Here is a 72,089-nt window from a genome sequence, read left to right on the forward strand (position 1 = left end):
CCTCCATATATTATAATATATGCATGAATATGTGCACACACAAGCACACATACAACTGAGCTATGTGTGATGGCTTCTATCTGTTACCCATCATCCTAGAACTCAGGAGGCTGAGACAAAAAGGTTATGAGCTGTAGGTCATCCTGAGCCACAGAATGAGACTTTATCTCAAAAAACAAAACCATCATGATAACGATGATAGTGATTTTGATGATAATAATAGTAATAATATTTTTTAAAAACACTGTTCTAGGCATCATGAACATAACAGTTATAGCAAAAAAGGAAAGCACGCTGCCTTGAACATGTGCCCAGCCTCATGTACTTGATTGACAGTAAGGCCCTGCTGCTCACACAAGCGCTTCTCCCTGGTCCTTAGATGCCTTATATTTAAAGGACAGAACTGAGCGCTGTCTTTTAAAGCCATATAAAACTGACACCACAGCACCTTCTTCATGAAAACCTTCCCAGTGAGAATTTCTGATGGTCAAATTAGTACAGATCTTCTCATGCCCTGCTGGACCAGGCAGCACCTGGTTCCAGCACCAAGGGCCTGGGTTCTATTTCCAAGTCCATGATGTTGTTCACATCAGAGTGGAGACTGTGTGTAGAGACTTCTCCCAGTGCTAACATAAAACCTTCTTTGTCTCTTTAAACATCTTTCCAGCTGTCCCTCCCCCCAATAAAAGTATGAAAACTGTTAGGCCATGGCATTTCCTGGAGAATTGCTGAAGAAAGACTACTGCAAACCGTGAGGCAGTTCTACCTCATGCATTCTGAGAAAAGGCTCTTCAGCTTTTATTAGCAACCCCTCCACAGCCCTTCATGATGCAGATTTACCATCTGGGACAGAACCACGGATGAGGAACTGAACCTGAATATATGCCCTAGTCAACAAGGAGTGTTCCCACGGGTGTCTACACTGATTCTGCCCACCCAAGCATGAGGTGAGAGGAAGAGTTGGAAACTGAATGCTGAGGAGTTGGGAATCACTGGATTTGACCAGCACAATGTAAGAAAAAAATCTAAGCTTAATAATTCTAGTAGGATGGGTGAGAGTCTCCAAGCTTTCTCCTATTCCTTCCAATACCGGCTCTGCAATGTAGGTCATGCTTAGAACACTCAGGTTCCAGAAGCATTTACTCTACCTAGAAGCTTGTTAGAGAAAGCTTTTTATCTTTGTATTAGCCAGGCATATGTCTCTGCCACTAGTGTGCTTGATGCGGAAACATGAGTTCGGTCACCAGAACCTATGTAAACAAACAAACAAACAAACAAACAAAAACCTAAGCATGATGGTGGGCACACTTGCAATTCCAGCTCTGGGGAGACAGAGAGATCTTTGGGCTCACAGATAGCCAGTCCAGATGAGTCTGTGAGCTCCAGAACAGTGGGAGGCTTTGTCTCAAAGAAAACTGATAATGTATGAGTAAGAATATCTAAGGTTGTATCTGACTTCACACACACACACACACACACACACACACACACAGAAAGAGAGACAGACAGACAGAAGACAGACAGACAGGAAGATGGGAAGACAGGAAGACAGGGAGAGATGGAGGGGGGGAAGGGAGAGGAAAAGAGAGAAAAGATGCATATGATTGAAATCCTCATGTGAAATTAACATATACTAAAGTGTAAGAATGCTGATGTATTAGTAAAACATGCAGACCTTCCAGATAGCCTGGGCTCACATGCTGCTGTGCCATTTTGCAATTATAAAACTAGGAACAATTGTGAATCACTCCACGTTCCACTTCCTTTGTTTGTAACACAGCTAGGAAAACTGAATTTATTTCAGGTGCTTTTAAGTAAACGTCATGGCCATGGCAGCATCTGGACAGAAATCTTTGTATAGTATGAGTGTGTGTGTGTGTGTGTGTGTGTGTGTGTGTGTGTGTGTGTGTGTGCAAGTGCTCATACTTGAGCATGTTCTCTCTTTCCCTTTGCGCATGTGGGTGCCGGTATGTATTTGTGTCCATATGCACACACATTTAGAGGCCAGAAGTTAACATTGGGTATCATCCCCAGGGTCTATTCACTTTGTTTCTTGAGTCAGAGTGTCCAATTTGGCCTAAAACTCTCCAGTTTAGCTAGACTGGCTGGTAAGCGAACCCTGGAGAACTTCCTGTCTCCATCTTCCTTCTCGTGCACTAAGATTACAAATATGTGCTTCACAGCCTGTCTTGTATTTTTTTCAACCTGGTTTCTGGTGATGGAGCTAGAAATGCTTTACCAACTTGTGCTATAAGCATTTTACCAGCTGAGCCACGTCCCCAGCCAAAGAAGTCTTTCTGTCATTCCTAAGCCGCCAAGACGGGCTAGAGAAGGATGTCTATTCACTTCAGCCTTCTCTATTCAGAAGTTTTCAGTCTAGAGTACCATTCTAGCTTCACTAAGGTGAGCGGTCCAGTGTGCAACCACCTGTTAAAGTGTGTCATTCTCACATTGCCTTTGTCACTTCTTTTTTAGAGCTACACTTAAGGGAAAGTCCCTGGCAAAGGCATCAGTCTTTTATTTAATTTTTATTAATTTGAGAATTTCATATGTGTGTACAATTAAATATGATCACATCCATTCCATTCTTCCCCTCCAACTTCCCCTGGATCTTCCTACCCATATCCACCTCTGTGTTTCATGCCTCTTCTTTTGCTTTTGAATAGTCCGCTAAGACAATTTACTGCTGCCATTACATACATGGGTGTGATGCCATCCACCAGAACACAGGAAATGTACCAGTTGCCACAAACCCAAAGGATGATTTGCCCTTTCCAGGGAGCTGGCAACAATCAGTCACTCCCTCATTAAGAGATGGAGCCTGGAGAGCACACACCCTACATACTTGAATTATAGGTCCTTGATCTTGGGCAGAAAATCACAGCTGCTGTGAGTTCACAAAAAGCAACAGCCATACCGTGGCTAGAGGGCACCATCCTTAGCACTCCTCTCCACCCACAGGCTCTTACATTCTTTCTTTTTCCTCTTTAGCACAGTTTTCTGGACCTTGGTGGACATTGAAGAAATCAGAGGAAGAGGTTGACAAAGAGGTTCAACATTTGGGCTCAACACTCACAGTCACTCATACTTAGCCTATTAACCAGTTGTAAATATCTATGCAAAGACGACGAATCCACTGCAAAAAATAATCTTCTCTGACCAGGGTTGAGAGCAACTCATTTCAATGGGTAAAAATAGGCAGTTTGCTCAGAAGAAAAGAGAACCCCCAGTTCAGCCCAGCAAGAGCTCCACCAACCGGCCAGTCGTCACACACACAAAACACGAGGTAATCAACCTGAGAGGTTTATTGGCCACCCACTTGAGAGCTTCCTGTTGTTAGCTAATTAAAGAGCAGATTTGTCCTCTTTTATGTATCACACTTAATGAATTAGATAATCCCAGCATAGTTACCATGGTATGCTATTTATAAAGACCTGCCATTTGCTTCTAATTTTTCAACTGATTAGAACTTAATTTCTCTTGTAAATTGCCCATAAGTAAAAAGCACACCGTAGCAGGGTTGTCCGGGTTTACAGCAAAATAAAATCTATAATGTTGAGCTTCCTTACTTCTAAAGCACAGTGGTGAGATTTTCATTGTCTGTTTGTTTATGTTTGTCTGTCTGTTTGTTTGTTTATTTGTTAGTTTTTGAAACACCATCTCATGTAGTCAAGGCTGGTATCAAATTCATTGTGCAGCCAATGATGACTTTGAACTTCATATATTCCTGCTTTCATCCACAAAGTCCTGAGATTCCATGTATGCACCACTGAGCCTTTACGGTGTGCTGAGGATTGAACCCAGGATCTCTTGAGTGGTAGGTAAATGCTTGACTCACTGAGAAACTACACTGGCTGTGAACTGCTGTGTTCTCCAGACCCATCTGAGCAAGGAAAGCACAGATGAATTGATTTACAGAAATGGAAACACACAGTTACAGTGGAAGGGATATAGTGGCTTTCTTCCTTTAAATATGGTGTGTTGCCTCATTGCCTTCATTGTGTCTTTTTGACTATAAAGGCACTTGGATAAAAATAAAAAGGAGACCTTCACCTGAGCGCATTTGAGTGATGTATTTTTCTCTCAATGCCTTTAAATAAACCAGATCATATTATGTTCTTCTTGTCTCCCCCTCTGCCTCTACCACCCTCTGTCTCAGATGTATGCACCTCATTACAACACACGTCACTCATTTTTAGTCTCTGACTTGCCAGCATCCCACACAGACCTGCTGTTCCATCTCTCCATGTTAATTCCCATAAATAAATGATATCCAAATTAGAGTCTTGGCGATACACTAGGAAAACTTCTGTTGAGAAACCTGAAACTCAAAGGCTATTCAAGGCACTGGAGGTTGCTAGAGATTTGTTGAATTCTTTCTTGAAGTTTCAACAACACACGTATGACAGAAGGTTCATGCTGTCCATTGTGAAAATGCAGTCACATATAAAGTACTGCAAACATAGCTTAAAAGATTCCACAGCAACTCCTAAGAGGTCCATATGTTCATAAGCTGCTTATACAGATCCAGGATAATTTATATACCAAACACATATGTGGCTCCCTGGATATTGAGGGCTAAATGGGGTTTTTAAGGGCCTTAGATTGAGATGTTCATACATTTATATATATATATATTCCTTGACAGTGAACATCCACACTATACACTCAAGATACTCCAAGGTCCAAAAGGAATACAGTAGAGCTTGAATTTGCTGGAATATCCTGGGAAGTTTATGTCTAAACTTCTCAAGTTCATGAGGCATGAATTGAGGGTGAATTGGTTTATCTTTTCTTTCTTTAGAAGGGACCTATCAGAAGGAATTTTCACACTAGCACACAGGGGAAATAATAATTGAATGAATGATGAATGACTTGCTGATTGTGAAAGCGTGGGTGAAACTAGTCCGGATCAGTGGCCTAGCTACCAATCCCTTTTTTCCTTTCTTTTCCTTTCCTTTCCTTTCCTTTCCTTTTTCTTTCTTTCTTTCTTTCTTCCTTCCTTCCTTTTTCCTTCCTTCCTTCCTTCCTTCCTTCCTTCCTTCCTTCCTTTCTTTCTTTCTTTCTTTCTTTCTTTCTTTCTTTCTTTCTTTCTTTCTGACAGCTCTTCAACAAAGGCTCTGGTTTTTCAGAACTATTTTCAGGGCACCAGAGAAGGCCAAATTATGTGAATATTATGAGGATATGGACTCATATCTGTAGAACTTTTCCATGACACATCTCATCACAGAATGTCTTGACAGCCCCCTTCTCATGAGAGCCATCGGAATGTTCTAATAATTAAAAGTCATTCGTGACACTTAAGAGATATGCAGTGTCACCTGAGTTATTTTCTTGTAATCAATGATTTTTTAAAGCATGCTTCTTGAAATGCTAGGTATCTGAAGAGGGGAACAGAGAACATCAACAAAGGAAAGGAAGGAGTTGAGAGTATCCTAGGTTTCTGCCTCTGTTCGTTTCTCTGAGCAGATCATCTCCATTTTTATGGTTCTTATGGAAAGTCTTTTCATAAAAGACATCACTTCAAGAAAAAGTCCTCACTAAAAATGATGACTATGAAAATCACCACTCTAATATGTGTGAGTAATGAAAGGAAGTAAGAAATCAGAAAATTCTAAGAGTAATATGGCAGGATGAGGAGATTTAGAGATTAGTATGCAACTTTACAAGCATGAGTAGCTTGGAGGAGAACTACTTTACTGCATTTCTGCCACAGTCAAGTTAGCAAGCTGCCGCAGTTTACACCAGGGCCCCAGTGATCTCTTACAAAAGAGTCCCAGCTAGAGCTATCCACTGTGCTGTCAATCACACAGAGTAGACTTCCTGAGCATTTCTGTATTTTTATAGATTTGCACCTTAGCAAGTTCATTTTGACAGACTCAAGGTTTAGAAGCAGTTCTACCACATAACTCAACTCTATGCAAAGCAGTTGTGATCCTGTCTATGGATTAACAGCATGAAGAGATAAATTATTTCCTCCAACAAAATTCAGTCTTTGTATCAACAGATTAGTGCAGTTGTCACTTTTAATCAGAGAAGCTTCCCATTGTGGGATATTTGTACACTGTATGAAGATAAATGGCTGTGACTGGTGTAATAAAAAGTCGAATGGCCAATAGCTAGGCAAGAGGTATATGTAGGACATTCAGGCAGAGAGAGAACTCTGGGAATAAGAAAGTAACAGTCCCCAGCCAGATGGGGAGGAAGCAGGATGGGTAGTATGGAGATGTGGTAATGTGCCAAGTGACAGAATGTAGATTTAAAATCATGGGTTAATTTAAGTTATAAGAGCTAGTTAAGAACAAGCCTAACCTGAGGCCAAACCTTCATAATTAATAGTAAGTCTCCATGTCATTATTTGTAGGTTGACGGTCCTGAGAAGAAAGTACTACTACAGCTTCTCATAGCAGTGAATGAATGTCAGCTAATAGAGATATTACTCTATTATTAAACTAAACAACTAAACAAAGTTCAAATCATCAATGCTCATGGCATACTCAGCCCCAAAATGAGACACCTATATCAACCCCTCTCCCTGAGGCTCAGAGGATTTTTGTTGAAGTGTGAAAATACTGTAAGAGCCAGAAGTTCAGACAAGACTCTTTTGAAATAAGACCCTCTGAACATGACAGGTTCATTCCACTTGTGAACTCACAGCCTACGAAAGACCTGCATAAGACTGAGCTAGTAAGCAAGCGTGGGAGAGGAGCTCATGAGAATGGCAATCTGTAGCTTCTTGAGGAGGGAGAGTCGGATACCTTTAGAAGTGTGAACTCTAGTGAGTTTCCCATGTTCCAGAGGGTGGACCCAAACCCACATGCATTTGGAGAATGATAATTGAGTTACAAAGAAAAAAAAAGATGATAGGAAATTGAGAGATTAGGGTTTAGAGATTCTGGGAGATTTTAGAGATGATGGAATGTGGGATGGATATGCTCAAAGTACATTGTATACACATATGAAATTCTCAAAAAAATAGGTCAATAAAATGAAATTTAAAACCATTAAACTTTGAATCTTATAAAGTGTCATCGAAAATAATGTCATCTTCCAAATACATTTTAATTTTTCCTACTTGGAAGTATGATCACATACCCTTTCAGACATCATTCAAAGTAGCTGATGACTTCCTTTTTCTGTAAAGTTCCAGAGAGCAAGCACCTTAGAGTTTGCAGGCCTTATAGCCTTGGCCAAGAGTCCTCAGCTTTGCCGTTCTAGGAGAAAAAGAGCCACAGATGATAGGTAAATGAGCAAGGGAAATGAGTTTTGATAAAACTCTATTTACAAAAATAAGTCATGGACTGTATTTGTCCTGTGAGACAAATATGCAAGCCCCTGGAACTGAAAGGAGACAGAAATCCAGTTAAATACCCAATAGGCCATATTGGACAGCCTCATGACCTAGTTGATGATCCCAGGCCTCACTGAATGATACTATGCCCTAATGAATGACCCCATAACCCAGTGAGTGACTCCATGCTCCAGTGAATGACCCCATTGATCCCATATCCATGCACATAAGTGAAGCACTAATTAGAATCAGTGAGTTAAAAAATAAATTCATTAATTAAAATGTATAAAATGAAAACATAAAGCTGAGAAGGAGATGGGATGGGATGGCCCCGGGATAATTGGAAGGGAGGAAGAGGGGGATGGATATGTATACAAGTATGAAATTTTCAAGGAATAAATAAAAATTAAAATTAAAAATTAGAGTTAATAACTGAATCTGCCATTTGTACCCTCTAGGAGAGGAAAAATCAGTTTTCTCCAATGGAGTGACATTGGTTATGTCAACTGTTCCAGAATAGGCCTCATCTTCAGGAGAGGTTGACCAATATGTGATAGACTCCACAGTTCTTTTATATGCTTTTGTTTGGTTGCAGTTTGGTGGGGCTTTAGGAGGAGTGGTTTTCTTGATTTTGTTGTTAGGTTGGGTTTTTGTTTCTTGAGAGAGAGCTTGGTGTTGATTGGGTCCAGAGGGACAGAGGATATGGAGGAGGGGAAAAGTGTAATCAAGATGTATTTAGATTTTTTTTCTTTGGATAGTGAAAAACATAATAAAATTGTCTAGAGTTAAAAAAAGAAATCAGGAAAGTGCAAAAAATGAAAAGATATTGGAAATATTAGATATTCTTCTTGATTGGAGCACTAGTTTAAATGTATATTCAAGTTTATGAAAATTTATAATCATCTACCTACGCTTATTTCTGCAGCTATATTTCACTGTGATAAAAAGTCACATAATAAATATTTAATAAAAATTAACAGAAGAATACATAAATAAAAATTTAACATTGGAAAGCAAATTTTTCCCACAACAACTGACGCTTCTCCAACTTGTCAAGGGAAGCTATGAAAAATAATGGTTCCCTCAGTGTAAAGTATGAAATCTTGTCAAGGTCCTTGCCTGAGTTGTAATTAAGATGACTTATTAACCGAAGATTAAAAGGGACCTATTGTCCTAGGTATTCTAAACTCATATTACAGTCATTCAAATGAATTGCCTGCCTGCTCACATTTTGTCTTAAGCATGGCAAACCTTGACATAATGGTCCAACTAGGACTCTAATCAACTTAATTAAGCAAGAACAGGATGGAAACATGTACACTCTTAGTTAAATTAATTTTTCTTTCTTAAGGAGCCACGAGAAGAATATGCATTAGCATCTGAACCGTGAAAATATATCCGTTCACTCCCCAAAAGGGATATAGTCACCAATAACCTTCTAAAAATGAAGTACTTACTTAATAACTAGAAACAACACACGCCCACTCTCAAGGAAGCTTTCCAAATGCTTTCCAGAGGCACATCTGAATGGGGTCACACAGAGATATGGAAACCATGGCTGTAAATCAGATGATTTTGCTAAAAAAAAAAAATGCCTGCACACTCCCAATTCCTGATAGATAGTTATAGAATTCTTCATGATGAAATCTAGACTCTGGTCCTGATTAGCTCCATTCAGGACTTCACTTGGAAAAGTCACTTTAAGCCTTGAGTTTTATTTTTGATGTGTGTAGTGTTTTATAATCAGATAACATGCCGGACTTCACACTACATTGAAGGCAGTAGAGCAAGCAAGAAGCCAGGGCTCAATCCTTTCACTAGTGTGGTGACCATCAGTAAGTCATTTAACTTACAATGAGAAGATCAGATAGATAGACAGACAGATAGATAGATAGATAGATAGATAGATAGATAGATAGATAGGTAGGTAGGTAGGTAGGTAGATAGATAGATAGATAGATAGATAGATAGATAGATAGATAGGTAGGAAGGTAGGTAGATAGGATACTAAAGGTTCTAATAAGTTAATCAGTAAAAGCATCTTAGTTGTATATGCACAAATTACTTTTGATATTTAGAAGACTTTCTAAACAAAAGCAGTCATATGTTAAATCTCACAAAAATGGCTGGGGAGATGGCTCAGTTGGCAAAGTGCCTTCCAATCAAGCATGAGGACCTGAGTTAGGATCCCTATCTTCCATATAAAAAGCTGAGTGTAGCGTCGTGTGCCTGTAACCCCAGGAATGGGGCAAGGGACAGAGACAACGGATCACTACAGCTATTTGACGAGCTATCTGAGCCTCAAGATGATGAGCTTCAGGTTAATTGAGAGACCCTAGCTCAGAAAACAAAAGTGCAAGTAGTCCATCAAAGTCCTGATGTCAGCCTCTGGCCTCCCCGTGCATAGCCACACAAGTGCATATGCACACACCCCTACTAACGAATGCACTTGCACATGCACAGATCCTGTCAAGTCAAAAGCTGGGTACATAAAATCAGGAAAACAGTTTTTTTTTTTTTAAGATAATCTATGGGGGGCTGTAGATACATCTCAATGGTTCAGTTTTCAGCACTTATATCCAAAACTCAGCCCCAGGGGATCTGATGCCCTCCTCTAGCCTCCATGGGTACCAGGTGTACATATGGTGCACATACAGACATGCAGGCAAACACCCTCATATACATAAAATAAAAAAACTAATAATATAATTCATGGGTAGATGGAAGACAAACATAAAGATACATACACACATAAATGAATGATGATAGATAGGTAGATGATAGAAACATTGATATATATCTGGACAGGTGATATAGAGATAAATACAGGATACAGGGATAAAGTATAGATAGATAAATAATCTAATTGAAAGATGATAGATAGGTGATAGAGAGATGAAAAGTGATAGATAAATGGATTCATGCCTATGTAGAGGATAGATAATAGGTAGGTAGATGGCTAGCTGATTGATATATAGATGATATGCAAATGATACATACATAAGTAGAAGATTGATAGATAACTGGGGGATCTGGTGATTGCTAAACAGAAAGATGATAAATAAATTCACAAATATAAATATAAAGTCATTCTCGTGTATTTTAATATGAAGTTTCTTGTTACATTTAACCTTTTCTCATCTTCTTCATGACTAATGAGACACTCTGAAGTTAACCCACACACCCAAATAGAAAAGGAAGATAAAGCCTGATTACATGATATATTTTCATTCCATGATAGTCCAGCTGGGGGAGGGATGGAGTGGGAGAGCAATGAAAGAGATATCTTGATAGAGGGAGTCATTATGGGGTTAGGGAGAAAACTGGTACTAGGGAAATTCCCAGGAATCCACAAGGATGACCCCACCTAAGACTCCTAGCAATAGTGGAGAGGGTGCCTGAAGTGGTCTACCCCGTAATCAGATTGGTGAATGAATACCCTAACTATCATCATAAAGCCTTCATCCAGTAACCAATGGAAACAGATGCAGAGATCCACAGCCAAGCACCAAGCAGGGCTCCCAGAGTCCAGTCGAAGAGAGGGGAGAGGGTTTATACGAGCAAGAGGGGCCAAGATCATAATGGGGAAATCTACAGAGGCAACTGAACCAACCTTATAGGAACTCATGAATTTTAGACCAACAACTGTGGAACCTGCACGGGACCAGACTAGGCCCTCTGCATATGGGAGATAGTTATGCAGTTTGGTCTGTTTGAGGGGCCCCTGGCAGTGGGATCAGAATTTATCCCTGGTTCATGAGTTCGCTTTTTGGAGTCCATTACCTATGGTCAGATGCCTTGATCAGCCTAGGTGTAGGAGGAGGGGCTTGGTCCTGACTCAGCTAAATGTACCAGGCTTTGCTGACCCTCCATGGGAGCCCTTACCCTTTTGAAGGAGGGAATAGGGATGGGGGGTGGAGAGGAAGGCTGGAGGGGAGCGAGAGGAGAGATAAGTGGGAGATCTGTGGTTGGCATGTAAAATGAATTTTAAAAATTATAAATTAAAAAAAAAACAAAGATGACTCTATTTTCCAAAGAAGAAAATTTCACAACCCAAACAAACAATATAGGAAAACTGCTGAGGAAAAGGGAGCCTAAAGTGCTTCCTAAGTATCTGTGGTCTAACAGTGTAGATACAAGTGCAAGGGCAGGAAGAACGGGAGAGAATAGGAACATCACAGCAGGGAAAGGCAAATTGTCCATGGTGTGCCCTAAAGCCTGCTCTGTATGGACCAAGAGACACCCTCCACGAAGGAGAGTAAGATTGGAGAGACAGAAGAAGAGAATGAGACCAAGAAAAGAGAGGTGCATCACATCTATTAGAGTTTTACATTTGATATGCTGTCTTCTCCAGTCTGTAAGAATTTGAAAAGAATTTCTCTAAAACCTTCTTCTTCTTCTTCTTCTTCTTCTTCTTCTTCTTCTTCTTCTTCTTCTTCTTCTTCTTCTTCTTCTTCTTCTTCCTCTTCCTCTTCCTCTTCCTCTTCCTCTTCCTCTTCCTCTTCTTCTTCCTCCTCTTCTTCTTCTTCGTCTTCTTCTTCTTCTTCTTCTTCTTCTTCTTCTTCTTCTTCTTCTTCTTCTTCTTCTTCTTCTTCTTCTTCTTCTTCTTCTTCTTCTTCTTCTTTTTCTTCTCATAAGTTGGCCTGCTCACCTGGGGAAATCTCATCCATGTGAGTGACTGAGCCGTTGTACCCACTTGGGGGGCGGGGCATGTCTTCTATTGGTCCCTAGGACAGAGAGCATCCTGGGACTCAGTGAATGTGACCCTCATTGCATGCTCAAAAGTGGAAGATTTTATATTTCCATGGGAATTTTTACAAGTGGCTGAGACAGCAAGTAGACTCAGAAATATCTGGGGATGTCTCCAATGTGCTAAAATATTTACATCAAGTCTATAGCAACCCAAGGACAACTAGATCTTTACCCCTGCCTAACCATAAGAGTGAACTAAGTTAGGAGTCTGTTATAAAGTATTCCTCCACCATGAAAACAATGTTTGCACTAAATGAAGTTCACTATATCAGTCCATGCCTGCTCCCATGGTCATCTGGGCCTCACTTCAGACTTGACAGCTTTGCACGTGGTAGGCATAAAATGATATTTTGAACTCAGTTGTTCATTATACACAGCGGAGAGCATAAAGTCAACCCTTACTCTCAGTTACACACACACACACACACACACACACACACACACACACACACACACACACAGAGACCATTCTTTTCACCATTAATTCAGATTTCCCTTTAATTAGCTGATTATTTAGATTATTTAATCAAAGAGGTGACTTAATTTTATGGGCACAAAATTCATTTGCAATGGTAAATTGAGACCCATGGTGATTGCATCATGTTACTTTTACAGAGAAAGAAAAACTCAATGTACTCTCTTATTGGGAATATTTTGACCAAACTGACCATACAAAATCATCTGCACCCCATAGACTGTCAACATGGCTTCCACATAAGGAACTCATTCTGTGGTGAAAAGGGGTTGTAATGAGCTTGTCCCTGAATCCTGAATCCACTGGTGTTATCAAATACTACTTAACCTGAAAAATAATTAGCCTGACAGAAGTGCTAAATATTAGTTAAATGAAAGACAAGTTCTATATCCATATTCACTGCTGCCTAAAAAAATTGTTCTAGTTTTACCCTGTTGCTATGGCAAATTCCATGACCAAAAGCAACTTAGGAAAGAAAGGGTTTATTTCAGCTTCTGTTTATAGTCTACCATTGAAGGAAGTCAGGGCAGAAACTCAAGCAGGAACTTGAAGGCAGGCCTGTTTACTGTTCCATGCATCATTACTTATGACTAAGGAACGCACAGCCAAAGAATGAATACCGCTTGCTGTCTTACTTAGGGGGTCATGCTTAGCTCAGGCTTATATCAACTGCCAAGGGAATGATGATGTCCTCAACGGGCTGGGCTCTTCTCCATCAATTAATATCCAAGACAAATCCCACAGACATGTCCATTGGCCAATTTGATCTGAGCAATTCTCAATTGAAGTTTCTCTGTCAGGTGACTCTTGGCTGTATAAAGTTGACAGTTAAAGCAATCCAGGACAAAAATCAATACCAATTTTGGATTATAGCAACAAATAATCATGATATCGCAGTTCCATGATTAAGTAAATAACTGCATTGGTTTTTCATGGTATCACTCTTGTGGAAATGATCTGCTGAATATTATGTTTTAAGAGGATATGATGAGATGCCTTACAAATATGTGTGAGTTTCCTTGGTTTGAAAGACTAGGCAAGTCTCACATCTAAGCCTACTTGAGACATTAATAGAGAGCAAGGCATGAAGGACAGATACCTGTCAAAAGTCTCTGTCCTTGTTACATACTGGCAAAGAAGTCACATAGACCAACTGATAACCAATATTAGAAGACAACAAGATACTGCCACAGCAACCTGCCACAGCCTAGCACATGGAATGTCTTAATCAAAAGGCTTCTCCCTGCAAAGTTTTACTAGATATGCATATGAGATAGGAATTCATTTTACATGGTTCAAAAAAGATTATCCCCAAATAGAAGTGGGGGAAACAGGGTAGGGTACGTCATGTTAAATTGCAGCTTTGTTTCCCTGTGAAAAATAACCTTTCAAACTCGTGGCATATAATAGATAACCTTATCTTTACAGTCTTTTGAAATTGAATTTCAGGTTTTATTGACACACTTGCTAGAGAGAGTTTATGATAAATCTTCAGTTAATAGTCTTCTGAAGCTCCAGAATTTAAAAAAATAACCTTTCAAGAAGGATTCCTTTGAATAATGGGTATTTCTCTTTTATCTTGATTTTGAAGCCATTTTAAGATGATTTGGTAAATTATTCATATTTACTGCTGGATTCTGACACCTAGAAAGTGTGTATCTGAAGTTATCAAGAGATTTACAATGGAATTTTGCAATAAGTCCTAAGGACAAGATGAAAATCATGACTGTGTTCCTTTTGATAAACGTAATAATTTTCCTGATAATAATAATTACAGAAATAATTCACTACTTATTACCTGTTACCATTGAACAAACAGCAAAGGAGGAATTAACCTTTGAACAGAATTAAATGAACATGAAAAAGCTCCATGCTATAGGGTGGCAATATTTGTACAGATGCTAATTGAGCATCTGGCATTCAAATTAAATGACATAGCATAGTGTTTGTTCAGGCAAGGATAGTAAAGTACCACTAAAACCATTTCATTTTTGTTATAATTTTTGTATAAACTAAACATCAACAGGCTTGAATTTGTAAATGACTTTTTATTTAGGCTGGAATTGTGACAGTTATAGACCTACAGTTATATGTAGTTATGGATATCAATTAACTACTTAATATTAGCTATCAAAGAAACTAAATGATGAATTAAACCAAAATACCTAAATTCTTTCTCTAGAGGTATGTTCAAGAAATATTGAAATTAATGTTGTCTTTTTAAAATGACTGTATGACTGTTAGATTTTAATTAAGTTTGTTCTTTGACAATTTTATACATATATAGTTCTGAGTGCTCTCTACCCTACTTTATCTCCCTCTCACCTTGCCAAAACTCCTTCTTTCTCACAACTCCCTTTCCCATGGCGTTGTCTTTTTCTTCTGTCTTATGACCCACTGAGTTTAAGCAGGGATGCCCATGTGATCCTAAGGGTGGAACTATCCGTTGGCGGTTGGGGACTCACCGGTGGATACCCAACTAAAGATAATAACTCCCTCTTCTCTAGCATCTTTCAATAGCCAAGAGTTCACCATGGAGGTGCCAGGCCTCTCTCTCATCTATGACTGACTGTTGCCAGGCCCAGTGCAGGCAATCCCAGCTGCTGCAAGTTCGTGATTGCAGTAACTGTCCTCTCCTCGAAGGACAAGATTGTACAGCCCTTCTCCCTGTCTTCTAGCGCTAACACTTTTTTCTTGTCCCTTGTTCCAGGGTGTTCTCTGAGCCAGAGAGGGGATAGTATCAATGTCCTATTTAGGGTGGGCTCTTCACAGTCAGCTGATCTGAGCACCTTGTGCAGCTATGCAGCTATGGGTCTCCACATTGCTGATCATTGTTCACTACAAAGAAAAGCTTCTCTGGCCAAGGCTGAGAGGTACATTAATCTATGGGTATGAACATAAATATTTAGAAGGCAGTTTGACACCAAGTCAATTTAGTAAAACAAGAGTAGGAAAGTGCCACATGGGGCCTATGACCTCCCCAAATATGGGATCTGGGCCAAGTTTTTAAGCAAGATATGAATTCCCTCTTATGGGGTGGGCCTCAAATCCAGAGAGAGGTTGGTTACTCTCATCCTAATCATGCCATTATCAATCTTTAGGTATATCTTGCATTTAAATATCTTTTTTTCTCCAACTACTTATATCGTTTCATTGTTCTTATTGCTGTTATTGCTAGAAATGTTTAAATTTAAAATCTTGTTCATAGGATTGAATAAAAATATTTTAAATGTTAAAGCCCATGTGTACATTAGACAATGTTATTTAAGTACTCTAAAGTCTCTCTGTGTAAGTAACTGTTCATATATAAAAACACCTGTTCGATGATGCTGTAAGTTCTTGCTTGGAAGGAAGGCTGAGAATGTGCAATGGTTAAGATGAAGATTAGGTGTGAGTAACAGGTACCTACAAACTTGGTCTCCAGTTAAATAGGACCATTTCTGCCACAAGTCACATCCATATATAAGCAATCAATGGCAGATATGAGGGCTACATGATTCTGAAGCCAAACGGCTCCCAATTTTGATCTCTCATCCCTAGTGAGTGGCCTTTACTAGCCTGACCCAAAATGGAGGCCTATACACACTCCATGAAGCAAACATTATTTAGAAATAGTTCTCAAACAAATTATTTGCTGAGTAAGTCAGAGAGCAGCTGTTGCTTATCCATATTGGGGGGACTTGTTCATTAAGGCAAAAATATCCTGAATCAATCAATCAATATCTCTCTCTCTCTCTCTCTCTCTCTCTCTCTCTCTCTCTCTCTCTCTCTCTCTCTCTCTCTCTCTCTCTCTCACACACACACACACACACACACACACACACACACACACATGCACGCACACATGCACATGCACATGTGTAAAGAGCAAAATGCGAATGTTGCTTGTCTTCCTTAATCTACCTCCAACTTACATTTTGAGACGGGCTCTCTTTCAGTCTAGAGCTCTCTGATTGGACTGTACCAACTGGACAATGAGCTCCAGGAGTCTGTATCTCTGCCTCCCCGCTGATAGGACTGCAGAAACACTTTTGTTCTCTGAAACATGTTTCTTGAGATCTATTACCTGCCATCTCACTGCACTCTACACTATGCAGACACAGTCACCAAGCACATCCAGATGAAAGAGGGACTGGTAGTCTTTATTTACATTTTCTAGGATGAAATTCCCCTTCTATAGAAAATGGAATGGCAGATATTGAGGGTTAGTGAGTTCCCTCAGTTTGCCCTTCTACCTGTACCCTTTCTAATGCTTAGGCAACTGTCTTTAAGGACAGTCTTAATAAAGAAATGGATTTTTAAAGGGAGTGGATGAAGTAATACAAGGCATGAAACTTCCAATATCCAAATTTATCTTCAGAGGTTTTAAAGAAATGCATTTCAATTGAAGTGTTGATGTAATGGAAAACTCTAAAATAAAATCCAGATCAAGTTCTCAAGCTTTTTGGAAAATATGTGGAGGTAGAAGTCAGCTCCCAAACTTCAAAATGCTAACTACTGACATAAAAGTCAATAGTTTGCTCATAAAAAGTCATAAAATGATGTAGGAATAAGAAAATTTACCCATGAACAGTAAAGGATTTAAATGTTATACAAAATAGTTAAATGTTATACAAAATAGTAACTTAAATGATCAATATTTCCCATTCCTTGAGGAAACCTAATACCTGGAAATTTGTACTAGATTAATATCTAGAGGTTTCATCACTGATCTTCAAAACCAGTCTCCAAAGTGTGCAAAGATACCAAGAGACAAAGAATTGAACCCCTCTATAGACAGTAGGTACATGGCTCATGGTCCAAGGAAGTAAAGAAATTAGACATGGAGCTGGCCAGCCCCCAAGAGCTGCTTCACTTCGAGAATGTCACATACAAAATTAGGAAAGGAGGCCGGATTGGCAGCTGAGAACCAGATTATGGATGGCCTTGAATTCAGTCCAAGAGTTATATTTGTTTCTAACACACATTGGAAATGGTTATAGATGTTGAAGAATGTGACAAGTAGGGGGTCTCATTTTCCGAGAGCTATCCCGGAGCCAGCAGAAGGTGGAAGAAGATCAGAGCCTAATGCAGCACTTACAATTCCTCAGGAGTAAGCTGGTGTGTAGAGCTGCAGCTTCAGAGTTTAAAGCATGGTTACAAACAGCTGTACAATTCAAAGGGGAAAGAGAAAGACAGAGCATGTGCCATCATCTCCGTAACTCTCAGATGTCAAGGGAGGAGTGAGAAGCTAGTAAACTACTTCCCAATTCATGGTCTCGCTGCCTCCCCACAGCCCTACATATATGTCAGCTTGCCTTCGCCCTGCTATAGGCTGATATGAACAGCTGAGCAGCAGATGTAAGAACACCTTCAGGCCTGCACCTTCTGGGTATTATGAACAGTTGAGCAGCAGATGTAAGAACACCTTCAGGCCTGCACCTTCTGGGTCTGCTCCTTTCTTTTAAGGATCCAGTTTTCTTTCATGTCAGTGCTGGAGCAGGATCCTTTGCTGACAACACTGTGGGCTCCTCACACATCTGTGGATCACAAATTCAAGTCCTGGATCTCCAGTGAGGTCCCTCTTGTCTGTTGTTTGTTGTGAGTCTGGCCTAAGGACAACATATACAGCCTTGGCCTTCCATTTTTGCTGGTGCTCTGCTGTGAGACCTGAATGTGAGCTGGTCTTCCTTATTATGGTACTACACTTGAGCTTTTTGGGGTGTGTGTGTGTGTGTGTGTGTGTGTGTGTGTGTGTGTGTGTGTGTGATGTTGAGAAGGGGAGAGCATACACTACAGTGTATGCACATGGAGATCAGAGGGGAACCTGCAGGAATCAGTGCTCTCCTTCCACTATGGGTTCCCGGAATCCAGTACCCAGGCAGTCAAGCTTGTATGGGAACCATGTTTACATAGTCATCTTGCTAGCCCCTCACTTGTACTCTGAGGATCCCATTTTGAGCTTTCAGTGGCAAGATCAGAATCTGTTTGTACTCAAGTGCCTTGGGCTTCCGGAACAAATTTCTTTGTGGAGCCAATCAGAGGGAGGGTTTTGCTTACTCAGATTGGGACGGCTTAGGATACTCCCCTACCCCTTTCTGACCTTTTATGCTTAGTGGTGTTAGACAAATGTAATGTCAAATGACTATGTAATTTATCAGTCATTACTGAAGATACCAGATGTGAGGTGTGGAGATTATAAATGTCAAGAATGCCTACTAGAATGGAGACATAAACTACAGGAGCTTCAGTAATAAATTCATACCTCTGAGTCAGCCTTGATTTACGTCAAGATGAAAAATCAGATACAAACAAAATCAGGCACGAGAAAGAAGCAGAAGGGAAAGATTAAATTCATGTGGAATTTTCAGAAGGAGTTATATTTACTAACTTTAAAAACAGACAAATATGAATAGAAATGTGGATTAAGCTAACACTGGCTGCTTGTAGACTTGTATCAAATGTTAAGGTTTATGAAGAATAAAATTTTTACCAGCCTCAGGAACCGAGGTGGTGAGAGAGATGAAAGCCGATTAAGGGACAGTAACCTCTAAGAATGGAGCTTACACGGCATAGTGGAAAAAAAGAGTGGACAGGACTGCGGGGAAAGTTAAGAAGAAATAGAAGCCAAAAATGTAATCCATGAAATCTAGAAAAAAAATGGAAGCAACTTAGGGGTGATTAGAACGAAGAACAGGGTGAAAAAAATGCTTAAAATACAAACATCTGTATTAGTCTTGCCACAAAAATGAAGCCAAGAGTACATAATTTTTAGCTTCTTCATTCATTCATGTGAAATATTTAATAAAGAGTTACAACATACAATCATGTGAATGTGTGGTTCTCTGGGTCTTGCTTTCTTTCATGCTACTCAGGAGTTGCTCTGAAAAATATTTACATCTTCCTTTAATTCCTTCCCCCTCCCACCCCCTGCACTAAATCAGCATTTAGCCACAAATAACTCAACAGTTTCTCTTCCCATTACCCTAGTGTAGACCACATGGGCATATCTTTTAGCACTTTTAAGATAGTTTTCTTATATTTAACTCACATATTTTGTAGTTCATCAATTACCTCTTTAAATATCAAGAACTGTAACCTACCTCCACAGTCAACTACAGAAAAATTTCATTTTCACAAAAAGGATGTAACCCCTCCCCTCAACAACCTCTTCTCTTCAGATCTCTAGCTCCCACTAACCATTAATACAGACTTGCCTACTGTAGGTTTTAATGTAGATGACATTGTGCAATTTGTGGTTGACTGAGATTGGCTTCTTCCATTTAACATAGCAACATCATGGTCCATACCCAGTATATTATTTATGATTTTAATACCAAGTAATAAAACAGCATGAAGATGCACTATGCTTAATTTATTCTTTCTTCTGTTGGTAAACATTTGTACCATTTCTACTTTCCAGTTACTGAGAATATTGCCAGACAACGAATATACACATTTGTTTCTTGGAAAATTCAATTTTTGGGGGTATTGAGAATGATGCCACACTACAACCCTTCATTTGCTCCTTGTAAGGAAGTGTATTACCACTGCTGCTGCTACTACTAGTGATGATGATGGTGATGATGGTGGTGGTGGTGGCAGTGGTGCTGCTGCTGCTCCTGCTGCTGTTGCTGGTACATTTGGTGCCTAACATCAAAATCCACCTTCTTTGAGAATCCAATGTAGACTAAAGACCAGTGACTTTCCAGCAATCTCCTTGACTTTCTCACTGAGTGAGACAGCTAATGAATCCAGCTTTGTGTATTTAGCAGCAAGGTTTCTCAACCTTGCCAGTGTACAGATGGCTATTTGTTTGATTACTCAGTCCCTATTGGTTGTAAGTCACTTTAGTCAGTGATGGTCAATAATGGTTGACAGCTTGAATACATCTAGAAACAACTAAAACTAAGTGTCTGGGGGGCACACCTGTGAATGAATTTCTTGATTGGATCATTTGAGGCAGGGAAGACCCACCCCAAACCTGGACCACACCTCTCACTGACAAGTTCCTTTATCCTGTTGCTCAAGCATCCCTTCAATGGTGTTAGAGCTTACTTCCTTGGGATTTCAAAGCAAACTGAAGACCAGCAGCTCTCTAGGACTTCCCTGGGACTCTAACTCCTGATGGGGACTGCTGAGACATCCAGTCTCACAAACTAAACAACTATCAGATCCTCAGCCTTTCTGTCTGGGGACAACCATTGTTGGACTACAGAGACCACAGTCTGTAAGTCACTCTAAGAAACCACACACACACACACACACACACACACACACACACACACACACACACACACGCTAGGGTTTTTTTTAAAGGAACAGAATTGATAGAATGAGTGTGTGTCTGTCTGTGTGTTTGTGTGTATATGTGTGTGTGAAATGCACACACATATTATTCGTTCTGTTTCTCTGGGAAACCTGTTTCATACACATGTTCATTATCCCTGTGTATCTAGTTAGAGTGTAATTCCCAGATCACATGGTTGACTTAACCATTCAGAACTGCCAGACTAGTTTCCAAGGACATTATACTATTTTAAATCCCCACTGTCAGTGTGCAATCATTGCCAACGTTACACGCATGTGCTTTTCTCCTGGTGGGTGTGATTTGAACCTTTCATGTGAGTAGTGATACTGTGTATTTTGCAAATGCTCATTCACCATCTGTATACCTTCTCCAGACAACTGTTTATCCAGAGCTTTCTTTCAATGTCAAGTAGGTTATTTTTCTTTCTACATTACATTTATTTATACATTCTAGACACACAGTCCTCTCCAGATATATTATCTGAAGCTATCTTCTCCCACATTGAGTTTTCTAGGTGATGTGCAATAGAAATCTAGCATTACTCTTTTCAATGCCTTGGGGATGTAAGCTGAAAATATAGTTGTTCCTCAGTATGTGTGGGGGATTTGTTCCAGATCCCTATAGATATCAAGACCTATGGTTGCTCAAGTGTGTTACATAAACTGGCATAGTATTTGCACATAACTGAGGAAAATCCTCCTGTAAACTGAAGATCTTCTCTAGGTTACAACATCTAACACAATGTAAATGATACACACACAGTTGTCACACAGTACTGCTTAGGGAATAGTGATTCCTTTAAAAGTCTGTACATGTTCAGTATAGAAGCATTTTTTTCAAAAGTTTTCAGTGTATGATTGAGTCAAGCCACAGAGCCAGAACTTGTGAATACAGACGAACAACTGTACTATTTTACTCCTGTACTGGTTTCCCCTTTCTCAAAATCAGTCTACTTATAACTACGTGAGCTTATTCCTAGTTATTCAGTGTCGTCCATTGGTCTCCTTATCTGCTGTTAAGCTTCACTGTTTTCTTTGCCATCAAGTTTTGACACCAGGACATGAGTTCAAAAGAAGACATTTGACTTCTTTTGGCAGGTGGTTCTGTTACTTTGCTGCCCATAAATTAAGGAATTGGATTTCACAATTTCTCCACAGAATTTTCTTGTGATTTACTAAGAGAAAAATTCATTTTAAGAAAGATCCAAAAGTAGGTGATCTTCAGACAATTAATATATCCATCCATAAAGATGACCAAAGTGGTGTGTGTCGGTGCTCCATTCTAACTTCTGAAGAAATTAAGTCAGTGAGTTACCCACCCCTCCACAATCTTTCTAAATTGGCAATCTTCCTGCTATGTCCTTACGCTATGTCCTTACACTATGTCCTTACACTATGTCCTTACACTATGTCCTTACACTATGTCCTTACACTATGTCCTTACCCAATGAAGTTTTGAAGACCAAATATTAGAACATATCACTAATCTCGTCAGAAGTAGAATACACATCATAAGTGAAACAACAATTTCAGACATCACCCTCCCTGAAAGCAAACTCCTATTAGTACTTCCATTCTAATTACCCTCAGCACTATGATTCTTTGACCCCATCCTCTCAAAGTGTCTCTTTCCATCTTTAATGGATGACCTCACTTCATGCATTATTAAATCGAAAGACCACAGTCCTCACCTTCCTACACCTCTTTCTTCATTCATCTTCATTCACCTCTGTTCCAATAGAGAGTGTTTGACTCCACCTAAGAGGCTCATCTTCCCTTGCCCTCCAAAGATGTAAATTCCCAGCCATTGCTTTTCCCCCATATGCCTTTCCTTTCCTGCCCTTCTTTATTACAAGGTCACTCCAAGATAATACAAACTTACTTCAGTGTATCCTGTGCACATTATAAAATACACTTTTCTATGATGGTGGCTTTTGATGGCCCACTTGGCAGAACTCAGAATCAACCTAGGAGACTGTTGTGAGACAGGATTTTCCTGGGGAAACTGAACACACATAGAAGCTTACAAGTATGCTCACTCCAGAAAAGGAACCCACAACAGATCAAAGCAATGATAGCACCAAAGTCCAATTCAATGAACCAATGAGCTTATACTGGAGTTATGAACAGGACTATGGGTAAAGGGATAACTTAAAAGCAGCTATACTGTTAAAAACCCACTCCAGTACAGGTGACCACTCACAAAACCTACATCCCTGGAGCTATCTGCAGAACTTGCCAATGGTTCAACAGGTCCAAGGATCTTCTCTAGGCATCTCACTGGTCAGAGTTTCAGTTCATCAGAAACTTCCAGACAACAGAGACACACCTCTGGGTGTGTCTGTGAAGCATTTACAGTGATTCACTCAGCTGAGAAGACACCCTCAAAGTGAGTGATACCTTCCAATGTGCAGTCAAGATAGAAGAGGTCCTAGGAAAGAATAATGCTGTCTACCTGCCTTTTCCATTTCTTAATGCACAGGAGTGTATCACTATTGCTTCTATCCTCGTCTGACATCATCTCCAGCTTATTCAGCTTTCCGATATAAACTCAAAAGAGACAACTCTCTGGAAAATTCCAGGCTTTCAGCAACAAAGCATCCAGCTTCATGGCCTGCCGATCTCTGTCTCTCAGCATGCAAACAGCCCCTGCTGGACTACCCAAATTTATGCTCTACGCCAATCTAGTAAGCCCCCTTTATAACACATAAACACTCTAGGGTTCTGTCCTCCTATAGTACTCTGCCTAATACATCTTTGACTATTACTTTTGCCTCCAGCATCTTTCCCAAGTCCTTGCCAGTTAGCTTAAACAAATTCCTATACAGAGTTTCTGTAAGGATTCTGTCCTTAATTATGTCACCAGCCTGTGATGGCATCCCAGCCTAAAAAGCAGGTATGCCCTCTGTGAGTTCTCTTTCCGCACTCTCTCTCCTTCCATCTGTCCTCCCCCCTCCTCGCGGTCCCTCTCTCTCTCTCCCTCTCTCCCTCTCTCCCTCTCTCCCTCTCTCTCTCTCTCTCCCCCCTCTCTCCCTCTCTCCTTCTCTCCCTCTCTCTCTTTCTCTCCCTATCTCCCTCTCCCTCCCAATAAACATCTAGAAAGGTAACTATGGCTCATGACTCTTCCGTCACCGATACATCCAGCACTTTGCTCCGTGGGCATGGCCACCTTGGGCGGCGGCCAGCCGTGAGCACTGCCACTTAACCAACAGTTTCTGCATGTATTAGCTCCATTCTCTTATTTCCACTTCACTCTATGGCTTCTTTCCATCACCCCAAAGCATATCTAGCCACCAGGTATTACTCTTTGTTGAGAAAAACAATGGCTTCACTTTGTTCTTCAATCTGATTTGATGGCATTGAAAGCCATTGTCAGGGCTAGAGATGGCTCAGTGGTTAAGAGTACTGCTGCTCTTCCAGAGGACCCGGGTTCAATTCCTAGCACCTACGTGTTGACTCACAACTGTCTGTAACTCCAGTTACAGGCATCTGATGCCTTCTTCTTGTCTCTACAGACATACATACGTATAGTGCACAGATATAACACACATATATATAAAATAAAATTAAACTAAGTTAAAAAATAAAAGAAGAAAACCATTGTTTATTTTGTCCATTTCCAAGAGGACATACTCTAGCCCTGGAGTCTCTTTCCCTTCTGGGTCTCCTCAGCTATACTGTATGTGTTATCTTCCTCGATTCCATGTCACTTATTTCTCTTTACATTCTCTTCTTGAGGGGACTTATTTTTCCCAACAGGTCTTCATCCTACACTACTATCAATGTTTCTCAGATGAATGTGTCTTCCTACCAGACACACCCTCCTTTGAGAACTCATCCAGTGTCATGAATACTGGCCTAAATTTGAAACTTAATACCATGATTTTGTAGAGATGACTTATTCACATGTATTGGTAAAATTTTCAGTGACTCATTTTTCCAATTTATGACTGATACATAGAAAGCTATTAGAAAGTGTTCTCTGTGATTATAGGCTTATCATTCTTATCAATTTTATCAATTAAATAGCTAAATGATGGAATCAAGCCAGGTACCCAATAAGAGCAGTGGATGAGAAAATGCGGTGCATGTACACAATGGCAGTATTATCTAGTCTTAAAGAACAAAGTTATGAAATTTGCAAGAAAATGGATGTAACTGGAGATAATTAAGATAATTAAGACAGTCTCAGAAAGAAATATGTTTTCTCTCATTTCTAATTTTCCTGGGTTTCATGTAGATATACAAAGTCATATACGTATGCATATATATGTATATGACATGAAAGCAGAAATCAAACTATTTAGGGTTCAGAAGGAATGAACAGGAGGAGTGTGACTTTGAGAGCACAGGAGCAATGAGTAAGAATATGTTCTTCATGCAATATAGACATCAATAAAAACTTCAAAAATAAAAGCAATTTACCAAAGGGCATGTTACACATCAGGACAGATGTGATGTTCCAGAGAGAAGCTTCAGCAGTGAATGGGTAGAAATTGATGTGACTTTCTGCAAAAGAAGCTGGTTAGACTTCAGTGGAACCACTGAAAGTGGTGATGAAAACACAGAGTGTGACTAAGCCCCTCCTCCAATGTCTACCCACAATGAAAGTCTCCTCGGTCTCCCTGTCTTCCGTCTCTGAAACAGCCCTCACCATCTTAGCTCTCCTGAGTTTTCTCTTCCCTTGCTACAGAAAATAGCCTAATGGTGTCTAGCTTTCCATTTGTTAAATTGCTTAGTTAGGATATGTTCCCAGAAGTGTAATGGCTGGGTCAATAAGAATAAACATTTTAATGTTTCTTGACAGAATATTTATGTATGTTTTCTGTAAGTGCTGACCCAATCCACACTGCTGCCAGCGAAGTGTATGTGCTTTAACAATCTTACCTGTGCTGGTTATGACTTAGAAGAAAGTATTTATCACGCATTTATTGTGCCTTGTGATGAAGCTGTAAACTGTGGCCACTCTCCGAGTAACAGAGCAAAGGAGAGTTATCTGTCTCAGAAACAGGGCTGTCCTGATAGGACCTTTGAAGGATCTGGATAACCTTTTCTAGAAAGGACTTTTAGAAAACTAATTCAACTAGAAGTTCACAACTCAGTGACAGTATAGCCAAATGTACATGGGTAAATTATTATCTTTCAAATGGCTTCTTCAAATGGGGCTCACTTTTACTGAATTTACAGACATATCCTGACATGATACACCTGGTTTTATTGGAGGGATGACTTTATGGTCTTTGTTAAAAGAAGCTCATCATTAGAGTTAGTAGGAAAAACATGCTTACAACTTCAGCAGACACCAAATGAAGACTCATCATTTTCTAGGAGTTTGAACAGTCCTTACAGTAGAATAGTAACACCTACTGTCGCAATGTAATGTAATAGATAAAATAATGTATACAAGTGTTTGACACGTGTTCCCTTGCTGGTGGCTTTGGGAATATTCTCTCTTGGGGCTCTGTCTCTTCTGTAATGCACAGTTAGGCAATGGTGTAGATGAACAGCCTGGCTGGATTTCTGAGTAGGTGAGAAAATAAGGATCATAAACTTTTCCTATTTCAAGTTGGCAAAGCAATACAACCCTGTCCTCACATTTGCATATAGAGGGTTGTCAGCTCGGCAATTTGTCAGCAAACTTCCTGTGATCCAGTAGCTTGGGTTAAATGTGTTTATTCAACTGAAACAGATTTATAGTCCATGGAAAATCCATCAATGATGAGAGTTTTTTTTTTTTTTCAGGCAGAGGAAAATGCAATAGATGTCTTCAAAATAATACTTTCAAAGCAACTTTAGGAAAAATAAGGAAAAGGATTAGAAAATAATTGGGTATATCTTTTGCTCTTACTCTGGTAAATCCTAGCACAGCCCAGATCATCCTGACTTCACAAAGTTTGGATTGCTATTTCAGTGACTGATAATCTTTCTCCTCCTGGTGTTCCCATTGTCGTACACACCCCATCCATAATGCTTAGATGAAAAGTTGGTCTATATCAGTTTTCTGCATCTCTGCTTCAAGTCTTCAAGTGACTCATCTGGAGAACAAGGACCACCTTTTTACCGATTCGATTTCCGCTGTAATAACCACCACAGTGACCCATACTCAGAATAAGCATGTAAGTGTTACTGGTTTACTCTTCTTTAAATTTAACATTTTATGAGCAGCCAGAGTAATCTAATAATGCTATTCTTGAAGGTTTTTTTTTTATATAACAAAACTTTGGGACTCAAGCAACAAGAGCTTGAATGATGGCTCAGTGGTTAAAACACTTGTCACACAAGCATAAGGACTGGAGTTAGAATCCCCAGAACCCATATAAATGCCTGGTGGGTGTGGCAGCCCAGCTGTAATCCCAGCCTCCAAATGAGGAAACAAAAGACACACATAGCAAACTGGCTAGCAAGACTAGCCATACAGGCAAGGCCTGGGTTTGACTGAGAGATGCTCCCTCAATGAATAAAATGAAAAACATCAACCTTGGGACTCCACATGCATGTACACACCATTTCACCCACATACATGCAAAAAACGTGAATACATACACTTATATGCTTACCACATACACAAAAATGGAAAAAGAAAGCCACAATATAAAAGAAACAGCTAAGACATGAATTGTCCATGTATGAAATATAACACAGGTATTAAATTTTCATTTCAAAAATGATTAATGTTATTAAATATCTTTATTACATAATAATAAAAACATACAGTCATAAACTTATATTTAATCGGCATCTCAGAGGGTGGAGAGCTGGCTCAGTGGTTAAATGCTCTTGCTGTTCCTGTGGAGGACGAGAGTTTTGTTCCCAGCAGGATCCATATCAGGTGGTGCACAACTGCCTATAATTTAGGTCCAGGAGATTTAATGCTCTCCTCTGGCCACCATAGACACCTGCACACACATAAGCACATATATAAATAAATAATATTGATAACTCTTAAAGGACATAAAATATATTAAACTTCCTGTTCCAACTGTGCCAAAGAAGTGTCTAGGAAAACCTTACCACTGAAATCTGGCTAAAAATTAACCAGCTACATGAAGTCACCTCTGTAGTCGGTATTTCAGGATCCAAGATCCAAGAAAAAATATATTTATGTGAATTTGACATCCCTGCTGTTCTTTTCCCTGAAGGTCTTTGATTATCTTGAAGAAGATAGAGGTCCATGTGTTCAAAAGTTGAGCACACACAGAGGCCACTAAGAAGCAAAGAAAAACATCAGAACTCTGCAAAGCCTTCAGATGTAGAAAGACAGTAAGTGGAGCTCCGTGCTACCCCCAGGGCTCAGACTGTCAAGGTCTCAGAAATAACTAAGGAGCAAAGATCAAACATTTTGACCCCTAGCTCAGCTTGAATCATCTGCTGAATCACGGCTGTACAGGTCATAGTAACTAACTCAACAGAAAGTAACATTGAAGAGTTGAAGACCAAAGAAGAGTTGGAGGAAAACATGGCTCTGTTGATCCCAAAATTGTATGTCATGATCTGATGATTAGGAAACACTCTTATTAAGACTCTAGAATTATAATTGGATCTAAGAGGGTACTAATTCAATTTGAAACAAATCAATTCAGAATTGATAGAAATAGACAATGATTTCATTCTACACTGTGTGCCCAAAGCAAAAATAAGTCAATTTTGGATGACATTTTCCAGAACACAAAAAAGTTTCATAATTAAGACTTGTCTTGCACTGAACACACATACGCTCATAGGAACACCAAGATTAAGTGAGAAAAATGAACTAGCAAATACACAAATGTTACAGAAATTAAACACAAACTTTACATATTTTTGATCCTCATGTTTAAATCACCATGTCTATGATTATCTATTTCAGAAATAAGACAAATAAGATATAAAATATTTTATATAAAAATTCAAATGGAGCTAGAGAGATGATTCAGTGGTTAAGAGCATTTGCTGCTCTCACAGAGGACCTGGGTTTGGTTCCCAGAACCCATCTCAGGCAGCTTACGGCCATTTGTAACTAGTTCCAGGGAATCCAGCTTCTTCTTCTGAACACCATGGGTACCTGCATGTACGTGGTGAACATACAGGTAAGCCAGCAGAACACCCAGATACATTAAATAAATAATTCTTTTAAAAATCAGATAAGGGACTGGAGAGAAGGGTCAGATGAAAGGGAGGGGCAAGGATGGAAGAGAAAAAGGAAGTCAAGGGTGAGAAAAGAGGGATAGGACTAAGAGAGAGAAGGCAGAAAAGAAGGAGGGAGGAAGAAAATGGTTCCTAACCAGCCAATAGATACAGTCCCTGAAGCGGTGTGTCCACCTAAATTGACTCCATCAGAAAACAAGAAGGGGATTCAGCACATTCACCAGGTTGTTCTCTTTAAGAAAAGACCAGTGTAGCCGGGCAGTGGTGGCGCACGCCTTTAATCCCAGCACTCGGGAGGCAGAGCCAGGTGGATCTCTGTGAGTTCGAGGCCAGCCTGGTCTCCAAAGCGAGTTCCAGGAAAGGCGCAAAGCTACACAGAGAAACCCTGTCTCGAAAAACCAAAAAAAAAAAAGAAAGAAAAGACCAGTGTTATAAAATGCTTGGGAGTCAGAGGAAATGGGGTAGAGAAACCTTGGGAAATGTCTACTCTATGTTCAAACTAGTAAAGACAATGTGTGTGTCAAGGTACCTTAGGCTGAAATCAGTGAAGCAGAGTAAGGTGCATGAGATTCCAGAAATTTTACACAAAACTTTGCTGAGCTGCACACCTATCCATTTCAAGACTGACACGTGACGTTTTGAGTTTACGTTTACATTTATGGAAATTATTACTAAATCATACAAGAAAATAACAAAATAACCTGGAGAGTATGCTTTTATTTGTATGTTTTTGCATGTGTGTTTGTGTGTGTACACATGTGTACCTGTTACTTTTTGTCAACTTGACTGGAAAGAAAACCCCAATTGAAGAACTGTCTCCATCAGAATGACCTGTTGGCAAGTCTATAGCATCTTCTTGATTAATGATTCATGTGGGGAGGGTCCAGCCCACCGTAGGTGGTCCTGTATAAAAAGAGGCAGGCTGACCAAGCCTTTGAAAACAACCTAGTAAAAAGCATTCTCTCACAGTCTCCGTTTCAGTTCCAGGTTCCAGGCTCCAGGCTCCTGCTAGAGTTCCTGCCTTAGCTGACCTCAATGGTGAAGTACAGTGTAGAACTGTAGGCCAAATAAAACTTCTCTTTTACAAGATCATTTTGGCGAGTGTTGTATCACAACAACGAAGAGCAGCCTAGGACAGTGAGTGCAAATGTGTGTTCATTCAACTGTAGAGGTCAGAAGTCTTCCTCAGGTTTCCTTCCTCAGGTACCTGCCACCTTGATTTTTAAGGCAGGTTTTCTCACTAGCTTCAACCTTAATGAGCACACAACTTGTCTGGCCAGCAAGCCCAGGTTCCCACCTTCTCAGTGTCATGCTTATGATCTGTGTTGTATAAACATGGAACATTAATTGTCCTTACATTTCAGATACTTCTGGAATGGAAAGGATATTTTTCAGGGCCGAAGTGTTGGCTCTTGTGCCTGTCACACTCTAGGCAACACTTTGCATTTGTTTGTGTTTTAGTTCTACACACACACACACACACACACACACACACACACACACACACACACACGAAATGAATACCCTCTCTCTAAAGCTCAGAGTACCATATGGGGTAAGGGAATGGAAGAACCTAAGAGCCAGAAGATGGGAGGAGTGCTGCAGAATGCTGTCATGCAACCTGGACACCACTGTCGTCAAGAACTCATAACAGCTCTGGTTACCTGCACAAAATCAAGTCAATTGCACTTCCAGCATGGATGGGTGAGCAGCTCATAAGGTCCCACCACTAGCTGAGAGGTTATTTTCAGTCAAGAGCAAGTGGTGGAGGAAAAGTCACTTCTCTCAGAGGTTGTGGTCACTGGTGGGTTGCCTATACTTCACTGGGTAGCCCAATGACCATGGGCATATGGGAGGCACCAATTAGAACCAGGGATGTATAGATTTTAGATAGATAGATAGATAGATAGATAGATAGATAGATAGATAGATAGATAGATAAACAGCAGACGTGAAAGTGAAACTGGGAAGGAATGTGTTGGGAGGAATCTGTGGTAGTTGATATGTGGGGGATAGAATGGGTGTGATTCTAATGCATTGCATTGTATACATGCACAAAATTCTCAAAGAATGCGTGTGTGTGTGTGTGTGTGTGTGTGTGTGTGTGTGTGTGTGTGTAATCAATGTGGAAATGTGTATTAGTGACAATCATGTGCACTTGCAGAAAAATGAGCACAAGTCTGAGGGGTTAAAGTTCAGCCATGCTTTGTCCTCAAAAACTAACTTTGTAAACCATACTCTTAAACAACCCGATTGAAAGAGATTACATCAGATGGAATAATGCTTCTGGAAACCTCTCATTTCCTGTTGGCTCCAAAATGAGCAATATACAGCTATAATACATCTCCTAAGGAGATGAGTGATTCTGGCAAGATTTCCATAGAGTCTTTGCTAGTCTAGCAGAGCATGTAGTTAAGATGAAGCAGCCTTGCAAGCCTCATTTCCATGAGCATAAAAGGGGCATCAGGTATGTGAGCCTGTATTCCCGTGGTTCTGCTCTCTGTAAAGCACAAACAAACTATCTGGATGATGAAATTCATAAGCACTCAACTACCCATGTGCTAAGTAAGCAAGAAGGGGAAAATACTATCATACCACAATTATCATTTCTTTTCTGGGCTAACCAAGAAAGTAACTGGATACAACACAGCCTCCCCCTAGATAAAGTTTCCTTTCCTTTCTTTGATTTTTTTTACTCTTGCTAATGTCTCTTTATATGATTAAGATGTGAAAAATGGATAGTTCCAAAGAATTCTTAACATAAATTAACCTTACCTTGGTTGATTTAGTCTATGAAACTTCTCTTTGTTGAGAGGGAATTCCTTTCACTTGAGCTTTGGCATTTATCACACTAGGAAGATATGCTGAATTCATCAGTGTGATCTCTTTCCCACCTCCTCCTCTATTCTACCCCAATCCTCACCTAGAACACATACATTCATTAAGCTACAGAAGAAGTAAATCTCTGTCATCATAGCTATCTTTGCCATTTCAAATTGTTATTTACTCTTTATGGATTCCTTTGTCTGTGTGTACTGTTATATGTTGGAATATACATGTTATATCAACAGATAGATTATAGATGAGAGAGAGAGAGAGAGAGAGAGAGAGAGAGAGAGAGAGAGAGAGAGAGAGAGAGAGAGAGAGAGAGATGTCCCAATGCCTTATGAGTTCATTGCAAGTAAGGCAAGGTCATGCTTTTGTGCTGAAGTCCCTGCAGCTTTCGAAGAGCTCAGTAGAAATTTGATGAAGACAGGAGAGCACAGGATAATGACAAGCAATAGAAGAAGCAACTGGGCTAAAATCCCTAACCCTGTACAGTGGTTCCCTTCTCTTTTGACAGTATAGGAGCTCTACCAAGATGTAAGTAGCAGCCAAGCAGAAATCAATGTGGAGATGCATACTTGGTCAAAGTTTTGGGCATAGGTGATTGAGTGTTGAATCCCGAATAGGACATCTTTATCAAACCTACCTTGACTGCCCCCAAAGCTCAGAGAACATCATTGAAGAAGTCCAAACAATGTTAGAGACAGGATGGGGGAGAAAGGCTGTGCAATATTGTCTTCTGAACATGATAAGGTCATTGTGTTCATGAAGTCATAGCAGATATGGTTCCCTGCTCAAAACATGCATGAGACCAATCCAGCCAGAGTTCTGGCATAGATAGAGCATGTACTCTCTACTCCTACACCTTACTGAGGAGCTCCTGGTAGGTGATATTTGCTGTAGGAGGGAGACTCCTTCTTCGAGAATGCTTTGACTGGTAGGGTTCCTCAGTACTACTGAAGGACTGCCCACCAATGCACATATGGGCAGCACCAACTGGAAGAATTAAAGAAAAAAACATGTGAAGTTGGAAGGAGGGCATGTTGTAAGGGATATGGTAGAGAGGAGCTTTACAAGGGAAATGGGGCTGGATATAATCATATTTCCTTGTATACATGTGTGAATAAAGAAAAATTATCATTTTTAAAAATAAGTAGCATTCAAAGTCGAGGAGCCTTTCTCCCTGAAGCAGTAGGAATTAACTTGTGACAATAGCAGGCTCTCCTATTCAGTGTAAGGGACCCTCTCCATGCTCCCTTTGATGCTTTATTCTTTATCCTCTACTGGTGAAGTTGTGAAAGGGATCAACAGTCTCTGTCTTAATGCTGGCTTGCGTTCTGTTTCTATTTTCTCATTTTAGTTGCCTTCTATTTAAATTGAATTTTTTTTTAATTTTCGTTTCTTGCAGTTCTTTTATGCTCTTTGCCATCATTCTCTTCTTAAACCCAAGCTCTAGAAAAGACAAGAGCATCCTATAAACCGAAAAAATAGGGTATAAGGCACCTAACTTACATCTCTTTTCATTGTTAACCTGCTGTGGGATGTTCTGTATGTCAAATGTGTTGCTCTGATTGGTTAATAAATAAAACGCTGATTGGCCAGTAGCCAGGCAGGAAGTATAGGAAGGACAAGGAGAGAAGAGAATTCTGGGAAGTGGCAGGCTGAGGCTGAGAGATTCTGCCAGCAGCTGCCATGAAAAGCAAGATGTAAGGTACTGGTAAGCCACGAGCCATGTGGCAACTTATAGATTAATAGAAATGGGTTAATTTAAGATATAAGAACAGTTAGCAAGAAGCCTGCCGTGGCCATACAGTTTATAAGTAATATAAGTCTCTGTGTGTTTACTTGGTTGGGTTTGAGCAGCTGAGGGACTGGTGGGTGAGAGATTTGTCCTGACTGTGGGCCAGGCAGGACCAGGAAAACTCTAGCTACATTAACCCATATATCTCATTTCAAAATTATCATAAACTTTCATCCTTAAAATTATCATCCAATTGCATTCAAATATGTCCTAGGGGAGGAGAAGCCAGTGTTTGCAGGGGCATAGTCTTTGATAGGTCAACCATGCTCCAGTCAGTGGTCCCACATCCCTGCATATTTGGGCAGCATAAATTGGATACAGTAGCATATGGGGGGGGTAGTTGCTGAAGAGATGGCTTAGCAGTTAAAGGCAAGTATTTCTCTTGGGGTATAGAGGATCCCAGTTCAAATCCAAGCACCTAGGTTGGGTGCCTCACAACAGCCTGTAATTCAAGATCCAAGGTGATTAAACACCCTCTTCTCAACTCCATGATCATCTGTACTCATATTCACATAATTTTAAAAAGATGTTTTAAAGAAATAATATGTGAAGTTGGGAGGGTTGAAGAGTAGGGATTGGATCTGGAGCAAGTTAGGTGTTGGGATGGGGATTGAATATGTTCAGAATATATTCTATATGTATATGAAATTCTTAAAGAATTAATGAAAAGTATTATATATTTATTATTTTATATTATATACTATAATTATATTATAATATTAAAGAGGAGAGGAGAGGAGACAATAGCAGGACATCTGAGATGAGTCTTGGCAATGGTGCTTCAGAAATCAGAAACCTCAAACCAGATCAACAACTGCTTGCAATGAATATTGGCATGTAAAGCTGTTGGGAAAAAACATACTGTCTGACATACTGTAGTTTCCAATGTCACTATGACAAATGAATATGGGATGGAGAGGTGGGAAAGGTGGAGGAACAGAGCAGTGAGTGTGTGTGGAGAGTTGGGACTAGAGACACAACAGGGGTGATAGGTGTGAGAGAATGTGATGATATTGTGTTCCCCAATGTATTGTGCACCCTAATAAACTTATCTGGGGTCAGAGAACAGAACAGCCACTAGATATAGAGGCCAGAAAATGGTGGCACTCACACACACCTTTAATCCTAAAATTCCAAAGGCAGAGATCCATCTGGATCTCTGTGAGTTCAAAGCCACACTGGAAACATCCAGGCATGGTGACACACACCTTTAATCCCAGGAAGTGATGGCAGGAAGCAGAAAGGTATATAAGGCATGAGGACCAGGAACTAGGCCTGATTAAGCTTTTAGGCTTTTAGCAGCAATTCAGCTGAAATTCATTCCAGATGACAACTCAGACGCTTTCAGTTTGAGGAAACAGGATCAGCTGAGAAGTTGGGGAGGTGAGTTTAGCTGTGGCCTGTTCTGTCTCTCTGATCTTTCAGCATTCACCCCAACAACAACTACAACAACAAAACTTCTGCAGGGAACCATGACCACACCTAACAGCAACTTTGAAATCTTCAAAAGGATGATGGGACCCCACAAAGATGATTCAATATTGTCCATGGCAAAGCTTTTAAGCTGATTAACACCATGGAAAGATCAGCTTTGGACTACAAACTGCTCAGGACAATTTTGAGATGGCTAGCTGAGATGTTCCAGATTCACAGACAACTTGAGCAAGAACTTGAGACAAGCCCTACATTTTCCCATTAATCAGAGACTGGACAACAAATGATACAGCTACCTCTCCCAGGACTTGACAATTACCCCAAAATTTCTTTTCAGGATTCCCTAAAGATGTCTTTGTTCCTAGAAAGCAGGCAGTAATTTTAAGGAAATGACACCCACATTCCCAAGAGGTGAGGTGAGTGTATTTTGGTCATTCAATGACTTACTGATAATTGTTATTGTTAAAGATGGTGGGTTACAAGTTGTTAATTGTTAATGGTCAAAAAAAAAGCTAAACAAAGGAGATTAGATACAGGGTTCTTGTTTAAAAAAAAAGAAAAGAAAAAGAAAAAAGAAGATATAGAAATTGGTAGATCACTGTACTGAATCTACTCTGAAAAGGGAAGATATAGAAATGATAAGATAAAAGGTAGATTTTTGGATCTACTCAGAAAAAAAAGAGAGAATATGGATATGATAAGAAGGGAGATGATTGAATCTACTTTTAAAAAGGGAACTACTTGTTTTAAATGGGATAAGTAATGAAAATATTTTGTCTGAATCTGTCAAATGTTAATAAACTAGACATTGTTAATGTAATTCTTGACTATATATATTGTGTATACTTATTGGATGTAGCTTTTCTTATATTAGTTATAAGCTTTTTTAATTCTAGACCAAAAAGGGTAAATGTGGTGATATTGTGTTCCCCAATATATTGTGTACCCTAATAAAATTATCTGGGGTAAGAGAACAGAACAGCCACTATGTATCGAGGCACACACACACACACACACACACACACACACACACACACACACACGAGAGAGAGAGAGAGAGAGAGAGAGAGAGAGAGAGAGAGAGAGAGAGACGCCTTTAATCCTAGCATTCCAAAGGCAGAGATCTGTCTGGATCTCTGTGAGTTCAAAGCCACACTGGAAACAGCCAGGTATAGTGACATACACCTTTAATTCCAGGAAGTGATGGCAGGAAACAGAAAGGTATACAAGATATGAGGACCAGGAACTAGGCCTGGTTAAGCTTTTAGGCTTTTAGCAGCAATTCAGCTGAGATTCATTCTGGATGAGGACTCAGAGGCTTCCAGTTTGAGGAAAAGGGATGAGCTGAGGATTTGGTGAGACGAGGTGGCTGTGGCTTGTCCTGTTTCTCTGATCTTCCAGCATTCACCCCAATAACTGGCACTGGGTTTGTTTTTATTAATAAGATCTTCTAAGATTCATGCTACAAGAGAAGACTTCAGTGGATGGGGGAACATGTTGTTCTTGAGTCGGGCTCACAGGGTGTTGTGCAGAAGCCCAGAACTAGCACACTTAGCTCCTGACCATGCTGCCTAGCCACATGATCACCCTGGTTCTGAGCAATAACAGGATGACCAATATGAAATTGTTCATTTTCTAGATAGGACCTCCTTAATAGATAGACCTCTACGATCCATGCTGCCCCAGAGTTATGTTGATAGTCATGGTTGACTTCCCCAGTTGACTGAAGCCTAAGGTTCATGTGGATGTCCATCCTCTGGGCTGCCACTTGAGGTTATGTGGATGTCCAAATCCCTTGCTACTCTGGAGGCCAGGTAGACTTCTGTAGTCTGTGCTACTGAAGAAGGTCAGATTAGTATCCATCGTCCTGGGTGTTACCTGAAGCTATGTTTATGTGTGTGGCCCATACTGCTGCAGAGGGTAGGCCATGTAGAGAAAGACGTTTCTGTTGCAGCTCCATGCCTAGTTAATGTCTGTCCCATATTGCCACCAAAAGCTCTTTATATGTACGTGGTCTGTGCAACTTCCTGAAGTCATGTTGATGTCTTTGAGCCATGCTGCCACTGGGGGACACGCTGATATGAGTGGCCTACAGGGAGACCTAAAGCTATGTTAATGTTCATGGGCCAAGGGCCAAGGGTTCATGTGTCCAGGGCCTGTACTTTCATTGGAAACCATGCTGAGGTCCATGAACATGCTGATGACAGAGTCCATGTGGAATTTATGATTCATGCTCCTACTGACTGTAAGGGCAAGGAAGCTACTTTTGGAGTGGTACAGTGGATAAAGACTCAGTCAAAAGAGGGACATAGAAGGCTCCTCTGACAATCTCAGCTCCCAATGCACCTCTATTCCTCCTCCCAGTTCCTGCTTCTGCCTGGAAGTCCCACCTAACTTCTACTGCCTAACTCTTGGTCATTGAGATTTTATTAAAACTGTCAGAAGGTGCCTTAGGCAGAGGTACATTTTTATAGTGTACAAAAGGATTATTTCATAACATTTCCCCCTTGTTGTCTGAATAAAAAGGAAAAGTTTTTAACTCTAAAAACAGTAAAACTATATACATGAAGGACAATTATCAAATAAAAATTACATTCACAATGAGCAGTCCATTTCTATTTGGCATATTTGGAGAAAATACTCTATTACCTATCCTATCTTGAAGAATATAAAGTTTTATACCTAAACTATTTTTATCATAACTTGTATTACCAACATAAAAATAACTTTTATATCTTAAATGATTTTTGTAGGTAAATAACTTAAGCTTTTATGTATTTTAACATTTATAAACTTTACATCTCATAAATAAGTTTTGTTTCTGGTAACAGGGAAGAACTATAACTGCAACTATATAATCTTCAACCCCATCAAAGACCCAAAAATGATATAATATTACCTGAATAAACAGAAATTGCAGAGCAAGCAATTTCCAAAACTATAGAAATGACAGAAACAGCTGGCTGCCTGGACAGTTACCCAATGTTCCTCTGCAACGTTGGGGCATCCATCTTTGGACTATAGGTCTAGAACATCTGGCAGATTTTTTTCTGTGAAGCAGGAATTTTGGTGGACTGTCCTACCTTGTTTTGGAAAGTTCAGCAGTTACCTTCCTTTTGTATTCTGCTTGTCCACTTTGGACAGCTTACAGTCAGCAGCTGAGATAAGGGCAGTTTCTTGCCCAAATGGCTAGCTATGGCAAATTGAAAGCACACGTCCTATGAAGGTTCTTTGATGCCCATCAGCCTCTTTTGAAGTAGATTGGTGCTGTCAGGAGCAATCATATCTCACTACCATGAAATCCTTATGCTAGTAAAACATCTTAAATGAAATATTCTGTAGGTCTCTGAAGTGTTTGAAGACCATCTGTCTATCTAAAATGTATCCCTGCACTCATGTTTGTTAAGGAAACGCTACTAAAGCTTAAATGCACATCAACTCTCATGCATTCATAGTGGGAGATTTTGACATCACACCCTCAACAATGGAGAGGTCATGTAGACAAAAACTAAACAGAGAAATACTGGAGTCAACAGACATTGTGAACCAAAAGGACCTAACATATATCTATAACATATACTTACCCAAACACAAAAGAATCCACCTTCTTTTCTGTACCTCACTGAACATTCTCCCAAACTGACCACAGTGTCAGACTCAAAGCATGTCTCAACAGATACAAAGAATCTAAAATAACCCTCTTCACCCTAGATGACCACAATGAATTAAAGCTGAATATCAACAGCAACAGAAATAATGGAAAGTGTACAATTCATGGAAACTGAACAGTTCTCTACTGAAAGACTACTGGGTCAAGGCAAAAATAATAAAAGCAATTAAAGACCTTTTAAAACTCTTGAAAATAGATTCAAAACATACCCAGACTTATGGGCCACAATGAAAGTGGTGCTAAGAGGAAACTTCTTTCTTCTTTTTTTTTTTTTTTACATAAAAACAGGTTATAATTCAAAAGTGCAGGGTTATTTTAAACAGGAAAATATTTTCTCTGTAGAAAATAGTAAAAATGGGCCGGGCGGTGGTGGCGCACGCCTTTAATCCCAGCACTCGGGAGGCAGAGCCAGGCGGATCTCTGTGAGTTCGAGGCCAGCCTGGACTACCAAGTGAGTTCCAGGAAAGGCGCAAAGCTACACAGAGAAACCCTGTCTCGAAAAAAAAAAAAAAAAAAAAAAAAAAAGAAAATAGTAAAAATGATACCATTTCCCAATAAGCTCTTTTAAGACAAATGATATCTAAACTATACATATAAATATTGACTGGATTCTGGGATACAAAAAAACCTATCATCCTCTATTCAGATAGCTATGTTTTACTTAAGTTGTGTGAGATTCCTATTCATCTTCACCTTCACTGTTTGATTTATGGCAGGTATTTTTCTATAGGCTAATCCATAATCTAAAAGGATTTTAGCCTCCCCTCCTGAAAATATGGCCAGCATTTTCTTTCATCAGCTTGATATAGTAAAAATTCTTATCTTAATAGTGAAATGTTTCGCTAAAGCTTGCCCAGTGATTGGGCAAACCAAAACTTAGTATAAGCCACAGTCATTGTGCAACAACTGTGGAAATCAGTATGGTGGTTTCTCAGAAAATTGGGAGTTGATACTGCAATTCACAGACCCAGAGAGGTTAAATGACAAGCAGGGCTCAGGGGTTGGGTTGGTGCTGAATGGATCTCCCTGGGAAGGAGAAATAGACTAGATCTTGTAGGTAGACATAGGCTGGGTGGGGATAGGAACATGATGTTTTCTATGAAGTTTTGTCCCCTGGAAATATTAGAAGCTGTGTTTGTAAAGTCTTACTAACATGACTGCCTAACCATGAGATGAACAAGGAGAACAACATTTTTTTAAAGACCTTTTGTTCTTTAAAGGGGCTGTAAAGAGGAGCCCAGTTTTGGTTATCAGATTATTTCTTGATCATAAACATGCAAAGATTATTCCATATAATTTATAATAATTAAATTTGTGGAAATATAAAAAAATTATAAATTTATGAAGGACAATTGACACAGACTGAAAAACAAGAAAAGACATTTTAGATGTCAATCATTCCTTTTCTTTTAATTTTTTTCATTTTTTTATTAAAAAATGTTTTTTTTCATTTTATACACCAGAGATCCCCCTCTTCCCTCCTCCCACCCCCCAGTATTCCCCCTCAACAGACCCCCCCAACCTCCCCCACAAGAAGGCAAGGAATCCCTGGAGAAGGCACAATCCAGGCAAGTCCAAGCTCTTCCATGGGCTTCAAGGCTGTACAAGGTGACCCAGCATGGGTAGTGGGCTCCAAAAAACCCCTCATGCACCACCATGGGGCTCCCAAGGAAATCAAGCTACACCATTGTCTCATCAAGCAGAGGGCTTACTCTGGTCCCATGCAGGCTCCACAGCCATTGTTCCAACTTTCATGAGTTCCCACTAGTTGGGTTTGGTCATCTCTGCAAGTTTCCCCATAATGATCCTGATACACTTGCTCATAGAATCCCTCTTCTCTCTCTGACTGGACTCCTGGAAATCTGCCTGATGTTTGGCTGTGGATCTCTTCATCTGCCTTCATCAATCATTGGAGAGAAGCTCTGTGATGAGATGGTATTCACCGATCTGATCACTGGGGCAAACCAGTTTACTTCAGGCACCCTCTCCACTACTTCTAGTAGTATAAGCTGGGGTCATCCTTGGGGATTCCTGGTAACTTCCCTAGCACTGGGTTTATCTCCATCCCCATGATATCTCCCTTCATCATGGTATCTTTCTCATTGCTTTCCCACTCCATCCCTGTTCTACCTCCTCCATACCATTCCCTTTTTTTCTCATTCCCCATGCCCTACATTCCATTGCCCACCCCTCAATCACATTTCTCCCATTGAGATCGCATCCATTTCCCCTTCCCAGTGTGTTCCATGCATCCCTCTTTGGATCATACTTGTTTGCTAGCTTCTCTGGAGTTGCGGGTTGTTGTCTGGTTATACTTTGCTTTACTTCTAGTATCTACTTATGAGTGGGTACATGCCATGTTTGTCCTTGTGAATCTGGGTTACCTCATTCAACATGATATTTTCTATTTTGCCAGCAAAAATTTCATGATGTCATTTTTTTTCTGCTGAGTAGTACCCCATTGTGTATATGTACCACATTTTCTTAATCCATTTTTCAGTTCAGGGGCATCTAGGTTGTTTCCAGGTTCTGGCCATTACAAATAATGCTGCTATGAGCATAGTTGAGCATGTGTCCTTGTGATATGATTGAGCATTCCTTGGGTATATGCCCAAGAGTGGTATCCTTGGGTCTTGAGGTAGATTGATTCCCAATTTTCTGAGAAGTCTCCATACTGATTTCTAAAGTGGCTGTACAAGTTTGCACTCCCCAGAATTTCATTGTTAAATGGCTGAATAGTACTCTGTTTTGTAAATTTACCAAATTTTCGTGTTCAATTTATTGTTGATAGTCTGGTCCATCTCCTGGCTATTATGAATAAAGCACAAATTAATGTGTATGAGCAGTTAACTCTATAGTAGCATGTGGAGATTTTTTGGTATGTCCCCAAGAGTAATCTAGATGGATCACATGATTGGCACACACACACACACACACACACACACACACACACACACACACACACACACATACACACACGTACATGGTTCAGGAACCTTCACACTGATTTCCATAGTTGCTGCATTTGTTTGCACTCCCACAGCAGTGAATATGTCTTCTACTTTCCTCATATCTATGCAAGCATATATTATCATTTAGTTTCATGATCTTAGTCATTCTGACTGAGGATGCTGATTATTTTTTAAACATATCTCAATCATTTGGATTTCATCATTTGAAAAGGATCTGTTTAGTTCCATGCCCCATGTTTTGTTTGTTTGTTTGTTTGTTTGTTTGTTTTGGTTGGTGTAGTGTTTATCATTTATACCATATCCTCAGGAGAGAACTTAATTTTTTTTTAAGTTGGAGCATAATACTGGCCAAACTTTAGCTTAGCTCTCCCATTGAAACTGGGACTCAGAGTGATGTGTCCCTGAGTGCCTTTGTTTAAAATAGATGGCTCCCAGACCCATAAGATAGGCATTATAATGAAAAGAGATGGAAGTAAGGTCGTGATATTATCTAAAAACTAAACTGGGATCAGAAAGACAAATATGACATGGTTTCTCTCGTATGTGGAATCTAGAATTTAAAAAATACATATGACATGGTAACAAAACGGATTCCAATGAAGGAAGAAAAATGTCTAAACAATGGAGTAAGGGAAAAGGAAGGTTAAGGACAGAGGAGAAGGAAAATATTCCAAGTGTGGTCTTATATGCAGAATGTCTGATCTCTCTTATCTGTCTACCTGTTGTCTAGCTATGCCTTTACCTATTTTTATGTATGTATGTATGTAAGTATGTATGTATGATGTATGTATGTATGTATGTATGTATCTATCTATCTATCTATCTATCTATCTTATTTATTTATCTATCTAAGAATTACATAGTGAGACCTTGTCTCAAACAAAGGGAATGAAAAAGAAAGCAAGAAAGGCAAGCTAAGTGATAGTTTTCTGAAATGAGACAATGATGACATGCTCATGGCAAATTTACTTCAGTGTGTCAGAAGGTAATTGTTTTCCTGCTCGACCAGGTAAATCTTCTAATATACCTCACTCAAGAACGAAAATTAAGATATATGGTAACAATGTAGATGATTTCTTATTATCTGCCTTTTTGGTCTTCTGAATAATTAGATTAATCCCCAAATGAACACATGATTAACTAATGCTGATACCCCTAAAAACATTGATGACACCATTGCATGCTATATCACAGACCCTATTAATGTTTTCTTCCCTCTCCCAGAAATTAGGCCATGTAGATGTAACAGTCTTATTAACTAAGAAACACAGAGCCAAATGCAGAGTTAAAAGCCCAAGGGGTCAGAGCAGTAGCTAAGAGCTGAGACTAAAACCGCCTTCTTACCACCCGCTGCTGTCCTCCCCTTCCCAAAGAGACCTACTTCCTGTGTATCTGTCATTTTATTGACTTTCTGTTCTGCCTTCTCATTGGTTGTAAACCCAACCACATGACCTCCTCGTCACTGCCTAGGTCTTCTATGGTTGATATTGAGATTAAAGGCGTGTGTCTCCATGATGGTGGTGTCCTTGAACACACAGAGATCTGCCTGTCATGTGATCGGGATTAAGGGCATGTGCTACCACTGCCAGAATTCTGCTATGGCTTGCTATTAGCTCTGACTCCCAAGTAACTTTATTTATTAACATACAAATAAAATCACATTTCAGCACAAATAAAATATCACCATAAGACCAGGCATCCTTTAGCTTTGTGTCAGTGACTGCAAGTTGATAAGGAAGTGTCATATATTACTTTCCCTCCACTTGCAACTGTGTACAAGCCTAGACTTCCTCTCTTCTAATCCCTAGAACAAGCACAAGCTATAATGAAACCTGGATCTTCACAGTGGTTTCTTGACTTCTGACATGTAGGTCAGGTAAGGCCATATCTTGTAGTACAAAAATTGCAACCCCTATATTTACATTAGAAACCTATATGGTAAAGAACCTTTTTTGTTCTCTGAAGTGAAAGGTCTGCCTTGCCCTTCAGAAGTCCTCTGTTCGGTCAATAGTGAAATGTCCTAATTCTCCTTGTATCATGGGATTTGATGGAAAGTTTCTCCACTTCCAGGAAGGGCCAATTATGCATGCCTATGGCTGTGATGCTTTATCTCTTCTAACACTTTCAGAAGTTAATTCCTAATCATGGCTGCCTGTGGTGGTGCTGCTAGCTCTACTAATATAGCTCATCTGAGGATAATTTTGAGTCATTTTCTTTCAATGGTCCTGCTTGTTAAATCCTAATACATAACTGCAGTGTTTTGTTTTTCATTTCTCTTGGAGGACAGGGGATGTGTGTGTGTGTGTGTGTGTGTGTGTGTGTGTGTGTGTGTGTGTGTCTCACTGGCAGGAAGGGTGGCCTGGGGTCACAGGCTAAAAGGCTGGGGAAGTCAGGGGCCACCCAATGGTTGCCAAATTCACTTGTGAGTGGTCATAGATTTGAACTTTGCACTAATCGCCCCAGGCCTGGACCCTACATGGAGGACTTAGCCCAGTGGCTGGTGCTCCAGTTCAAAGACCGGCAATCTGGTTTCACTTGGCTTAGGGTTTGGGCCTTCAGTGGGTCCTGTACTTTCCCACCAGCCTCCTGGGTGTGGAGAGTGTGGGGTGGGACCAGAGTAAGCATTGTGCAGTTTCAAAGCTGTGCAGAGTCATCCTGGTTTGGAAATGGAAGACCTTCAGGGTGGGTGTCAAAGGCCCCAGTTACTCTTGGAAACAGTAAACTTTTGTCCAGAATGCCTGAGTGTGTATGTTACCAAGGACCAGTTAAGAGCTTGCTCTTTTGGGTCCACTCTGGATGCAGTTTAGCTAAGTTCACAATGCTGAGGCCCTGAAATGAACCCCAGGTTCTGACTCCTGGAAAGGGGAGAGTAGGCATTAGCTAGAACATAAATTGGAAGTAGAATATCTTAAGCATCCCAAACAATATCTACACTGACATTTTAAAATCTGCCATAAGTCTGATGTACATTTATATTTATTAACACATATCAGTGTATTATCTACTATATATAATAGACTACTTTATTATATATATTAATTGTATATATATATTGTGTTTTTTTTCCAGGGTCTTACCAACTTGGAACTTGCTATGTAGACCAGGCTGGCCTTAAACATACAGACATCTACCCACCTCTGCTTCCCAAATGCTGAGATTAAAGGCTTGGGCCACCAGACCTGGTTTATTATTATATTTATTAACCATGTTAAGAAACGTTGTTGAGCCGGGTGGCAACCACCTTTAATCACAGCACTCGGGAGGCAGAGGCAGGCGGATCTCTGTGAGTTCGAGGCCAGCCTGATCTACAGAGTAAGATCCAGGACAGGCACCAAAGCTACACAGAGAAACCCTGTCTGGAAAAACCAAAAGAGAGAGAGAGAGAGAGAGAGAGAGAGAGAGAGAGAGAGAGAGAGAGAGAGAGAGAGAGAGAAACATTATTGAACTGGGCATGTAGTTCAGTTGGCAGAATACTTGTCTAACATGAATGAGGCCCTGGGTTCTACCCCCAGCACTGCATTTTCTAGGCATGGTGGCAAACGCTTATAATCCTAGCATTTACAAGAGTCAAGAGGATTGGAAGTTCACTTCATGAGTCATTTCTTTAGTTCAGGATTTCTCAAAGTATGATTTAGACAACCCCAGCCTTAGGCACGGACAGCTAGCTGAAGATATGGACTCCTTGAGCACAACTCCAGGCTGTGGAACCAGAATGTAGGAAGAGAAACACTTTAATTTTTCTCAATTACTTTCATCTGGAGGGGTGGGGTACTGCAGCACTCGTGCAGAGGTCAGAGGACAGCTTGCAGCAATCAGCTTTCTCTTTCCACCATATGGATCTGGGAGATCAATCCCAGGTCCTGAGGCGTGGCAGTGAGCACCCTTACCAGGAGAACCATCTCTTCAGTCCTGAGAAATAGCTCAGCGGTTAAGAGCACTGACTGTTCTTCTAGAGGACCCGGGTTGAGGAGAGGAGAGGAGGGGAGGGGAGGGGAGGGGAGGGGAGGGGAGGGGAGGGGAGGGGAGGGGAGGGGAGGGGAGGGGAGGGGAGGGGAGAGGAGAGGAGAGGAGAATACAAGAATCGACTTATTTATTATACACAGTATGGGCTTTTTTTTCTAGCAAAAGAAAGAAATAGAAATTGGGACTCTCTCAAACAAATCAAAATGCCAACTTGACCAGCTAATAATTACTTTTTAAATCATAGTAATTTATAAACCATTCTGCAAAAGTTGTTTTTCTCATAACAGTTCATGTGTCAGTATTGAACTTAAAAAATGAAAATACATTAGACATATAGGGAAGAATTTCCTGATGTGTATTCCCAGGAATCCTGATCATTCACTTGGCTAAAAGACATTTACCCCATATAGCACATAACACAACCTGCTATAGCCAAGTAAATTAGGAAGATGTTGAATTAAAGTTTAAAATAAAGTATCCAGAATGTCCCAGAGACACATGTACTGAGAAATGTTTTCATTAAAATTTCTAGATGGGCCAGCAAGATGTCGCAGTGGTTCAAGTCACTTGCCAGTAAGCCTGCTGACCTGAGTCCCATCTCCAGGACCCATATATTGAAAGAAAATCAGCAGTTCCTCTAAGTTGTCCTCAGATATGCATTTGCATGCTGTGGCATGTGCACGTCCACACCTGTACACACATACTCACACAGCATGAGAAATGTTAAAAAGTTTATTTTAAGGAAAAAACAAATTTCTAGGAAACTGCGTGCAGTATTTCTTCAATTTTCATTTCCACAAGACATGCACTGGCATGACTCACAACAAAAAAAAGTTAAAATGGTAGTGTGCTCACACAGGAGTTTCACTTTCAGATTCTTACAATTTAAAAAATTTAATCATGGAGATCTGATGTGTGTTTTAGAAGCCATATTTTTAGTTAATTTTTTTAATTACAGTAACAAATATGTGGGTGTGGAATGTACACATGTGTACCTACGGAGATCAAAAGCATCGGATCTCCTGGATCTGGTGACAGGTGGTTCCGAGTTGCAGAATATGGAAACTGGGCAGTAAACAGCAGTTTAGTTGCAGAGGTTCTCTCCAACTGCAGTATGTACTCTTAAACACCAAGCCATCTCTCAGAATCCTAGGGATCAGATTTTTATGACACACTGTGCTGGTTAGTTGTAAACTTGACACAAGCTAGAGTCATCTAGGAAGAGGAAATGTCAGTTGAGTAATTGCCTCCCTCAGATTTGTCTGAGGTGGTTCTGGGGTGTATAAGAAAGAAGGCTGAAAAAGCCATGGAGAGCAAGCCAGTAATCAACGTACCTCCATGGTCTCTGCTTCATCTTCTACATCTAGCTTCCTGCTTCCAGTTCTTGCCTCCACTTCCCTTCATGATGGACTATAAGCTGTGAGAAGAACTAAACCCTTTCCTCCTCAAGCTTCTTTTGTCATGGTTTTTAAAATACATCATTAGAAGCCTGACTGTGGCACGTGTTTGTTGCTATTTTTCCAAGACTCATAAAATTTTAGTTGTAGTACCAACTATAAAACAAAAATCTTAATGTCATTCTCTAAGTGAAGCAAACTTGTATTCTGAAATCCAAAGTATATGCACGTGCCTCTCCTTTTCATTCTAGTTCATCCTTCATTGTCTCTCATCACAAGTTCGAGGCTTCTACCTTGTCATAGCAGGCAGCCCTGTTACCTCAAAAATCTCTCCACAGTTCCCCCCTCCCTCCTTTGCTTGTACAATAATACCACCAATCGGCTGAGACACTGATACCTGCTGTGGGATGGTCTGTATGTCAAATGTGTTGCTGATTGGTCAATAAATAAATCACTGATTGGCCCGTGGCCAGGCAGGAAGTGTAGGTGGGACAAGGAGGAGAATAGAGCTGGGAAGTGGAAGGCTGAGGGAGAGAGAGACACTGCCAGCCGCCACGATGACAAACAGCATGTAAAGATGCCGGTAAGCCACGAGCCATGTGGCAAGGTATAGATTAATGGAAATGGATTAATTTAAGCTGTAAGAACAGTTAGCAAGAAGCCTGCCACGGCCATACAGTTTGTGAGCAATATAAATCTCTGTGTTTACTTGGTCGGGTCTGAGCGTCTGTGGGACTGGCAGGTGAGAGAGATTTGTCCTGACTGTGGGCCAGGCAGGAAAACTCTACCAACAAATGGCGCCGAACGTGGGGCAAGAGTTTCCACCTAAAAACTGAGAAAAAAGATTCTAAAACAGAGCTAAAAACAGTTCCTAATTGTCTCTCTCAAATGAGCGGCAGCTGCCGGTTTGAGTTACTGGCGTGTGTGCTCGATCTGCAGTATGAAACCTTTGCAAGTGGCACTTTGAGCTGCATGGTGGATTTAGCCTTTGCTGGTGCAGAGCAAAAGGGGAGGTTTCTGGGCTGCACGCTGCTTGGATAAAGGCATGGACCCATGATGGCTCCCAGAGCTAGAGGTAAACCACCGCCATGTTGGAAAGCTGAGATGGGCGGAGCCAGCAGCCACAGCTGCTACAGCTTAAAGCAATAGACTCACAATAAGACAGATTCAGATGTAATAGTTTAAAATGTATGTAAAATATACGTAGGCTTAAAGAGACAAAAAAAGGTGATATATACAGTATAAAAACAAATACATAGTTTTAAAAAATAAAGTCTTTAAAGAGACAGTAAAATTAATATAAAAAATAAGCCATGTGAAGATGAATATTACACAGAGAATCTGGATTGTGTTGTCTTTGGGATTTTTAACTGCAGAAAATCATTTGATTGTAAAAGATGTTGAGTTATGCCAAAATGTATATTTTAAAGGTACCTTGACTTCAAAATTTGGATGTAAGGATATGTTGCTTTGGAAAAGAGTCTCTTTTGTTTCCACAGAAAGCAAGAGGCTATGGATTTGTTCCAGATTAAGATACATCAGGTTTGACCAACCAAGACCCCCTGAAAGGTCTCCGATGACACCATGGCCCAGATGATCCAACATCCAGAACCATTTCAAGGCAACTGGCTCAGACGAATACACCCTCATGGACTACTCCATAATCCTAAAATGTTCTTTGTGTCCCCATAAGATACAGCGCCCCCCTCCAGCAGGAAGTAGTAAGAGAAGCTACGCCCAAATTCCCAAATATACCAAGCTGACTTTGGAGATGTGTAAAGGTTAAAACCTTCCTTTTTAAGAACAGAAAAGGGGAGGTGCTGTGGGATGGTCTGTATGTCAAATGTGTTGCTGATTGGTCAATAAATAAATCACTGATTGGCCCGTGGCCAGGCAGGAAGTATAGGTGGGACAAGGAGGAGAATAGAGCTGGGAAGTGGAAGGCTGAGGGAGAGAGAGACACTGCCAGCCGCCACGATGACAAACAGCATGTAAAGATGCCGGTAAGCCACGAGCCATGTGGCAAGGTATAGATTAATGGAAATGGATTAATTTAAGCTGTAAGAACAGTTAGCAAGAAGCCTGCCACGGCCATACAGTTTGTGAGCAATATAAATCTCTGTGTTTACTTGGTCGGGTCTGAGCATCTGTGGGACTGGCAGGTGAGAGAGATTTGTCCTGACTGTGGGCCAGGCAGGAAAACTCTACCAACAGATACCAGAACCTGGAAAGAGTGAATGAACTCTTTGCATCTAGGACTTAGGAGATGAAAGGTTTTTTTTTTTTCCCTTGTTGTTGCCGTTTTTTCACTTACTTTGAAAAACAATGTGACTTGCCTTTCTTCACATTGTGTATTGATGGTAGGGATTTCATCCTTCAAAGTTCCACAAAGTGACCCCACAAGACAGAAGAGTCTTAGGTGTGGGAGATGTTAGGCTCCTGCTGCGGTGATAGTTGACCTGCTATCTGTGGAGCATCCTGACTCCTCACGCCCCACAGGCAACACAGCTGACCTCTGCTGTTCTCATCACCAGCTCTATCTGAAAATTTTTTTCTCCCTTTGTGTGCTACTCAATTTTTTGCCTAGAACAGTCCACAGGAGACTAGTTAAGAATAACCTTTAACGGTAAGCAGGCTTGCTTCCTGGGAAGGAAAAAGGACATGTTTATCAGAGGTAAAATAACCTCGTAATGCAGAAACAAGAGTAACAGCAGGGGGACTTAAAGACTTTTTGCTTTTAAAGAGACTTAGAAACCAATCTTGAAGTTTTCAAAACATTTTTTAACGATTTATTTTATTTGTAGTTATACTTACATGTGTGTGGCGTGGGGGGAGGGCAGTTATGGGCACATGAGTGCAATGTCCATGGAGGTCAGAAGTGGGTGCTAGATCCCCTGGTGCTGGAGTTACAGGCAGGTGTAAGATGAATCTTAAATGGTCTTATTAATAAAAAAAAAAAAACCTGGAGCCAGATATTGGGGTGAACGCTGAAAGATCAGAGGAATAGAACAAGCCACAGCCAACCTCACCTTGCCAACTCCTCAGCCGATCCTGTTTCTTCAGACTGAATGCCTCTGAGTCCTCACTTGAATGGATCTTAGCTGAACTTCTGCTAAAAAGCCTAAAAGCTTAAAAGCCCTAGTTCCTGGTCCTCAAACCTTGTGTACCTTTCTGCTTCCTGCCATTACCTCCTGGGATTAAAGGAGTGTGTCTTTCCCAAGCACGAAATGAGTTCTTAAGTCCTGGGATTAAAGGTGTGTGCCACCACTGCCTGGTTCTGTTTCCAGTGTGGTCTTGAACTCACAGAGATCTAGACAGATCTCTGCCTCTAGAGTGATAGGATTAAAGGCATGTGCTACCATTGCCTGACTTCTATTTTTAATATAGTGACCGTTCTGTTCTCTGACCCTAGGTAAGTTTCATTAGGGTACACAATACACTGGGGGACACAATATATTGAGGGACACAATATATCACCACAGACAGGTGTGAGCTGCTTGATGTGGATGCTGGGAACATAACTCTGGTCCTTTTGAAGAGGAGCAAGTATTCTTAAGCCCTGAGCATTCCTTTAGCCCCTGCAAAGGCTTTTAATCCTAATTGTTTAGTAAATCCAGGCAATATTCCAGAAAACACAGTAAGCCTTTTGACAGTAATAGAATTATTTATGCTGAGTAATTTTAAAATTACCAAAGTGGTATAAAAGCATGTTGGAAACATGATACATTAACATACAGTAACAACAGAGACACTTTCTATTTCAGAAACCCATTGTGCAAAGTCACAGTCCAATTCAGATTTCCAGTCATAGACAGACACTAAATGCGATATGAAAGACATCTGGAGCAATACAGAATTTGCTGTTGTTTTGTCTCATTTGTGAAAAAAAAAACATTAAAATGTTATTTACAGTGCACCTGGGTATATGCTAGGGCTTCTAATCCAATATTCTCAATCTGAATTTGTAAAGTTGAGTGATTGACATTAAATTGTAAAATTTTAAAAACAAAATGCAAAGCTTTTCAATAATATATTTTGAAGTATCTTTTCTGAGTTATTTTTAAGCTACTGTGTCAGTTTGGGTTCGAAAAGGAAAAAATGGCACACTTCAAGAGCTTGGTGGTAAACAATTTAATGGAAGCTTTATGTCTGGAAAAATAGACAAGTTCCCTCATGAGACTAAAGAGTATTATAGCACAGTATGTGGAGCCACACAGGAGTGCTTATATTCTTTCTAGACCTGAAGAGAACTGTGATAGCTTTTGTTGTCAACACAATCTAGAATTCATAACCTGTGAAGACAGTCTCAATAAGGGAATATCTCCATTGGGTAGGCTTATGGGCATGTCTGTGGGTGACTGTCTTTTGTTAACTGACATAGGAAGGCCCAAGCAATTGTGGGTAGCACCATTCCCTAGGCTGGGGCTTCTGAACTATACAAGAAGAATGGGTACAGTGAACTGGACACAAGCAAGCATGCAAGATACATGCATACATTCACTTCTCTCTGCTGTTGACTGTGGATGTCATGTGACTAACTCTTTGAAGTTCCTATCTTGGCTTCCCCACCATGATGGCCTGCAACCTGAAACTGTGACCTGAAATAAATCTCTTTTTCCCCTGAGATGCTTTTGTCAGGATATTTTCCCACAGCAACAGAACTGAAACTAGGCCCAGGGTGAACCATTACTGGAAGCAAAGCAGTAGCCAGGCAAGAAGGCTGTACGGCATACTTCTGGGAGATGCTTCCAGATCAGAGTCACCATCACCTGATAGAACTTACTAGAAATGCAATTCCTAGGTCTTCACTCCACACACAGGGAAACAGAAAATTGGAGAATAGAATTCAGAAGTTTGTTTAAAAGAAACAAGAAAATATTCGGGTAATTCTCAGGTATGTTCAAGTCTGAAAAGTATCATAGTGTTCTATTGCTGCGAAGAGACACTATGAGCATGGCAACTCTTGTAAAAGAAAGCATTTAACTGGAACCTTCTTAAAGTTTCAGAGAGTTGGTCCATTATCATCGTGGCAGAGATCATGGTGGCAATGATGGTGCTGGAACAGTAGTTGAGAGCTGCACACTCATCTGCAGAGAGAGAAACACTGGGCTGGTCATGGACTTTTGAAACCTCAAAGCCCACCCCACTAACACACTTCCTCTCACAAGCCACACCCGATAATCCTTCTAATCCTTTTAAGTAGTGGCACTTCCTGGTGACTATGGATTCAAATATATGAGCCTACGGGGGTCCTTCTTATTTAACCCATCACAAGAACCATAGTATAAGAACACAGTCACATCCAGGCCCACAGTGAGGCAGGAGAGACGGAGATAAATAATAAAAGCCCTGACATCTTTCTCTTACAAATACCATGTCACCTTCTGGGTGTTTTTCACTAGCCAAAGGAAATGAGAACCATGAACTGGAAAAGATCCCAGGTTTTGAGATGTAAATGACAGCTTCCCAGAGCAGTGAGGGGGACAGTGTGGAGGGATGAGAGATGAGGTTGGAGATACAACTATAGACTTGTCATTCAATGGAAGCTGGACTTTTAACTATTATCATTCTCTGAGCCAAGGTTAGTGTTCTTAGTTTGATGACATGGTTCAGTCAGCAGAGACACTTGCTCACAGGCCTAATGACCTTAGTTCAAACTCAGATCCCACAGGAAGGCTGGAGAGAATGTATTTCAGAGAGTAGTCCTTTGCCCTCTACATGGAAGCCATGACATGCACATGTTTACATACATAGCAATTGTTGAGAGCCCCATACATGATATGTATCTGAAGTTTCATTTTTCATTATTACATTGGTGTTAATAATTACAGAAGGCTTTTTAAGACTCTCATCTTGCAGGTAAAGGAAGAAATTAATATTCAGGATGTTGAAGAAATTTGTTCACAGTCCCCCAGCCTACATCAGTGACAGAGTTGGGATATAAATCTAGACCATGTTTACTCAGCAGCCAATATTATGTCCATGACACAATCATAGTAGTTACACCAAAATAACCAAGCCATGCTATACATAATCAATCCATACTCTTGTGTTCAGGGGTTAGACTGAAATCTCTCAACGCTTCAAAAACTGCCCCAATTTTTATAGCAGCGTCCAAATTTATGCACACTGTCCTAGAACAGCTAAGAGGGTCCAGGATTTTAAAAGAAACTCTGTGGTCATTCTCAACATAGGAGGTATAGGTGTTCTTCCTGGGAATGTAATCCTGGACACATAGAGTAGCAGCAGCTTGGTCTCCAGGAGGAGAGTATCCTCAATGTACCTGTCAGTTCTAGAAAACACACATTAGATTGCAGGGTAAAAAGGAACTGACTTCCCAAGAAGTGTTTTAGAGGGGATCTCCCATGCTCCAGGCTTAACACCATATGCTAATGAGACTGTAGAAATTTGAGGTGTTGGGACTGGAGAGATAGCTCAGTGGTTAAGAGTGTGTTCTAGTAATTTTCTATTACTGTTGTAAACACCATGACCAAAAGCAACTTGGGGAGAAAATGGTTTATTCGTGCTTATAGGTTACAATCCATCAAGTGCTTACCAGCTTGCTTCCTCTAGCTTACTCAGCTACCTGTCTTATACAGCCCATACATACCCACCCACAGAGGTCTGGACCCTCCCACATCAATCAAATCAAGAAAATGACTGACAGATAAACTCATAGGCCAATACAATGGAGATAATTCCTCAGTTGAGATTCCCACTTCCTGGGTATGTCTAGGTTTGTGTCAAATTGACAAAAATTAACCATGGCAGAGTGGATAGTGCTCTTGCAGAGGACCTGAGTCTAGTTCCCAGCATCTCCACTAAGCTGTTGGCACTACTGGGATCTCCAGATCTATGGGGAGAATTTGCCACCTCTGGCCACTTGGATTCACTCCATATATCCACACCCAGACACGCTCACCCACAATGAAAAATAATTTAAATTTGCTTTAAAAAAAATAAAAGAAATTTGAGGTGTCACTTACACATACACATACAAAATAAAGAGAAAAATGGTCTTGTCATCATTACTTAGAGTAGAACATTTCTTACCAGCCCAGGGTGCAGACAGTCTGTGTGGAGAGTATACCTCACATGTAATTAAAAGCCTCTCTGCTTGGAGGTGCTCCATGATTAATGTCTCAGGTAGGCACTTTGATTCTTGTCCTAATAGAATCTGACTGGCTCTGAAACACTCGTGTTGTTCGGGTACCTCAAGAGTAATAAAAGGTTGCTCTTGGCTTATTGCACAATTCCTTGAGTCATTAATTATAGCTGCCCAAAGTGGAAAGTTTATAATTAAACATATAATTTACTCTTCTACTTTTGGATGAAGTAAATTAAGGCAATTAGATTTCTTTTGATTAAGCATATGGAGCCATTAACAAAGTGCACAGGTGTGTACAAGCAGAAGGTGGGTTACAACAACATCTATGTTTCAAGTGTGTTTTGTCACTTTGATGTCACTTTCCGGCTAGAGTAATTATGCTAATCCATTTGAAGTGGATTTCTTTAGTTTTCCTGGTTCGCCGCTGCTTTGTTTATTGCTTCGAATCCTTAGGTACTTAAGTAGCAGCAAGTAATGATCAGGTATAAGTACCAGCTAATCACAAGAGTAATTCTGGCTAGGAATATCCGCACACAATATCATTTTGGTGATTGCCTTCTGCACCATTCAGCTCCCAGGTTGCATACTGCCTATGGCATGAGACATTACAATTGGGGGACAACTACGCACTGTGTTATAATTTCTGCACTCACTTTTTTCATTGTCTGCAGTCATCCAAGAAAATTGTATGTTCCTGCTGTTTGTGTTATATTGTGTTTTTTTATAGCCTGGCATGGTTGCTTTTAATTGTCAGCTTGACAGAATGTAGACCCACCTGGAAGAGAGCATCTGTGAGGGATTGTCTACATCAGCTTGGCCCACGGCCAAGTCTCTGGGGATTGTATTTATTACACTAAGTGAAGTAGGAAAGCCTGCCCATTATGAGTTGCACCAATTCCCTGCCCTGAGTCCCAGACTGTTTAAATGTAAAGAGGGCATTAAGTACAAGTAGACATGGATGTATCGATTCTCTGTCTGCACTTGACTGTGGCTATGATCAGCCACTTCCAGTTCCTGTCTTGCTGTCTCTGCTGTAATAGGCTGTCACCTGGAATGGTGAGCTGAAATAAACTCGTTCTCTCCTAAGCTGCTTTTTTCTCAGGGTATTTGATCACAGTAACAGAAATGAAGCTAGGACATGGTTCAAATTCAAAATGTTTACTTTTCAAAGTTAATTTTGCTCAAAGAGTATGTGTGCCCCACTAAGGAAATAATTTCTATGTTAAAAAATGTTTCAGGAGTATGTCAACAGAATTACGACAAGAGGTCTCCACAAATCCATAAGTATTCCAAACATTCCTTATAAAATGAGCATCCATTCATCTTACCAAAATGTACTGTTGTTTTCCAAAAATATACACACATTATTTTAAATAACTTAAGAAATTAAATATATTTTAAACAACGCTGAATTTATACACTTTTTCTTCTTGTATATTTTTGAGATCAATAAAGAAGAATTTTGTAATTATTAACACTATTTATGAATAGGCCAGACTTAAAAAGTATTTCAATTGTCAAACTGAGTGAAGGAGATATCTCTTGTCTCTGAAAGGCTTCCTTTAGCTAACTTCTCCTCACTGTGTATTTGAGCCAGGATATAGAGAGTGATTGCAAGAAATGCGTGGGGAAAAAACAATCTATGAACCCAAAGTTTTGTAAGGTCAACAGTAGCAGAATCCATGTGACAGTCCTAGCATCTGTTAAAAGTCATGTCACATGGAATGTGTACAGTAAATAGTTTATAAATAGACAAATGAATAAATGAGGTAACTGATTACTAAAAACGGTATTAATGGTGGGTAGACTTCCAAATGTGATCCATGGTATCTCTCTTTGAGTAATGATGTGCTGGGGTGATCTCTTCTGTGGGTGCTAAGGAAACCTTTTTAAGGAGAAAATAGTTTAGGCTATCAATCTAAAGGAAAAGATACTATACCTGAGAACTGTGCTCCTGTAAGTAAGGTGGTTTTCAGTAGGATGCAGGTTCACAGAAGTTCGGCTACTTCTAGCAGAAATGAGCAATCAAACAAATGGATGAAAGATACAAGGAGAGAGATTTTCACACTATGCAGTGAATGGTTATGAATAAAAGAGGGGAAGAGGCTAACATGATTCATGTGTCAGTGGATTATAGTTGGAAGGTCAAGGTGAACTCATGTTTACCTTTATGGAGATAAAGATGGTTACAAATAGAACGTTATACATGTGGGCTGGGATGAGGGTTCAATGTATAAAAGCCCTCGACTTGTAATTGTAAGGACTTAAGTTCAGTTTCTAGGGGAATTGCATGAACCTGGAAATGGTAGTGTGTATCTGTAACTCCAACCTTCTTCAGTAAGATAGGATATGGGGCAAAAGAATTCTGAGGCTTGCAGGGCCGCTAACCCGACATACACAACAGCTAACAACAAAAGACCTTGCCTTAAATAAAATGGAAGGTGGGGGATGATGCTGAAGACTGCCCTCTGTCTCTTCATGCATGCTGTGGTCAATGCTCATCCACACCCACATTCATGAACATACATGCACACATACCTCAGGCATAAACACAGAAAGAATTTTTGGTTTTGTTTTTTAAGATTTCTGTATGCAGATGAGTTAGTATGTATTCACACAGGTTCTTGATCTCTAGAGGAAGAACACTTACCTTCCAGCAGCAATGAGTGTGTATAATACTAATTAATAGTATGTATGTATGTATATATATATATATGTATATATATATATTAATTTCTGATATCATTATCCAACAGTAAGAAAACAAGACCCACTGGAGAAATAGCTGATTCTAAGACATGGATTGGAAATGTACAAGATGAGCGTACAAGAAAGGTGAGGCAAAGCAAAGATATATAAAATAAAATATCCTGAAACAAGAGGAAAATGGGGGCATTTGTAAAGAGAGAGAGAACAAACTTCAAACTGAGAGCACTTGGTGGAAATACTGGGGCGATTTGAGCAACACGACTGGATGAGAATTAAAAGTATAAAGTAAGTCTTTCTGAGGTTGTCCTGATAGAGAGAAGTAGGGAGGGAGACCTGACACATTTTCAATGCAGAAGAATTCCAAGCTCCACTGTGTAGATGCTCCTCCACCCTCAAGGAGGCAGAGCATAAATATTAAAATTCATTTAAAAAATATAATACATAATCGCCCTATCCCAACAGAAGTAGCAACTTCATTTAATACCAGACACTTTGACAGAGCCTTGAAGCAGAAGTATATTACAGTATATAGGATTGCTTTTCAATAATAGAAGGGCTTAAGGCTCCCTAGAATATCCCATATTTGAGATGTAAGCAGGTGTCTTACTGACTTCTACTTTATTCCATTTTTTATCCCCAAATTCTTCTAATGAGGAAAACCTGAAGGAATGAATCAGGGGAAAGAGTGTACCAATGCCTGACTGCATCATTTCTCTTTCAATTTTCCTTTTCCACGTCAGAACTCATTATACTTCCTTTTTATATGGATTTAAAAGAGAGTAAAAGAAATCCTTTAAATGAACTCACAATCTACCAAGTTCTTTCCCTTCAGACTCTAACTAGAAGAATGAAAATCAGCCCTGAGCAGCTCAACACAAACCAGTGTCATCTTCAAAGAGTGTTGGAGACATTAAACTTGCACCTTTGAAAGACTTTCAGCTGCCATTCAAGGTCTGTTCCCTCTTTCTTCCTTTCTCTAGACTTGTTATTTTATCCTAGGTGGCCCCAAACCTGGTCCAAAACCATCCTCAAGTCCCCAAGGCAGCTCACGATTATCTCACAACAATCACCGTGAAGAATAGTCTCACTGAGCCAGCCCTAGCCACTTCTTCAACACTGGTTTTCCTTTTTTCTGCCTAGAATGTGCTGCTGAGGCCAGGCAGAGTGGGGAAGGAGACTAGAACTGTCAGAGGAGATCTGAGTCTCTGAGAGAGTAGCTGTAGACACAGTGGCTGAAGAGACAGCATGACCTGCATCCTCTAATATGACGAGGCCAGCCATCAGTTTGGAATAACCATCTTGAATTTCTAGCTACAGAAGCTGACAAGATTCTGAGCAAGTTACTGTTTCTAATCTAACACAGGTCCCAACGGAGCAACATCCTTCCTTTCCTCATGACTAATAGAAAGATTTTAAGCTTGATGATATCTGAGAATGTCCCATCTTTGCTCTCTCTTCTCTCTCTCTCTCTCTCTCTCTCTCTCTCTCTCTCTCTCTCTCTCTCTCTCTCTCTGTCTCCGTCTCTCTGTCTGTCTCTGTCTCTCTGTCTGTCTCCGTCTCTCTGTCTCTCTGTCTCCATCTCTCTGTCTCTCTGTCTCTCTCTGTCTCTGTCTCTGTCTGTCTCTCTGTCTCTCTGTCTCTCTGTCTCTCTCTCTTTCTCTCTCTCTCCCATCATTGAAGCTCCTTTACTGGGAATGGAGATCTTCAGTAACAACTCAGGAGCATGGTCACAGTGTGTTAATTATACTTGAGGTTGATTTTTTTGTTCTGTTAATCTATTTTTGTTCTGAATGGCTAGGGAAGAAAATCAGAGTAAATATCAATCACCCACGGCTGCACTCTTGGAGCTGTTTCTCTTCAAAGTCATCTTTGCAGGTAAATAACAGGACTTTCTTTCCTAAAGCTCTTCCTAAGCTGCACCTGTTTCTTTTCTCCTTTTTTCCCCTCCTATTTCTATAACTTTACCTCTGTTTTAATCACATGACAAAGAAAGTACAAGTGACCAAAGGCTTACTCTAAAGAACATAATGAAGTTCCATAGCATAGACTTCAGAACTGTACAAGTTCATGAATGACAGCCAACCAGGCAGAGTGGATGGATTTGTTTGCTTATTTCCCCTTCCTCAGAGGAAAAAAATATAGACAATATTTTTACCTCAATAAATCTTAATCATAATAATTAATAAGAAAGTCATGCTTGAGAGGCAGAGGCAGTTGGATTAGAAGTTAGCCTGGTCCATATAGTTGACTTCCAGGCTGTTGGGGCTGCATAAAGAGACCCTATCTACAGAGAGAAAGAGAGAGGGGGGAGGAGAAGGAGGGAGGGAGGAAGTAAATGGAAGCCAGAACAGAGGTCTTCGCTCTGTCTATGCTGCTGTCTTGTTCTGGGTAACTGAATATAAAGTTGCTGTTGTTTGAAGAGTCCAGTTACTAGCCAGTGAGTGGGGAATGAGATGTGAGTGTTGCTTATATCATAGCCCAGCATAGATATTAGGTTTTCCATAATAAACTGATATTAATTTAGCCCATTGTGATTTTGCCAATTCTACATTTAAAAATACATAAGTATTCATTTATATATCCCTATAGTACTAGAGGGGAAATATTCATTTATCACATGTTATGATAGATGCCTTAACTACTGAACTAAAATAAAGTCTGAGGAAATCTAACAAGTTATCAGCCTTCCTAATAGTCACTCCCTCTGTATCCTCCAAGGAAACCTAGAATATCACCTCTGGCACTGGATTCATCTATAGTTTTATAGCTGTGTATGAGACAGCTGACTGAGGTCACAAGAGGGGCAGTGTCTGGCTTTTGTGTGTTCTCATACATAATAATCATAGTCTCTACAATCTGCCCATATAACTCTTCTTCTCCTTCCAGAGCTGTGAAAATGTCTTAACTCCATTATTCTACCTTTTCCCAAAACAGTTTTCAAGAGATGAGCATTTTATGTTTATATTTAATTGACAGAGACTCAGGGGACAACTAGAAGAAACTAATGGCAGGTTACAGGCTATCACAGTACATGCAGGCATTTATTCCTCCTGTTATCATGTTTGGTGATGAATCTTGTCACCTGCCCTGTGGCATTGTGTCCCAACCCCCTTTTATTCATGAAGTATATTGACTGTTCGGTCAGATGGAATGACTCTAGCTGTATTTCCTCTTGATGATTTTGGAATCTAAATCTTCCACTATCATCTTACAATCAAGTTACAAGGCAACAGCTCCAGCATCTCATTAGCTATCTTTCTATGTGGGGGCTAGGGGATTAACCTGTCACCATGAAATCAATATGTAAAAGTCTGAGTCCCCTAGACTAGATTTGCTCTACATCATGCTATGTCTGCCAATGACACCACAATCTTCTGAGTCATCCAGGCTTGAATATTTCAAGTCACCTCTGAAAGAGACAAAGTATAAGTGTCCAAATCATATATTCTATAAATCAAAAAACAGGTTTTCTCCTAAGGATTTCTGTCAGATATTTATTCACAATTACTTCCATGTTGATTGCTCCCTCCTTTCCCTGCCCCCAATGGCTCCTCTTCATGCTAAATCTAAAACAAAGATCCAAAAGTGAGGGGGCTTCATGGGGGATTTTGTTTGTTCATTTGTTTGTTCTTTTGTTTTATCTGGAAGGCTATTTGGTCTCTGCTGTAATACTCTGCTCTGTACTGTAGTGTGACAGTTACCAGACAGTATACAAATGAATACACATGGCTGTGCCCAGGAAAACCATCTTTACAAACAGGTGGTTGCCAAGCACTGACCCATGGCCATATCTCTGTACTGCCCCTGACTCTACACAATGGGGTCACCAGGCATCTCACTAGCCTACCTCAAAAGAAGTTCCACCCTCCCATTACTCTATCTATAAATATCCATTTGTGGATCAGTATTCTTCAGACTGTGTTTCCATTATACTGTTTCTTTATTTTGAAGAACCAGTCTCTAGCCAATCAAATATAATATAAATATCTGGTTTGTCATGTATATATGTCTTCAAATCTGCCCCAACTCAACAGCTCTGTTTCTTAGAAGGTAGAGATGGTGCGGGGTGTTGAACCCCAGACCTCACACGTGATAGGTAAACACTCTATCACTGAGTTGTATTCCCTGCCCTCTTTTTTTATTATTTTTAGGAAGGAAGCTTCAATTGGGGAGGGGAGAGGGAGGCCAGTACAGAAGGAAAAGGGAGGAGGAGTGACAAATAACACCAATATTATTTGATAAATCCTTAAGGAATCATATTACTTTATATTTACCTAAAATTATATGCAGTACATATAACTGTGAATATATATATATATATATTCAGTTTAAAGGAAGGTGTGCCATTTGGGCTGACAGTGCTCCACACAAGAACCATAGTGTTGTTAGAGTTTTTCTGCCTGGCCCACAGTCAGGACCAATCTCTCTCACCCGCCAGTCCCAAGCCGCTTAAACCCGATCAAATAAACACAGAGACTTATATTGGTTTCAAACTGTATGGCCGTGGCAGGCTTCTTGCTAACTGTTCTTACAGCTTAAATTAATCCATTTTTATTAATCTATACCTTGCCACGTGGCTTGTGGCTTACCGGTACTTTACATCTTCCTTATCCTGATGGCGGCTCGCAGTGTGTCCCCCCTCCAGCTTCCTGTTCTCTCAATTTTTCTCTCTGTTAGTCCCGCCTATACTTCCTGCCTGGCCACTGTATACTAGTAAACAAATTTAGTAAAATAGTAGCCTTAAATAATTTGCACTGTAATTTGCACTGTTATGGGTTCTTATATGTTGATACAAATGTAAACTATTTTTATATTCCTGTTTAAGATAATTTGTATATTGATACAAATACAGAACTATATTTGTTATAATGTACATATATTTCTACTCTTATTTGAAATACTTGTATATTGATACAAATGTAAATTTATATCTGTCATACTTTATGTAGGTTCTACTTCTGTTTAGGATATTCGGTATATTGATATATATTTAAGATTATTGTCATATTGCATATCGCACTATATACTCCTACCTCTGTTATAACATCTTGTGTATTGTCACAATTTTGAGTCATCGTTCTTTACCATACACTTGCTTATAGACTGTTTACCTTGTTTACGTGAAGCCTTAGCCTTAGGTTATTTCGGTAGATAAGACTTATAGATTTATAGTCACCTATGCTTGTCATCTCTATAGTTACGCTAGTTAGGTTATCCAGATTTACAGATACATAGGTCAGATGGACAGGTAATCTTCAAACACTTCATAGACCTAGAGAATATGGCATTTAAATAACTTAGAATTCTGTTGATGTGAGACATAATTGCTCCTGGCTGCACCAATTTGATCCCGAGAGAATGTTGGGCTTCTAAGACATTTCCATTTGGAAGTTTGTCTTCTTGGCACAAAATGGCCTACTGGGCAAAGAACTGCCCTTGCCTCGACAGCTGACAGTACTAATACAATGCTATCCTTTCTGGACAAGCGGGACACAAGGAAAGCGACCACTGTACTCTGCCAAGACAGGGTAAGATGGTCTTTCAGAATTCCTGCTTCTGAAAATGGTCTGTCAGATACTTTAGGCCTGTAGCCAATTTAAATGCACCAACAATGCTGAGAAACATTAGGTGACTGTCCAGGCTGCCAGCTGTCTCCGTCTACTCTCGCAAGATTCCCAAAAGTTGCTTGCATCCATCTACCATTTCTCAGGTACCATTATATTCCTTCTCAGGTCTTTGATGGGATTGAAGACTAACAGTTATAGTTACAACTTAGTAGATAAAACATATTAAGTATTAGATTCAGGTTCTTTAGGATAGGACACCTTTTGGAATGATCTTTGTAACATGCCATTTACCTATGCTCTATACTTCTCTGGACTTTAGTATGTGTTTCTTGCTTGATATTGTTTGCATTGGTTGTAGTTCCATCTTATCTAGGTCATTATCCCTCATTATTCCTGGACAATATTTGATAACCATTCCTTTGTATATAGTCTTGTATTAGGTTAGAACTTTCTTATTTAGACAAAAAGGGGGAGATGTAGTGGGTAGCCATTCCAGCTTTGATCTGGAAGTTCCAACCCCCATTGAGACTTCAGCAACTGTCACGCCTACAAGGTGGGGCCAAGGGAGGCGCCTGGGGATCTGAGAGCTGGATCGGCGGGCGCTCGCTCTGTTGCGGGACCCTGGACTGGAGAGGTGGACCGAGCAGAGCTCCAGAGAACACCGCTGGACTGTGATACACCTTCCCCAGACTCCGCGACCTACCTATTCCTTAATTTGTAAGTTACGCCATTAAATAAATCTCCTTTTAACTACGTGGAGTGGCCTTAATAATTTCACCAATACCATAGACTAGCAAAAATCCCAGGACCAGGCTCAAGAACCCACTTGTCCAATGTTTGGTCAGGGTAGTGCAAAGTACTCGACTACTGCTGCTGCCTGTGGTTGCCTCAGAGGTTGAAGGTAAGCTCCTATTGCTGAAGATGCTGCACACTCAGTACATTGATTATCTGAGCTGAATATAAACTGAGTGCCTCCTTCTTGTGGGCTATCTTCCATGGTACCAGAAGATACTATGCAAGTTTCCAAGGGAGGAAAGCAATTAAATAGTCCAGCCCAGCTTTAATGCATATAAACCACAACAATGACCAGGATATTGATATACCCATAAAGCGACAATGAATGATACTCACATTTGGTAATCAACAGCTGTTTAATTAGACTTAAAGGTCCACTCTGGTGCATGCCTTTAATCCCAGCACTCGGGAGGCAGAGCCAGGCAGATCTCTGTGAGTTCGAGGCCAGGAGAGGCGCAAAGCTACACAGAGAAACCCTGTCTCGAAAAACCAAAAAAAAAAAAAAAAGAAAGGTCCACTCAATAGCAAGGAACCCAGGCCTTATACTGGAAACCTCACCAACTCCCCAAGGTTAGTAAGGTCATGGATCTTAGAAGAGAATCTATTACAGCCACCTTGCTTAGACAACATAGTTCCTAACTACACTCTGAATCTTATCCTTATACCCACAGGTAAGTGAAACTACTATCCTTCATCAAAGAAACCTCCCTTTACAGCAAGTGGAGACCAATCACAGAAAACCACAACTGGACACAATGCAGGGATCAGCAGATCGTGGGGAGCCCAGCTCCAATGGACAAATCTACATCACAGCTCCCACTTATGGCGCACGGAACATCTCAGAAGAAGATCAAGAGAGACCGTAAGAGCCATAATACCAGGAAGTCGGCTGTGGAACAGTCTCTTCTAGAAATGGCTGGGCAAACAAGACTAGAATACTGGCATTATCAATAGATACGATGATGGAGATGGGGGAAATTTCAAGGAGCCCCACGCCTAATCAGTGAGCCATAGGCAAATGGTGACTTCTAAGAAGGGAAGAGCTAGCCTTTCCCAGGGTTGAAGCCCCCCAACTGGTTATCCAATACAAAGTGGTCAATCCTGAGGCCATATTCATGCAAACAAAAATGGATTCAGCAGGTTTTATCTGCATATGTGTCCATATAGAGAGATAACTGTAGGTATAGATGTAATAATAATTTTTAAAATGAGGCTATTAATTTTGGGGTATAGGAGGATGTAGTATGAATACTAATTGGTCTTAATAATAAAAACCCCAAGTCAGATATAGAGGTAAATGCTGAAAGATCAGAGAGACAAAAGAGCAAGCTACAGCTACCACCTCTTACCTTGCCAATTCTTCAGTCTGAAAGAGACTCAGCTCTTGTCTCCTCCAGCCTTAAATTTCTCTCTCTGCCCAGCTATATCACTTCCTGTCTTCACCTCCCAAGTGCGGGGGTTAAAGGTGTATACCACCACTGCCTAGCCTCTATGGTTATCTAGTGGCTTAGCTCCACACTCTGATCTTCAGGCAAGCTTTATTTGTTAGATCACAAACAAAATATCACCACAGAAGGACATGGAAGAAACTGGTGGGAGGGGACTTAGGAGGGACTGGAGGGAGGAAAGAGAAGATTAAAAGTGTTGTGATTATATTTTAATTAAAAATGGATAAATAATAGATTAAATTAAAATTTAAATTTTTGTAAGTCAGAGAATTGGTACGTATGTACTATTTTAGGCTGAGTGAATCTCTCCCCAATACCTTGAATCTTTCTTTTTCTTGCTCTTCCCTATTTCTTTTTTACTTTGTTCCCCAAAGGAACTGTTACACCTGTACTTTTATAATGTTTGTGTGTGTGATATAAATACACAAAATCTAGTAACCATAATGAGATAAAACATTCAATATTTATCTCTCTGAGACAGGCTTAATTCACTCAATATTATTACCTTCAGTCACATCCATTTTCTCTCAAACATACCTTCTTACTGCTTCTTTATGACTTGAATTCCGTTTACATTTTCTTTTTATCCTGAGGCACAGTCTCTCTAAGTTTCCAAGGCTGGCTTTGAATTCATTCTGTAGCCCAGACTGACCTTACGTTTGGAGTCCTCCTACCTCAGTCTCTTGAGTAACTGCTTCCCCCCAGGTTCAGCTTGACCCTTCTATTAATTTCTCTCTGGTGTAGGAAGAATCAGTATTTTACCAGTTTGGGAACAGATTGCCCCTCACCCACTTACCTCCTCCATTTATCCTACAATTCTGGGTTTTCTATTTTTCCTTCACTCCATCCAATTTGTTGCACAAATCAACATCTGTCTTTCCCCCATGTAATTTTTGCTATCAAACTCACTCATTTGTTCAGCAAACAGTTTCAGAGAGAACAAAAACAAGAATGTATAATTCTTGACCTACAGGTCAGTAAGTTACCCACATAGAAACATCTAGTGAAAAGCTAAGGTCAAGGTAGGCTTGAAGTTTGCATCTGTTTTTTATTCTAACTCTCTCTAAATTAGAATACACTGTGAAATGAACTGCTTTAAATCCTCAAGCTTTCTATGTTCCATAATGTATTATGTCACATACAAATTCATACTTTAATATGTATATATACACTGACTTTCTGATATGTTCAAATATATATATATATATATATATATATATATATATATATATATATGCAAGCTTTATGCATTTGCTACCACTCCATGTGGGTGAACTGTCTCCCTAAGTATGCCCTGAAAACTCATAAGTACACAAAATCAAGCCTTATATTTTCCTCAGAGAACTGAAACCACTTGAATCTGCAATGCCTGACTACCTGTTCTTACAACCGGGAGCACCTGTGTCAACATGCCTTTTCCATCTGTCCCAAGACATTGCAGCCTGAGAGGAGAAGCAGCCTGCAGTATTTGTTTCAGAAAATTCCTAAAGACGACTATGTGCAAGTAAACAGTCTCATCTCTAAGCAAACAGCTGTCTTCTTAGACCATACAGACCCCTCACCTGGGCAAACAGCTGGCTTAGCAGGCAAAAGTTTATCCCGCTCTGTTTTCACATTCTCCACTTTCTCTACTCCTCCAACTGAAAACCATTTTCTCACAATATTTGCACAATTTTAGTCAGTCCCTGTCATGAAAATCCTGCTTTAAACCACCCGAGGTCATACACAAAGACATGACCAGTTCTTTCATGATATCCTCCCATAATCAATTTCTCCCCTGATCTACTCCTACTATAAATTTCTTCCCTGATAGCCTGCTCTAACAAATGTTTTGGTATTGGCTTTCTTGCTATCTTTGTTTGCTTGTTTGTTTGTTTGTTTGTTTAATGATGTCAGGTGTTGGTTGATTGCTGGTTGGTTGGTGGTGGTTGGCTGTCCCTTGGCTGGTTTGTTAATTTCTTGGTTGACTCTTGGTTGGTTGTTGGTGATTGGTCTTTACTTGCTTGCTTGCTTGCTTTCTTGCCTGGGCATTGAACACAGGATCATGCACGTGCTAAGCAAACTGTACTGCTGAGCTCCATGCCCAGGTTTTAACTTGGTTTTTAGCCTCTGAATAGAATCTTCCTTCATGAACAATGAGGAAGCCCATATACCAATCACTTCCTTATACATTCTTGTGTTCCTGGTCACTGGCCACCTACCAAAATGACCTCATAGCTAGGGACCAAAAATCTAACAACAGTGCCTCTTTCCTAGATCTCAGGAAAATTGTTCGAATTACTCAGGGAACCCACAAAATCTCTCTGGTTCTGTACCTTTACCTACAGTGTACATCAAACTTCTTGCTTGCTGCTACCCTTCTGGACAGACCTCTCTTCCACAGTTCTAATTAATGAAAACTTTTTAAAAAAAATAATGAGCTTGGAAGATAGCTCAGTCCATAGAGTGCTTGCCAAGGGAGAGGATCTGAGTTCCATCTCCAAAACCCATATAAAAAACAAGGCACGGTGGTACGTACTTGTATCCCATCAGTGGGGAGGCAGAAACAAGTGAATCCCTGGGGATCCTTGGCCTAACTTATGAGCCCTAGGCCCCAGTGGTAGACTTTGTATCAAAAAGCAACATGGACATCTCCTGTGAAATGACCCCCCAAATTGACCTCTGTTTCTCCACAGGATGTGCATATATGTGCACATGCACCACCATACACAAACATGCACATAGAGTATACACACTCATACACACAAAATCACTGTGATATTATGATGTATCCTGCTATTAAAGGATCTTGCAGTTTTATAAAACAGCCCCAATCAAAGATCTAGGATTCTGTCATAGAAGTGCCCTCCCTTGCTGCAGTAAGCATGATAAGTCTAGCCATGCTTATCAACGGGCTATTATAAGGCCTTCTCTAGGACTTAAAGCCGGCAAATCTACCCTCCTTATTGCATTCTTAGTATGGGAAACTGACTGATGAGCATTGGATTTGTACATCTTATCTTGGTCCTTGTTCTGAGAGATACAACTGTTTTCTCTATAACAAAGACAAATTATCCTGGAATTTCTAACCTCTTGATCCCTTGTTTAACATAGAGGTAGATTAGTCACTGCAGTCCTAGTCCTTGGGAAAAAAAAAACAGTAAATAGTTTTGAAAATTTATTTAAGGTACTACTGAGTAGCTCTCAAATTTAGACACTTAAAACAACATCAGAGCACCAAGAGTACATTCATTCCCTGACTGTACGTGAAAAGGAGCAGGAGATGCTGTGTAGCACTTTGGATGAAGCTGGCTTTGTGGTGGGCTTTCCCACATGTTCTGTGAGTCTAATCTTCACTTGCTTCTTGAAGTCAGGCTCATCAGAACTGATTGGGCAATGAAAAAAATGTCTCTCAGGGGAAAGCTGTGGCTTCTTGTTTGTCTGAGAGGGCCTCATTCTCTCTTGTGAACATTCACAACCCTTTCCTTGGATGAGGCACCTGCCCGACTTCAGCACTGTGATTGACGCTTCACAGACTAGCCATATACAAGTATTACCATCACCCAGTTAACCAGAGGGGGTAAAGTAGGTGAAGTGGGGGTTCGTAAGAGCAACCTAATGGGTTCTGAAGCCTTTCTTTGATCTGCACCTCCTGCCATGCTCAGAATAACACCTAAAAGCATCTTTGCAGCTCATACTGGCTACAGAACGAAAGCAAGCATCTCACATCATGTGATCAAGATCGCTTCCTCTCACATTATGTGATCAAGATTGCACCAGGCATTCAGGAAGCCCAGCTTCCTGGCAGTCATTTGCCAAGCTTAACTCAGACTTCTTTGTTGACTGGGTTACCTTAAACCCTTTCTGTACTGTCCTTTTTTTCCCTTTAATATTTATTCTTCTCTCATGTATCACAGCCCGACCAGTTTCTTCTCCCTCTTCTCTTCCTAGCACCCCCCACCCCTAGATCCACTCCTCTGTTTCTCTTCAGAAAAGAGCAAGTCTAAAGACAGAAACCCGTTTCTGTTTCCAGAGACTTAATCTGAATCCCTGGTTTCCATCTTGGCTTCGCTTCGCTCATATCCCTAATGGGAATTGATAGCAGAACATTCATTGACAGATGTGATTATACAGAAGAGGTCACATTTTCAAAGCTCATCATATGTTTTTAGATATTGTGTTTATTTTTATGTGTATGAGGTTTTGCATGTGTCTGTGTATGTGAACTATGTGCATACAGTGCCCATGGACACCAGAACAGAGCAACAGATACTGGAGTCCTCTACCAGAAGAGCAATCCTCTTAACTGCTGAGCCATCTCTCCAGTCCCATGAGATTTAGCATATTTTGGAGTCAGATATCTTGCTCACTAGAAGTAGGAGCAATTAAGAACAAAAAAGACACAAGCAGAAAATAAATGCCATTAGTTAGTTGCTTCAATACCCTTAGGCACTGACCATCTGAAACTTACCTTCATCCATGAGCAGAATATAGGAAGCACATTGCATTGGAGGTTCCATCAGTAATTGAAATTCACCCATGTATGATGTTAATATTTTTCAGGAGATTCCGAAGTTCCTGTCCAAACACTGAACATGTCCCCATTAAAATGTGACTAATACTTACAAAGGAATGAGGTCATTTTTCAATGCTGAGCAAGTTCAGTCAAAGAGGCATATTTCCACACTTAGGGAACAATAAACAGGAAAATGTAAATCACTAAAACAGACTGACATCTTCATAGAAAGGATAACATTTTCCACAACTTCACATGAAAGGGTATCTTCTCGTTTGAAAGCAGCATTGTTGATTTAAAGTGACCTCTATCCTTTTTATTGTCACCACATAATCCCATTCCCACTCTAGAGGCTGGAACTGTTAAGTGCTTTCTGCTTGAACTTCCAGGACCGGTGAGACCACAGTGAGCTCCCCCCTCTTCAAAGCAGATTTTCACTCTCTGTATCCATTATTTTGTCGTTCTCTGTACTTGAGGGCATCTGTACCTTCACTATATTTTTTCAAGCTATTTATTCTCTTCTCATCTCCCAATATAAATTATTGTCTAGCATTGAGTATAAGTTCAATGCACAGGCAAAATAAGTGTCCATTATAAATTGTATAAACTGGAACAGGGGTGGAGTGGGAGAGCAATGAGGGAGATATCTTGATAGAGGGGGACATCATGGGGACAGGGAGAAACCTGGTGCAAGGGAAGTTCCCGGGAATCCACAGTGATGACCCCAGCTTAGACTACCAGCAATAGTGGTGAGGGTGCCTGAGCTGGCCTACCCTAGTGATCAGATTGGTGAATACCCTAACTGTCATCATAGAGCCTTCATCCAGTAACTGATGGAAACAGATGCAGAGATCCATGACCAAACACCAGGCTGAGCTCTGGAAGTCCAGTCAAAGAGAGGGAAGAGGGATTCTATGAGCAAGGGGCATCAAGACCATGATGGAGCAATTTACAGATGCAACTGAACCAAGCGAGTGGAAACTCCTAAACTTTGGACAGACAGCTGTGGAGCCTGCATGGGACTGGATTGGGCCCTCTGTATGGGTGAGACAGTTGTGTAGCTTGGTCTGTTTGAGGGGCCCCTGACAGTGGTAATAGGAGCTATCCTGGCTTTTTGGAGCCCACTGCCTATGGTGGGACACCTTGCACAGCCTTGATGCAAGGGGAGGGGCTTGGACCTGCCTCAGCTGAATGTCCCTGGCTTTGCTGACTACCTATGGGAGGCCATGTCTTTTCACAGGAGGGGATGGGGGTGGGATGGGGGAGAAGGATGCGGGGGGAGCAGGAAAAGAGATGAGGGGTTATCTGTGGTTGGTATGTGGAATGAATAAAAAATTTCTTAATAAAAAATAAAATAAAACAAATAAAATTAAATGTTCCCTCTTGAGAAAATAAATAAATAAATTGTATAGACACTCATAAATATGTTTTAGATTTATTTTATTGTATGAGTAGGGAGGTATACATGTGTCATGGCATATATGTAGAAGTCAGAGGACAACTGGTGGGCGTCGGTGCTTGCCTTTTTACCATGAAGTTCCCGGGAATCAAGTTCAAGTCATCAGGCTTGGCAGCAAGCAGCTTCGCCCACTGAGCAAACTCAGTGGCCACCAAGACACATTCAAACCATATTTAAGAACAGTTTAGTGATTTTCTTCCATATAACTATATTTTGAAAATTACTTTTAAGGGGATTTTAAACAACTAGATAATAAATATAAACAATTTTTAGATATTTCCCTTGTCTACCTAATAATAATATTTGGTCAGTACTTAAATAATTCTTATAAATCCCACCAATTATACATTTAAGTATATTTTCTTCATTCTGCTTGCTACTTCAGCATTATTTACACTACTGAAAAGGCCTCACCATTCCCATTTTAAAACCAGTACTATAGGACTGGCAAGATGGCTCAGTGCTGTTTAAGGCCAAGCACAATAAGCTGAGCTCAATCCCTAGAACTCATATGGTGGAAGAAGAGAACTAACTCCTGCAAATTTTCCTCTGACCCCTACCTGCCCCAGAGCATGCATATGCCCCACCCCATATACATACAACAGATAAATAAACATTTAAAATAAACATTTAAAAAGTCTAAACCACTAGTCTAAGTCACCTATGTAAGTATATCATCTAGGGTAGTGTCAAAATTTTAATCTCGCTGATAGACTGATCTATCAGAATTTTCTTAACTGTGACATTTTAGGTAATAGAACATATATCTTTTATAACCAAAAAAAGGGAAATATTAATTCTAATTTTTAATCATGTATGCAAGTGTGTTTAATTATAATGATTTCAAAGCTAAAAGGCATTTAGTCAGTAATTCATCACAGCCGTTAATCTGGGGTGTGATGACCCCATTAACACAAGTATAGTGGCCCTTTTTTGAGCTCCAAGAGGACATGTGGAGGCTTAAGAGGCCAGAAGAGAATATCAGATCCCACGGAGCTGGAGTTACAGGGGGCTGTGAACTTTCAATATGGGTTCTGAGAACTGAACCCAGGTCTTCTGCAAGAGAATCACTTTTAACCTCTGAGGCATTTCTCCATTCCTTGGTATTTTATTTTCTTATAACATTAAAGTGTCCTTCCTTCTAAATCTAAATTCACCACAGTGGAATTCTGTAGAATGCTTTGTGTCATTACATAATTGTTTTACAACAGCTTTAAGCTTACAGAGTTCTATGTTTTTTTAAATACCCTTTCTCTCTCATCTGACAAAGATGGTTATTACAGACACTGAAGAAAGTTCTGGACTTCTGTTTTCTCTCTAATCACTATCACCATTTAGAGTCTAGGCCCTTTCCATTGCTTCACCAAATCTTTCACAATGGGGCTTTGATTTTATAATAGTATAAATTTGTTTGTGAGCATAAAACATGGCTTAAATATCACCAAATATTTTTTTTAGGAAAAAATGCTGAAAACATAATGGCTTAAAAAAAATGTGGAGCTTGAGAAATGGTT

Source organism: Peromyscus californicus, unplaced genomic scaffold (genome assembly GCF_007827085.1).
Source record: "Peromyscus californicus insignis strain IS unplaced genomic scaffold, ASM782708v3 Scaffold_6__1_contigs__length_162567912, whole genome shotgun sequence".
NCBI lineage: Eukaryota > Metazoa > Chordata > Mammalia > Rodentia > Cricetidae > Peromyscus > Peromyscus californicus.